This window comes from Arachis hypogaea, chromosome 12 (genome assembly GCF_003086295.3).
Source record: "Arachis hypogaea cultivar Tifrunner chromosome 12, arahy.Tifrunner.gnm2.J5K5, whole genome shotgun sequence".
Taxonomy (NCBI): Eukaryota; Viridiplantae; Streptophyta; class Magnoliopsida; order Fabales; family Fabaceae; genus Arachis; species Arachis hypogaea.
This window is the reverse complement of record NC_092047.1, coordinates 103821652-103892939: the sequence shown is the minus strand read 5'-3', so window position 1 is coordinate 103892939 and position 71288 is coordinate 103821652. Positions and strand designations below refer to the sequence as shown.

The 71288-nt window shown below is 36.9% G+C and overlaps 5 protein-coding genes and 1 non-coding gene across 9 annotated transcripts; 4 read left to right on the top strand and 2 right to left on the bottom strand.

The window, feature by feature from the left end:
- Positions 1–369: 369 nt before the first annotated feature.
- Positions 370–5730, top strand: LOC112727984 (vacuolar cation/proton exchanger 3). 3 transcript variants are annotated; one of them, XR_003812753.2, is made up of 12 exons: positions 370–983; positions 1767–1834; positions 1969–1997; positions 2118–2314; positions 3334–3549; positions 3639–3764; positions 4164–4280; positions 4367–4420; positions 4514–4623; positions 5067–5157; positions 5243–5317; positions 5417–5730. XR_003812753.2 is itself a non-coding variant. In XM_025777947.3 (12 exons), exons 1-11 carry the CDS (start codon positions 708–710, stop codon positions 5308–5310), a joined length of 1359 nt encoding a protein of 452 aa, XP_025633732.1. In that variant the 5' UTR covers positions 370–707; the 3' UTR covers positions 5311–5317; positions 5417–5730. The 3 variants fall into 3 exon arrangements, 2 of the variants coding, with proteins under 2 accessions (XP_025633732.1, XP_072065708.1); XM_025777947.3 differs by having other exon boundaries at positions 4507–4623; XM_072209607.1 differs by lacking the exon at positions 1767–1834 and having other exon boundaries at positions 4507–4623.
- An 18616-nt stretch (positions 5731–24346) lies between these two features.
- Positions 24347–24454, top strand: LOC112732190 (small nucleolar RNA R71). The gene has a single exon (XR_003167926.1). It is a non-coding gene; the product is annotated as a small nucleolar RNA R71 (small nucleolar RNA).
- Positions 24455–28120: 3666 nt separating this feature from the next.
- On the bottom strand, positions 28121–35990 carry LOC112727983 (transcription factor bHLH162). Of its 2 annotated transcripts, XM_072209606.1 has the most exons (4): positions 35754–35990; positions 35304–35645; positions 34393–34448; positions 28121–28415 (listed from the first exon to the last, which is right to left on the bottom strand). In XM_072209606.1, exons 1-4 carry the CDS (start codon positions 35895–35897, stop codon positions 28256–28258), a joined length of 702 nt encoding a protein of 233 aa, XP_072065707.1. In that variant the 5' UTR covers positions 35898–35990; the 3' UTR covers positions 28121–28255. The 2 variants fall into 2 exon arrangements, with proteins under 2 accessions (XP_072065707.1, XP_025633731.1); XM_025777946.3 differs by lacking the exon at positions 28121–28415 and having other exon boundaries at positions 33889–34448.
- A 132-nt stretch (positions 35991–36122) lies between these two features.
- LOC112727982 (probable envelope ADP,ATP carrier protein, chloroplastic) lies at positions 36123–39805 on the top strand. The gene is made up of 10 exons (XM_025777945.2): positions 36123–36605; positions 36779–36835; positions 37579–37641; positions 37751–37807; positions 37890–37973; positions 38113–38181; positions 38250–38362; positions 38453–38622; positions 39067–39145; positions 39399–39805. Exons 1-10 carry the CDS (start codon positions 36243–36245, stop codon positions 39502–39504), a joined length of 1161 nt encoding a protein of 386 aa, XP_025633730.1. The 5' UTR covers positions 36123–36242; the 3' UTR covers positions 39505–39805.
- Positions 39806–47302: 7497 nt separating this feature from the next.
- LOC140176834 (uncharacterized) lies at positions 47303–49714 on the top strand. The gene is made up of 4 exons (XM_072208388.1): positions 47303–47388; positions 47487–47697; positions 48460–48988; positions 49362–49714. The coding sequence occupies exons 1-4, from the start codon at positions 47303–47305 to the stop codon at positions 49712–49714; spliced, it is 1179 nt and encodes a 392-aa protein (XP_072064489.1).
- A 14033-nt stretch (positions 49715–63747) lies between these two features.
- LOC112730416 (uncharacterized) lies at positions 63748–64473 on the bottom strand. Its single transcript, XM_025780503.1, has one exon. The coding sequence runs from the start codon at positions 64471–64473 to the stop codon at positions 63748–63750; it is 726 nt and encodes a 241-aa protein (XP_025636288.1).
- Between the last annotated feature and the right edge of the window lie 6815 nt (positions 64474–71288).

Genomic DNA, 71288 nt, shown 5'->3' with positions numbered 1-71288 from the left:
TCGTTTGTTAAAAAAATTAAAGAATATAAAAAATGAAGGCACTTATTTGTGAACTCCACAGCAATATAAATTCCATCTCTTTTTATTACATGATTTTGTGACACACATCTCCTATAATATAAGAAAAATAATAAACGGTATTTAACTATTTTTACATAAATTAATTAAGATAAATTCTATAGTTTTTGTAATTTAGTATTTAATTTTTATTTAATTTATTTTTTATAATAAATTTTAAATATTTAATAATTATTTATTTTTATATTTTTAATATTAAATATTAATTTTTAATTTTCTTAATAAATTAGGCAAGTACTTTTAACACCATAGCAATCACCACTAATTAATTCACTGTACCGTTTTTTCTTTTTCTTTTTTGGGTCGAAATTCACTGTACCGTTTCTTTCTATTGATGAATTTTCCTAATACACAGCAATTAACAACTAATCAAAACTACGAAACTTCCTCGAAGTTTCACTGATGACTGCCATTCCACCATCTCCATTCTCATTTCATGACACAATTATTTTATATATATATTCTCACACACAGATTCATGTGTATCTTATTTTATATGGTAGGTGTAATAGTAGTAATAGTAGTTTCCCTTCGATTTGTCCTCTTATTATCTCTAGAGAATTTCCTTCCTCATCACCCCCTTAGATTTTTGAAGAATAATTAATAATAAATTATTATTCATAATAAGAATGGGGTCTAGGAGCCATGAAGAATCACCATGGCTATTGGAAAATGGGAATCCAAAGGTGTTGACCAAGGATATGAGACATGGAAGAACAGCACACAACATGTCATCATCTTCTTTGAGGAAAAAATCTGAACTCACTGTTATTTCAAAGGTTCCCTATGGATTCCTCAGAAACTTTCTTGCTAACTTGCAAGAGGTTTTTCTTGGAACCAAGCTTTTCATTCTCTTCCCATCAATTCCTCTTGCTATCATTGCCCATTGTTTTGGTTTTGCAAGAGTGAGTACTTATTATTATCTATTATATTGCATTTTTATTATAATGTTCTTTAATTTTTTTTCTATATATGTATTTATTAAAAAATATTTTATACGATGGTTAATTTTTGATATATATCTAATATGATTGTTATTTATTCAGTATTATTTTTGTGGTTGCGGTGCATAGGTTGATGAGAACATATTGAAACAAGTGACCTGTATCAATTTGAAATAAGAAAATGTTGAAAAGACAAAAAATTGGAAATTGACAATTTGACATTGTGATATATCATATATCAGAATATAAGGCAGAAAACATTAACAAAGAATCTGTCAGATGGCAAAAATCTTTCTCTTTCTCTCTCTCTCTCAAATGAATTTTATTGAGTGCAAATTAAATTCCTTCTAGAATGTTCCGTTTCTGAAGTTTCTTTGGTGGTCGAAACTAATGTTACAAACTTTGATAATAATAGTTGTCTCATGCTAATGCTATGTCAAATAACTGTTCCTTATACAAACATGTTCCTTATACACTAAAAATTACTTAAAACACTAAAATTTACTCATTAAATTAATTATCGATATAAATTATATATTAAAATATAAAATACACATTAAAAATAAATTAAATAATATATATTTATAATTAATTTTAATGTATAAATAATAATTTTTATTATCAAAATATGTTACTTTAATTTCATAATACACAAATAAATAATTATATATTTAGAGGGAATGTTCTTTTGGCTAAAAGTGTTATGACTTGTTCACATGACTGTTCCCTTTTTGTTGCATGTAGCCATGGGTTTTTGCCATGAGCTTACTTGGTTTAACCGTACTTGCTGAAAGAGTCAGCTTCATGACTGAGTAAGATAACAACACTCAATTGCTTCTTGCATTCTTCTCAATTTCTCTTTTCCTCTTTCTTGTGAAATGTTTTTTTTAATCCTGATTATTGTTTTGTTTTCTCCATTTAAATCTGTTGCTTCAAAATATGGCAGGCAAGTCGCTTGTTACACCGGTCCCACAGGTATGTGCGAGTTTGCTGCAAAATTAATACTTAATTTTAAGTTTAGAATTAATTGATTATGAGTAATTACTATAATGTATGTTGTTGATACCTTTTACTTATTTATTTATTTGATTATAGTTGGAGGACTTCTGAATGCTACATGTGGGAATGCAACAGAGCTTATCATAGCAATTTTTGCACTTAGTAACAACAAAATTGCTGTGGTCAAGTATTCTCTTCTTGGTTCTATACTTTCAAACCTTCTTTTGGTTCTTGGCACTTCCCTACTTTGTGGTGGCATTGCAAATCTTAGGCAGGAACAAAAATATGAGAGAGTAAGTCCATGCAATTCCCTTCAAAATTTTATGAAATAGCTGCACATTTTTCTTTGTTTTTTTTTTTTATCTTATTTATAGTGCTATATTGTTAAGGAAGTAAGGAGTTAAGCCCAAAGCGTCTCTAAGATAGACTGCGTGCACTAAAACAATCATCGAGATTCCAATTATACCAATTATGTTTTTGACATTGGCAAACACATCAGTCCCTAACTGTTAAGTAGCAAGTGCAAGGAGTATAAGGAATTTGTCTCACATTGAAGAAAACAAGAAGGGAAAAGTTTATAAGATAAGAGACCCATTAATTTTGATGCCTTAAGGTTTTATGTTAAGGGCTTGTTTGGGTGAGCTTTTAAAAAAAGATCTTTTTTTGAGTTATCTTTTTTTAAAAGATCTTATAGAAAAGTAAAAGTAATTTTATGTTTGGATATCTCATGTAAAAAGATCTTTTTATCTATCAATTATGTTTGGGTATAACAGTATAAAAGTACTTTTTTGTTCATTTATTACATGAAAAACATCTTTTTTTTAAGGAAAAAAGATCTTTTAAAAAAGATGTAAATTACAGCTTCTCAAAAAAGATCTTTTTTTGATTTTACTAGTGCTTTTACTTTTACTACTAGAAATTTGCCAAACACGTTAAAAAATAAAAAAAGATCTTTTTTCATTGAAAAAAGATTTTTTTTAACAAAATAATGGCGTCCAAACATGCCCTAAATCTGGTGTCTTCTCATTTTATGTTCTCTCATTTAATTTCTCTTGGAAGTCTTTTCGGTGGCCAAGAGTTTTCCACGGTGGGCCAACACTAACAGTATGGCGAGTCACTTTTGTCAATCTCAAGGACATAATTGATCCAATTGGGATCTTGGGACTATTTTAGTGCATGGGACCAATTTGAAGGACGACTTTGGGGTTTAACTTGGATGTAAGTGTGTGTTTAGTTTTGATTTTGTAGAATTGATTACAAAATTAATAATGTTTGCAATTTTCTTCTTGGCTGCTGTTTAATTAATTTGCAGAGGCAAGCTGATGTGAACTCTCTTATGCTGCTTCTGGGATTGTTGTGCCACATGCTCCCACTGCTGTTCAGATATGGCGGCGGCTCACCGGCTGTGGTGGCCGAGGCATCCTTGAATGTGTCTAGAGCTGCTAGCCTTGTGATGTTGTGTGCTTACTGTGCTTACATTGCCTTCCAACTTTGGACTCACCGGCAACTATTCGAAGCACAAGTAGATGTATGCAACTCACTCTTCTTAATTAAACTGTGATTCTGAGATTTGTGAAAGTTCAGTTAACTGATTAGTATGATCATGGTTTGGTTTAGAATGATGATGAAGGTCAAAATGATTCAGAAGAAGCAGTGATAGGTTTCTGGAGTGGGATTGGTTGGCTTGTTGGAATGACTGCAATTATGGATCTCTTGTCTGAATATGTGGTGCAGACTATAGAGGTAATCGACTTCAATTTCATTCAATTCACAGGTATTTCAGTAAATTTTAACATGGTTGATCTTAATTATACATATTATATATATTTTTTATAATTAAGATCAATGATTAAAAATCACTGAAATACCTGTGTAATGCTACACTTGAAAGTTTTCCAATACTTCTTACTTTTACTGTCTGTACAATATTGCGCGCAAACTATAAATTAGTGTTTAAATATGAACATTTTGGTGAACAATGTTGCAGTTGATTATTGATTTTAGAATTCCTAATTAGTGTGCAAATGATTGTCAGTTATAGATGTTGTGAACTTTGATGGAGCTATCTTTTATTTCCCTATAGGACATGCAAAAAATCTATTTCACTTTTTATAACTAAAATTTCAATCTCAATCCGAATAGGATGCATCAAATTCATGGGGTTTGTCTGTGAGTTTCATCAGCATAATCTTGCTCGCAATCGTTGGCAATGCCGCCGAACATGCTGGAGCTATCATATTTGCTTTCAAGAACAAACTGGTTAGAAAAACTTAGAACATAGAAAAATATATTAGATTCCATACTTACTTTTTAATTAGCTTGAAACTAATATGAAATTTCTGCAGGACATCACATTAGGTGTTGCTTTGGGGTCTGCAACTCAGATTAGCATGTTTGTGGTAAGAGTTAAGCTTATTATGAAAATAATTTGGGTTAAAGAGACTTATATATTATATCATGAAAAATTTAATTATAATATATTTAGGTTCCAGTGTGTGTGATTGTTGGTTGGATTCTTGGCATAAAAATGGACCTCAACTTCAACCTCTTGGAGACAGGTTCTCTTGCTTTGGCAATAATTGTCACAGCCTTTACATTACAGGTATAATAATATAACCAAGGTTTAATTATTTTGTTGGTTCCTATAGTTTCATCAAATTTGCATTAGGTTCTTATACTTTTTTTTTCTTTTAGTTGGGCCTATACTGCTTTTTGTAATTAGGTCTTTGCTAGTGTTAAAAAATATTAGAGTTAACGAAATATTTTTTCACAAATTGAGAGTATCTATTAGATCTTTAACCACATGTTTTTTGGGAGGAGTATTTCGTTAATTTTAACATTTTTAACACGAAAAAGACCTAATTATAAAATTGAAAATAGTGTAGGAATCTAATTGGAAAGAAAAAATATATAGGAATTAATTGCAAATTTGATGAAACTATAGAGACTAATAGAGTAATTAAACCTATAGCTAATTAACAATTTGGTGTATAATAATCAATTTTTTCAATGATATTAACTCTTCCTTTGGTTTATATTCTATAGGATGGAACTTCTCACTACATGAAAGGCCTTGTTCTCCTTCTATGCTACATTGTTATTGGGGCCTGCTTTTTCGTTCAGACAACACCCTCTGGTAAGTTTAATTAAAAAAAAGAATAATGTTATGCATTCATGAAGATAATTCATATCTAAAATTTTGTTCTCCTATTTTCCCCTAGATCAACTTAATGATGAAGTTCATAATGTGATGCTTAAACCAGCAACCGATGCAGTTTTTAGAGCTTAATAGCTAGGTAAGGCAATTCTATGTAACACATTCACACATTTTCTTCTTGCCCAAGTTATTTGAACGTAGCGATTTAGACGTTTAAATTGATTCGTGATCACCGCAGTTCAAAAAGGCATTTCTGTCTTTGGTTCATGACACAAGAACTCTAATGAATCAGCTGAATGCACTTGATCTATTTTGGTCTAAAGATGAATGGTAGCAGATTCAATGATTTATTTATTCATCCAAGTCAAAGTTATCTTGAGGCAGAGAAAGGTGAAGAAGTTTGCTGCAGAAGGTTGTGGTCCATTTGCTTGCAGAGTTTGTGTATAGAATAATAGAAACCTCTTCAACTGATTTTGTGTCCAAGATTTTATGTTTGTATGAAATTTTTTCAACAATTCTCAAATAAATGAAATTGGTTCTTTTATTGTTAAAGGTCACATCTCACATGAGGCAATAGTTAGTGTAGATGATTTTCCTTTTATTTATTTATTTATTTATTTTTTGAGTTGGCAAAATCTGTTCTATGACTAGTAAGTGTTATAGTAACAATTTGTAAATTCCGTCAGAAAACGAGTCAAATAGTCAATAGCCATGAAATGTAAAGGGTGAGGAATTGAATTACATGTGTAATTTAATAAGAGACCTAATAAGATAACTACTAAATTACATGTGTAATTTAATAAAATCACAATAGATATGTACTGTTTGGAACATTTCAAATTATTCTCTTATGTGTTTTTCTTAAATTTGAACTTGCGTCTGATTTAGTTTTAATCGCCTATGACCTTTTTGTTATATAATCTCTACTCTCTAGTAACACATATTTTCATATGTTATGTTTAATTTTTTATTTTATATTTTTAAAATTATGAGGTAAAAATAAAAATTGAAAAGATCTAAAGTCAATTTAAAATTTAAACTAGTAAAACAAGAGAGGGGATAAAATTAGAAAGTGAAATTCATCATCACTTGTATAATATACAGATTGTTGAGTTAGAATTAATTTTAAGTTAGAATGTGATGATAAATATTATATTGAGCTAAAAGTAAAAGTATGATTTAATGTGTGTTAGTGTTACAGGCCCAATACTCAATGACATATCTCAACCCACATCTTGAAGTATAAGCAAACATTCCATAATATTCAAAACCAAAGTTTCAGCCTAATGAAAATAACGAGTTAAAATCAGAATCACCATGGCAAGAGAAAAGGGTCTGAAAATTCATGTTATGATCAAGGAAGAAAAAATAAATAAGACATTTGGCAACATCATAGAGAATGAGAGATAACAAGAACACAAAAACAGCAGAAATTGCTAGAAAAAAACAAAATACAAAAATAACAGAAGTTGTTAGATTTAAAACAAAATTGCAAAACAAAAAACAACAGATGTAATGGAGCAAACTGAAAATACAAGGCATGCCAAGGAGGACTGCTGCAACGAGCAATATCCGCAGAAAAATTAAAGAGATAGTTAAGCAATTTGTAGAGTAAGCTTCACATTATATAGCTTAGCTGCCCTCACAACAACATTTGAAAATAAGAAGAATAGAGTAATATTTTGAGCATCATCTCATTTACATGAATCTGAAATATTTTTCATTATTTTTTAGCTTCATTTAAGATTTCTTTGTTATGATTATTTGATGTCTATTTTTCTGTAATTGAGAAAAATATAAATTATGATGAAATAAAAAAAGAAAAAGTCTAGGGGTCAGCAACTTTGTTAAATTCTGGCCAGCATGTAACCAGCAAAGAAAAGTGAGTTATTGGATGAAATCTCACACCCATCTCACACCAATAAAACCATCATTGATGGCTATTTGATGGCTACAAATCACAAAAGTTGCTGGTCCCTAGCATTCCTCATAAAAAAATTAAAAAGTCATAGTAAAAAAAGACAAAAGAGATAGATTGAAAAAGTTAAAGGCATTTTTTTTGTATTTGATTTTTGTTGAACTATGATTAGTTTCTCTTAACCAAATTAGAATAGCACTTAGTAGCCGTTGAACTAGTTGGATTCTCCTTAACTAAGTTGAGATAACACTTGATAGTTACTAGACTTGGGTTAGAAGTTTAGTAGGTGATACTAGATGAATTATATTATTATTTATTGGTATTGGTGTATATAATCACACTACAAGAAAACACATCTATTGCCACGCTTTTTGAGCTACCGCCACACTTTTGAAAGGGTGACCTATAAAAGAGTGGCGGTTGCTCTATCGCCACGCTTTTTTCAGACTATCGCCACGCTTTTTTTTGTCACGCTTTTTTACAACTTGAAACTTTTAAAAGAGTGGCTGTGGGTGGGAGATATGGCCATGCTTTTAAAGCGTGGCGATAGGGGAGGTATGGCCACGCTTTTAAAGCGTGGCGATAGGGGAGGTATGGCCACACTTTTAAAGCGTGACGATAGGAAGAGATACGGCCACGCTTTATAGTAAGATATACAGCCACGCTTTTTAAAGCGTGGCGAAAGCCTTGTTAAATTTTTTAAAAAAATCTTTTCCTTACTTGATCTTCATTGCTACACAATATAAATTTTCAATCCTTTTTTATTACCAAACCTACAAATATAGTATGCAATTTTTATTACAAGACATATCAAACAATAATTAGTGACATATATAATTTACTATAATTGTTTTATACATTAAAAAACTAATATTCAAATACAAAATAAATCTCGAGTTCAAATTCCAAAATTAAAAACCGAAGAAAAATACAGAGACAATACAAGTTAGAACTGCTCATAATATATCAAATTACACTAATAGAGATGCTCATCAGCCTAAATACTTAGTAAAAGATCAGAATCAACCTAAAGCTGCTCCACTTTGTGCATTAAGCGTTCAAGTTATCCATTCCAATACTAGCTTGCAGCAAAATATCAAGAACAATAAAGCAACAGAAACTAAACTATGCTCACTAATTGGTAAATGCAAATCTAAAAGTACAATAACACGAAACTAAACTATGCTCAAAATACCAAACTAAAAGCAATAGACCTTCTGCAAATTTGATTTAACAAATATTTCCCCAGATGGAGTTTTGTTCACTGATTCTGGAGGGAGATTAAGTTTCCGAACATCTTCAGGAGTTACCTTAAAACAGTAAACAAGAACTGCTCAAAAGTCATAACTGTTACCCCTCCCCTCCAAAAAAAAAAATCAATGAACCCTAATGAATAAAAATAAATACAACAGGGGATAAAAAAAACACTAAGTTGCTCGTGGTAGCAGCTAGAAACATGAAGAGTTAAGATTTACCAGGGTACAATAACATAAATTATAGGCCATCATAATAGATGGATATAGTGATGCAAAATCTATTGTAGCAATTGGCTTTTCATAGAACCCAGCTCTTGCCTCCAATACCTGCAAGTTGCAGAAGTTAAAAGAATCATGATCTTGTGCTTGACAAGCAAAAGTTGGATAAATAAACATCCAAACGGAAAATAAGGAAAAGGCTGCCAAGAATATATACACTTAAAATCATGCTTTCATTTTTTTTTCTTTTACTCTTTGTTTTTGTTATTTAAAGAGGGATAAGACAGGTGAAAAGTATTTTAAGAACTCCGATTTAATACAAGCAGAGGACTTCGTATAAATTCTACTAAACATTTTTTAAACTGTAAAAAATATTCTACCACATCTTTTCTAAGCGTAACAAATATGGTTACAAACAAAGAAAGTGTCCAAAAAATAAAAACAGAAAACAGTCTTTACAGAATGCAGCTGCTAGAAGAGACTCAGTGACAACATTATTGAGCTATAAACAACTTTCAAATCCACAAACATGTCAGCATTCAACAACTCTGATGTTAGGTGGCACTGTGGCAGCAATGTCCTACTTTGCTACAACATTTATGTTTAGCATATATCTATAAATCTATTTCATTCAACGCAGTCTTGGAAAACCCTTTGGGCATAGAAATCGTCAAATAATTTTGCTGGCAGGAAGCTTATTCAGTGTCTTAATTTCACATTGTATTAGGAGACATGACAAAAAGAAAACATGAAGTTATGCATATTTAAGGAAGATAGAGCCTGATATAATCATCAATTGAATAATTAAAATGAAGTTACAGTGGTACCTTCATATGTTCCTTGTTCTGAACCAGCCTGTTTTACATTAGGAAGAACCAGGTTCTTCTGCTTTGCCTTCCTAAGGAGTTGAAAAAGTACCTGTAAGGAAAGGAGGGGAAAAAAAGTTTAATTCCTTTGTCAAATTCATGTGCCAAATATTTTCCACATTCATAATAATTGATTATAAAAATTAGATATTATTTCTTTACCTTAATGCTTTGGCCCCTAGCAAGCAGAAAAGAAATTGGGACACCTGTTACTCGAGCCATCTCCACATAATTATAAATGAACATCAATTTATCTAAAAGCCGTTAAGGGAGATAAGCATCCTGCACAAAGATCAGAATAGATTGATTCACCGTTTTCATTTTTCAAGCATATAAAAAGAACGAAATAATGTAAAAGATCGGAATCAGAGTTATCAGCATGCTATATACAGTTAAACATAGCACAATTTCTAGATCTACTAGGTCTCTAACACATGGCACGAAGCAGCAACACTTATTAAACAGCAGCAGTAAATAGCTGTTTCCCAGGTTCAAGCAAGCAGCAAACAAAATTCATATGACTTAACTAGTTTCACAAACTGAAATAATTGCAATTCATATAATAGTCCAGATTCTCTAATTAACCACCTAATTCAACTAAACTAAATTAGTTGAACTAAACAAGTTAAACAGAATGAGCTAAACCAGATTAATCAAACAGAAATATTGGTGAGAGCATGATCAATCAATTATTTGTGAGAGCATGGAAATAATAGACTGTAGTATTACAAAAACTACACCATAAATTACATATGAGCTACAGCTTTCAAAGAAAAATAGGGGCCAAGAGAAGCTGAAATTAAATAAGAAAACATAATACATATAGTAGTAGTGGTAAGAGTTGCCTATAGACTATAGGGTTTCCTCCAATCTATATTTCCTTATTTAATTGCCATGTTACTACTATAAAATTGTACACATACAATATGAAAATAATCCATATAGGTAGCAGGTCCCCTATTCTAAATGCTTGTTCTTTATAAACTAACAAATATTTAATTTAACCTTACCATCCTTTACTCTGAGTAAAACCAAACAGAATGCTGATATCAATATCATGGTCTAATCCAGAAAGAAAAAAGAAAAAAGAACAAATATATGTTATGTAAGGATAAGAAACACTTAAAAATATAAAATTGAAGGTGCTACCTTATTCATAGCTGCCATTGCCTTACTAGCTCCTTGCATACCAGTAGCAACATTCAGAGGAAAGACAAATTCATTCCGAACAGCAGCAGTAAACAAAACAAAACCTACATTCAATAACCAGTCCAGATTCTCTAATTAACCACCTAATTCAACTAAACTAAATTAGTTGAACTAAACAAGCTAAACAGAATGAGCTAAACCAGATTAATCAAACAGAAATAAAATCAAATGAGGTGAAAGGGGAACCTGGGAAGCAGGGAATTGGAACAGGGGAAGGGAAGGGAAAGATTGATGATGATGAGTGAATGGCCGGAGCAACACGGTGGCGGCCTAGTGGTGGCGCTGGGGTAGCGGTAGTGGGTGCACAATAAAACAGGGTCTAGTAGTGGCTCTTAACAGAATCTTGGATAAGTTCCCCGAGACTGCCATGGAACAAGAATAAAGGTAATTAATTAGTTCTCCAACCACTCACCACTCACCACTCACCTATGAAGCACGGATTCTCTCATAGTGCCAGCGTATCCGTGTCGGACACGAATCCGACGCCGACACGCGGCGGATACTTCAAACGAGCGTATTGGCGGCGTGTCTTTTTGCGGTGTAGAATTTTGGTGGAGCTGTCATGAATCCGAACAAGTCCGACTCGATTCAGATGTTCATGAGACGGATCTTTCTGCTGGACTGCAAATCTTCAATTGATTTTGTGATTTTATGGCCCGATTAACCAATTTTTTCTTTCTAATTTTAAAATATTCTAAAATTAAAACAACACAAAATTTAAATTTAAAAATAAAATAATTAATAAATCAAAACCTAAATCTACTTACCGTTTGTCTTTGGTAGCTTACTTACTCATTAGCTTAAAATTTTTTATTTTTTTAATAATTGCATAGTTTTAAGACTTTTTTATGCAACTATATTTACTCTTATATTTACAATATGATATTTTATTAATTTAATATATTATTTAAATTTTAATTCACATGGTATCCTAAACGTGTCGTATCCAATTTTTTTATAAAAAGAACGAGTCGGCGTATCCGTGTCGTGTCGTGTCCGTATTGCGTGTCGTATCGGTGCTTCCTAGCTATTCACCCCCATAAAAAAATTGTATCAATCTACATAGCATTCACCACTCACCCCCATAAGAAAATTATTAAAGGAAGATTAAAAAAAAAACAAAAAACAAAATAAAGATAATAACGTTAGCAGAGATCTACTTACAGCCATTATGGAGTTTCAAAATTCAAAATGTGGCCACCTGCAAAGAGAACAGAACTCACTAAAAATCTACTAAAATCAATTAAAAAGAAAGACAAAAGCTCTGAATAAATTCTAACAACAACAATTAAAAAAGAAAAAAAAAAACTCACTGGTAGATGTTGGCAGAGTTGTTGGCGGCGGAGACAGTGGCAGAGTGGAGCAGTGAGGGAGAGAAGAATGCAGCGAGTTACGTTGCGGCGGATTGTTTGGCGGAGGAGTTGCAGAGCGGCTGGAGATGTGGAAGCGAGAAGCAGCGAGGACACAGGTGGTGTCTTATTTCTTAGGGTTTCTGGTGTTGTCGCGAATATGGCGTAGCAATTGTAAGCCAGCAAATGAAAGCAATAGGGTTTTTCAAGTTGAAGATTAAGAGCTCCATAAGAGGAAAGAGAGGTTGTACTCTCCAGGTTGAAGATTAAGAGCTCCACAAGAGGGAAAGAGAGGCTGTTACTCCAAGTTTTTCATTCGACAACAAAAGGATTGGGGACCGGGTTGGGGACGGGTCATTAGGGTTTTTTTTTAAAAAAAACCTTTTGGCCACGTTTTGTAAGCGTGGCTATACTGAAACCCTCTCGCCACGTTTTTAAAACGTCCCTGTTTCTATCTATGGCCACGCTTTTGAAGCGTGGCAGGAAAAGAACTTTTTGCCACGCTTTTAAAGCGTGGCCATAATGAAACCCTGTCACCACGCTTTTAAAATGTCCCAGTTTCTCTCTATGGCCACGCTTTTCAAGCGTGACAGAAAAAAAACGTGGTTGTTTCTCTGATAAATTGCCACCCTTCCAAAAGCGTGGCCGTTGACCCTTTTCGCCACGTTTTTGAAGCGTGGCAAAAAAAACGTGACCAAATCTCTATTCAATCGCCACCCTCATAAAAGCGTGGCCATTGACCACTTTTGGCCACCCTTTTCAAGCGTGGCAAAAAAAAAGCGTGGCCATAGGCCATTTTTCTTGTAGTGTCAGTTTGATTATAGTTGAAAATCCACTATAATTGTAATAAAAACCGAATATAAATTTTATTTCACATAAAAATCGAACTAAAATATATGTTTGTGTGATTCTGTCTTTCTCTGCTCTGTTCTATTTTGATTTTAGAGACTAAACATAAATAATCTCCTGCAACTTTAATTTTTACAAAATTTTTTTTTTAAAAATTCAGTTTAAAATTAACTTAATTCAATTTATCTTCTCAAGTTCTAACGTTAGCATGGTAGATTAACGTAAATATGAAGTATTTGAATATGCCAATTACCATATTTAAACTATATAAAATGCTATTTGTACATCAAAATTAGTTACTAATATATTTGTGTATAAATACATATGTCGTTTAATTTATTTTTAATGTGTATTTATGTTTCAACATATATTTTATACTAATAACTGATTTTAATAATTAATTTTAATGTACACGTAACATAACTCATTAACTATTATGATGACTCAATATCTATTCGGTGTGTTTTATGGTGCCTAAAAGTTGTATATGCTTCCAACTTCATCAAAAAATAGACTCCATCTTTTAATACTCATATTTAAGTAATTTAAACAAAAAGAAAAAAAAATTAGTAGGCACCATAGAGATGTCTTATCTATTATTTCAACTTTCAATTATTTATCTTTAATTGCTATTTCAAGTTATCGCCATCAAATGAATCGCTCACATGATACGAGAATGAACGTGACCTTCTCAACCTATTTTTTATCAATATATAATAGATATCTCATCCGGTCAAATAAAATGAAAAGATTATTTTAAAAATATTATTTATATATTAAAATTAATTATTAATATATTTATATATAAATATATATATAATTTAATTAATTTTAATACATATTTATATTTTAATATATTTTATATTAATAATTAATTTTAGTAGTTAATTTTAATATATACGTATTATTATAACATGCTACTTAACCAACCAAACGCATTCATGTATTTTAATGCTGTCTTATTTCGAAAGGATTTTATTAATCAAATCGAGGTAAAGACTGGTGCCAAATATATCGACCCTTCTTGGTGGACAAAGAAATATTTATGTCCAATATAATACGGTGACTAATATTTTGTTGACTTGTAGGTAATTTAATGACTAAATATTTATTTTTGATCACGAAAAGTTTAAATATTGATTAAATTAATTATAAAAGAATTAAATTAATATTATGTCTATAAAAAAAGTTTTATTCAATAAAAATACTCAAATATTATATTTAGAATAAATTCTATTAAAATTATTTTAAAATTTTCATATCACCTTTTTTATCTTCTCCTACCTTGCAACCTTTTATATCCCTATCACCCAACCTTCACATGGCCACCATTACTCTCATATTTCTAGCCATATGGACTCATCACGAATGACCCGGTCGTTGTCATTCTCTTCCACTGCTGTAATATCTTACTACTAGAATATTATATTTTTAGTTACGCATGCTGATAGTGAGAATATTAGGACAAGAATCATATATTTAATAATAAAATAGGAATTTTTAACTTAAAACTAACAGTATTACTATTTTTTTTTTAAAATTAAAAATATATTTTTTAAAAGACATACATAAATACAAATTACAGCACTTTACAATAAATATATATATATATATATATATATATATATATATACTCTCACATATACATAAGACTTTTTATATAAGTAACTTACAAATATAACATATCACTATAATTACGACTCCTATCATTTCTTACAAAAATATAATAATAATGGCAAAAAAAAAATAGTAACTAAGCTAATACAATAATATTGCATAACCAACATGCAGTAATCTCTTTATAAGCTTTTTTATATGTTTCTTGAAAAGATAAAACTATAAGGGGTGAGAATCTAACCACACGATCTCACCATAGGAATTTTAGAATTGTCATAAGAAGATATATAAAAGAGAGTTGTTTTCAACTGAAGTGATTATCATTCATTTTATGAACCTTTTCGAAAATCAACAGTTAATTATCCACAATCCAAATTCATATTTTTCTTATAAAAATCTTAAAATTAAATTACCTAAACTATATGAATAATCAACATGTTCAAAGCATGGGTTTATTAAATCTAATACTGAACCAGCTTGATTTATCATATTTTAATTTACTAAACCTTAAACATAAATCAATCACGACATTTGGCCCATCACAAAATCAATCATGGCCTCCAACCCAAGCATAATCAATTAATACTCAATCCACCACAATCCAACTAACCAGTCACAATCACAAGTAATGAAGTTCAAACACAATTAAGAGAAATTACAGTAAGTATGAAAATTAGTAGTTAAACATAAATATTCACATAGACAAACCAAATACAATATGCGCACACAAATAATGTCACATAGATGCACATAATGCATGTCTGTCCTACTGGCCATGAGCTCACGCGTTGGTTATGATGCCAGACCTGATTCGAGTAAGCGAGATTAACCAATCGTCCCTTATCCATAGGTTCCATAAAAGCAAGTGGGATTCACCAAACTGTCATTGTCCGGAACGTTCTCAGATTAGTATGCAAGCAGGATTCACCACTATCCTTGCTAATCACATTAGTCCACGAGTAAGCGAGATTCACCAAACTATCCTTACGAGATACCTCGAACAAGCGGGATTAACCAAACTGTCCTTGTCTGGAGACAAATCTTTCTGTCATACATATCTAGGAGAAAATAGAAAAGGGATCCTAACCTTTCACTGTGTCACTGGAGGTGATCTTATATTTCCAGGAGGAATAAAGAAAGAGATCCTCTCCTTTTACCATCTCACCTGAGTCAAACTCTGACATATATCCAATTAGGATATAGTGCTCAGACACACTCTTGGGATAGAGTGCCCGGTGCATTTTTCAATCGCATTCATAAGCATAATCAAACTTAATCATCATATTCATAACCAAAATTGACATCTTTTTTTTTAAAGATCATACTTGGCCCATTTACTTTCAATAACAATATATATTTAGTTCACATCACGCCAAAAATTACTTCCATATCTCATTTAATAGTCTAAAACTCATATTTGGATTTGCAAACCATTTAAAAATTCAATTCATTGAATTTATCCACATTCACTTCAGAGTTTAAAAATTAGTTATCAAATGTCATATAAAATCTATAAAAAATTATAAACTTGTTAAAAAAATTAAACAGTCAAAAATAGAATTCTTTCAAAAAAGTAAAATATGTACATACACACCTCTATATACACGTACAAATCAAAACCAAATAATTTTGAGTTATATTTATTTTATTTAAATAAAAAAACCTTAATTAAGCAATCAAAATAGACCTTTACCACTCTTGAAAAAAATAATGGTTTATGTTCAAAGTATAAGGGCAGTGAACACATGCCAATATGCCATTTTCCAATGATCGTTGAACCCAATTATTATTATTATTATTATTATTATTATTATTATTATTAAAAATATGTAGACAGTGAATACATGTTAATAAATTTGGATACTCTCTAAATTTTAAATTTTTATTTTAGAAAATAAAGTAAGATTTTTTATTATTAAATATTTTTTTATTCTCTCATATTTTTTCTTAATCCCACCTATCAAATAAATGATAATAGATCATATTTTATCCTCTAAAATAAAATTTAAAATTTAGAAAATCTAAATTCTATGTCAATATGCTATTTTTCAATGATCTTAGAACCCAATTTATATTTTATTATTATTATTATTATTATTATTATTATTATTATTATTATAAATTTAATTTAATTTTTACTGAATAATACAACAATTTGCCCCAGTCCCACTATTGCACCAAAAAACGGCCACGGAGAACAAAAGTGCCCAACAAGATCATTATCATCATTAACAGAAAATTAATCTAAAGTCGTTACGTCATTTCAATTTGCCTATAAATGTCCAATCAACATTAACACTTGTAAAATTAACCCGAGAAAGTATAGGGAGCCAATAACCTAAGCGTACAATGTGTACAATGAAGGTTTAGAAAGTATTAGAGATATGATTATTAGTGTTACATTGTCCTGTCAGGTTACGCTTTTGGAATGAGTGGTTTCAGGACATATTATTAGAGTTTTAGATCCGAAAAGTCAAGAGTTCGAACCTTGGTGAACCCAAAATTAGTTTTTTATAGGTGATGTTCATTTTATTCATAAACCAAATATTTAGCCCATTGTACATTGTACACTTAGGCCATTGGCTCTCTAACACTACTCAATTAACCCCTCACCATGTCTCTTCAGCGCACCTGTTGGGAAAAAAAAAAAAACCTCTTCGGGACCATAGTAATAATACAAAAAAAAAAAATAAAAAAATCTAAAGAATTAGTACTTTTATCAAAATTTGACTAGTAGTTAATTATATAAAAAAAATAATCTTACACTAGATATAATTTTTATATCATTAAAAATATTAATAATGACTAATTGATAACTATATATCACAAATTCTGTTAATTACTTAGCACTCCTTATACAAAAAAAAAAAAATATGATATCTAACACACATTTAAACTTATTTAAATCATATAAATAAACTTCTGATAAAACTTATCAACAGAAGAATATTTAAAACCCATTAAAACGAACGTATAAAAATGAGATATTTATATTGTAATATTTAAAACTAGAAAATTTGAATTCACCAACACACTTGATTGTCATAGAAAATAACGACGTTAAGTTGTTAACATTTTAAGGTTTGACCTAATAAAAGCCAGTAACTGACGGGGAAAAAAAGTTAGAGAGAGATGAGAGGTAGAGAGAGAGAACGGGTGGGAAACTCTGGGAGGGGTAGAGTTAGGCTTTTGAGCAGAGATCCTAGGGTTTGGAATTGAAAAGAGTACTACCAATTGGAAAACGAGTCGTTCTCTATCTTTGTAGAACATCTTCCCGTAGATATATCGAAGAAGGAGCTATTTCATTTGTTCAACTGGACGGGACGAATAAATGATATTTACTTATCACGTAAACAAAAAAATGGAAGACCATACATTTTTAAGTTCATCCGATATACAACAAAGGGTGGAGCTTTGAAGGCTATTGTGGAAATGAATAGAATGAAGCTGCGGGAAAAGGTGGTTTCCGTTGGCGAAGCGCGATATCGTCGCACGGATGAAACGACGGATATTAAGAGACATCAGAAGGCACCTAATGCTCAGAATACGGTGAAGATCCATCCGCAACATGACCTCAGCCAAAGGGAACTAGAGAAGAACGTGAAAGAGATGAGAAAAGAGGAAAAGAAAGGAGACCCTCATGGCAACGGGTGGAGAAAGAAGATAGAAGTATCTGTGGCAAAGGAGAACCTGGTCTGGTTGCAGAGAAGTCTAATAGGTGGTATAACTAAGGCGATCGTCTACAAGTCTTTGAGGACCACAATCAGTAAGAATTTACCGCAGGTCATAGAGATACGAAAACTAGGGGTGTACAAAACTCTCTTGACTTTCGATAGTATTCTAAGTGCTGAAAAAGCTTTTACGTTCAAAATGAACAATTGCTTGAAGTTCTTCCATAGCGTATGGAGATGGGATGAAGAAGAGCGTAGTGATACTCGAAGGGTGTGGCTGGAGTGTTTTGGTGTTCCTTTGCATACGTGGTCTGAGAAAACTTTCAAGCTAATAGGAAGTCAATGGGGAGAAGTTGTTGGATGAGACGAAGGCACGAAATCATGTCTCTCGTTCAGTGTGGGTCGGGTTCAGATCGACACTTGTATTATGGATACTATCAACGAGTGGATTCACATCACCATTGGTACTAGTGGATTCGACGTCCTAGTCAGAGAAATTGGATACGAGAGTTATGGTTCACAGTGCAACGTTGAGGACGATAGCAAAGCCGGCCCCCCAGAAGCATGCGAGAATTTAGGTACAAGCAACTTGCTATCGATAGTACTGGTGCACGAAATTGTGATCTCAGGCAACGGCGCCAGAAACTCTGTACGCACGTCTTAACAAATCGTTTTTCATTTACAACTTCGATACAACTAACCAGCAAGTGCACTGGGTCGTCCAAGTAATAAACCTTACGTGAGTAAGGGTCGATCCCACGGAGATTGTTGGTATGAAGCAAGCTATGGTCACCTTGTAAATCTCAGTCAGGCGGATATAAAATAGTTATGGAGTTTTCGAAAATAAATAATAAAATAAGGATAGAAATACTTATGTAAATCATTGGTGAGAATTTCAGATAAGCGCATAAAGATGCTTTCGTTCCTCTGAACCTCTGCTTTCCTGCTGTCTTCATCCAATCAATCCTACTCCTTTCCATGGCTGGCTTTATGTAAGGACATCACCGTTGTCAATGGCTACTTTTTATCCTCTCTGGAAAATGGTCCGATGCGCTGTCACTGCATGGCTAATCGTCTGGAGGCATCACCCTTGTCAATGGCTGCATCCCATCCTCTTGTGAAAATGGTCCAAATGCTCTGTCACAGCACGGCTAATCATCTGAGGTTCTCGATCATGCTGGAATAGGATTCACCCTCCTTTTGCGTCTGTCACTACGCCCAGCAATCGCGAGTTTAAAGTTCGTCACAGTCATTCAATCCCAGAGTCCTACTCGGAATACCACAGACAAGGTTTAGACTTTCCGGACTCTCATGAATGCCGCCATCAATCTAGCTTATACCACGAAGATTCTGATTAAGAGATCCAAGAGATACTCATTCAATCTAAGGTAGAACGGAAGTGGTTGTCAGGCACGCGTTCATAGGGAATGATGATGATTGTCACATTCATCACATTCATGTTGAAGTGCGAATGAATATCTTAGAAGCAGAATAAGTTGAGTTGAATAGAAAAACAGTAGTACTTTGCATTAATCTTTGAGGAACAGCAGAGCTCCACACCTTAATCTATGGAGTGTAGAAACTCTACCGTTAAAAATACATAAGTGAAAGGTCCAGGCATGGCCGAATGGCCAGCCCCCAAAACGAGATCACATGATCAAAAATACAATCCAGGATGTCAAATACAATAGTAAAAAGTCCTATTTATACTAAACTAGTTACTAGGATTTACAGAAGTAAGCAATTGATGCATAAATCCACTTCCGGGGCCCACTTGGTGTGTGCTTGGGCTGAGCTTGAATGTTGCACGTGCAGAGGCTCTTTCTGGAGTTGAACGCCAGGTTGTAACGTGTTTCTGGCGTTCAACTCTGGTTTGTGACGTGTTTCTGGCGTTTAACTCCAGACAGCAGCATAGAACTGGTGTTCAACGCCCATTTGCGTCGTCTAAACTCGGCCAAAGTATGAACTATTATATATTGCTGGAAAGCCCTGAATGTCTACTTTCCAACGCAATTGGAAGCGCGCCATTTTGAGTTCTGTAGCTCCAGAAAATCCATTTTGAGTGCAGGGAGGTTAGAATCCAACAACATCAGCAGTCCTTCTTCAACCTCTGAATCTGATTTTTGCTCAAGTCCCTCAATTTCAGCCAGAAAATACCTGAAATTACAGAAAAATACACAAACTCATAGTAAAGTCCAGAAATGTGAATTTAACATAAAAACTAATGAAAACATCCCTAAAAGTAACTAGATTCTACTAAAAACATACTAAAAAAAATGCCAAAAAGCGTATAAATTGTCCGCTCATCACAACACCAAACTTAAATTGTTGCTTGTCCCCAAGCAACTGAAAATCAAATAGGATAAAAAGAAGAGAATATACTATAAATTCCAAACTATCAATGAAACATAGCTCCAATTAAATGAGTGGGACTTGTAGCTTTTTGCCTCTTGAATAGTTTTGGCATCTCACTTTATCCATTGAAGTTCAGAATGATTGGCATCTATAGGAACTCAGAGTTCAGATAGTGTTATTGATTCTCCTAGTTCAGTATGATGATTCTTGAACACAGCTGTTTTATGAGTCTTGGCCGTGGCCCTAAGCACTTTGTTTTTCAGTATTACCACCGGATACATAAATGCCACAGACACATAATTGGGTGAACCTTTTCAGATTGTGACTCAGCTTTGCTAAAGTCCCCAATTAGAGGTGTCCAGGGTTCTTAAGCACACTCTTCTTTTGCTTTGGACCTTGACTTTAACCGCTCAGTCTCAAGTTTTCACTTGACACCTTCACGCCACAAGCACATGGTTAGGGACAGCTTGGTTTAGCCGTTTAGGCCAGGATTTTATTCCTTTAGGCCCTCCTATCCACTGATACTCAAAGCCTTGGGATCCTTTTTATTACCCTTGCCTTTTGGTTTTAAGGGCTATTGGTTTTTTGCTCTTGCCTCTTGGTTTTAAGAGCTTTTGGCTTTTTCTGCTTGCTTTTTCTTTTTTTTCTATTTTTTTTCGCCCCTTTTTTTTTTCTGCAAGCTTTGTTCTTTGCTGCTTTTTCTTGCTTCAAGAATCATTTTTATGATTTTTCAGATTATCAAATAACATGTCTCCTTGTCATCATTCTTTCAAGAGCCAACATATTTAACATTCTTAAACAACAACTTCAAAAGACATATGCACTGTTCAAGCATTCATTCAGAAAACAAGAAGCATTGTCACCACATCAATATAATTAAACTAAGTTCAAGGATAAATTCGAAACTCATGTACTTCTTGTTCTTTTGAATTAAAACATTTTTCATTTAAGAGAGGTGATGGATTCATAGGACATTCATAACTTTAAGACAAAGTTACTAAATACTAATGATCATGTAATAAGACACTAACATAGATAAGCACTTAGCATATAGAAAACGAAAAACAGAGAATGCAGGAACAAGAAATGAGTCCACCTTAGTGATGGTAGCGTTTCCTTCTTGAGGAGCCAATGATGTCCTTGAGCTCTTCTATGTCTCTTCCTTGTCTTTGTTGCTCCTCCCTCATTGCTTTTTGATCTTCTCTTATTTCATGAAGGATGATGGGGTGCTCTTGATGTTCCACCCTTAATTGTCCCATGTTGGAACTTAATTCTCCTAGGGAGGTGTTGATTTGCTCCCAATAGTTTTGTGGAGGAAAATGCATCCCCTGAGGTATCTCAGGGATCTCTTGATTCGCAGCCACATGTTCTACCACTGAGCTATAGACCCTTGAGATGAATCTTTCCATCTCCCATGACTCGGAGGTGGAAGCCTTTATCTTCCCTTCCCCTTTTCTAGAGGTTTCTCTGGTCTTAGGTGCCATCAATGGTAATGGAAAAACAAAAAGCTTATGCTTTTACCACACCAAACTTAGAATGTTGCTCGCTCTCGAGCAAAAGAAGAAAGAATAGAAGAAGAAGAAGAAGATATGGAGGAGATGGAGTGATGTGTGTATGGATGTGAGTGGTGAATGGAAAACAGAAGGGATGACCATGAATGGAGAGAGAGAGAGAGGGTGAGGTGGGTGGGGATCCTGTGAGATTCACAGATCCTGAGATGATCCTGTGGTGTCCACGGATCCTGAGGTGTCAAGGATTTACATCCCTGCACCCGTTAGGCATGCAAAATGCCCTTGCACACAACTCTGGGCGTTCAGTGCCAGATTGGTGCTTGTTCTGGACATTGAACGCCCATTTGTTGCCCATTTCTGGCGTTGAACGCCAGAACCATGCTTGTTTTGGGTGTTCAGCGCCAGAACCATGCTCTGTTCTGGCGTTGAACGCCAGCCAGATGCTTCTTACTGGCGTTTAAACGCCAGCCAGATCCTCCTCCAGGGTGTGATTTTTCTTTTGCTGTTTTTGATTCCGTTCTCAATTTTTTTTTATTTATTTTGTGACTCCACATGATCATGTACCTATAAAGACATATAACTAATAAAAATATAATTAAATAAAAATTGGGTTGCCTCCCAACAAGCGCTTCTTTAATGTCAATAGCTTGACAGTGGGCTCTCATGGAGCCTCACAGATATTCAGAGCATTGTTGAGACTCCCCAACACCAAACTTAGAATTTGGATATGGGAGTTCAACACCAAACTTAGAGTTTGGTTGTGGCCTCCCAACACCAAACTTAGAGTTTGACTGTGGGGGCTCTGGTTGACTCTGTCTTGAGAGAAGCTTACTGTGCCTCTTTTCCATGTTTACAGAAGGATGTCCTTGAGTTTTAAACTCAAGGGAGTCCTCATTCAATTGAAGGACTAATTCGCCTCTGTCAACATCAATCACAGCTCTTGCTGTGGCTAAGAAGGGTCTTCCAAGGATGATGGATTCATCTTCATCCTTCCCAGTATCTAGGACTATGAAATCAGCAGGGATGTAAAGGCCTTCAACCTTTACTAACACGTCCTCTACTTGTCCATAAGCCTGTTTTCTTGAATTGTCTGCCATCTCTAATGAGATTTTAGTAAGATTCCCAGTTTCTCTATTACAGAGAGGGGCATGAGGTTTATCCCTGAACCAAGGTCACACAGAGCCTTTTCAAAGATCATGTTGCCTATGGTACAAGGTATTACGAACTTTCCAGGATCCTGTTTCTTCTGAGGCAATGTCAGTTGATCCAGAACACTTAGTTCATTGGTGAACAAGGGAGGTTCATCTTCCCAAGTCTCAATACCAAATAATTTGGCATTCAGCTTCATGATTGCACCAAGGTACTTGGTGACTTGCTCCTCAATAACATTCTCATTCTCTTCAGAAAAGGAATACTCATCAGAGCTCATGAATGGCATAAGGAGGTTTAATGGAATCTCTATAGTCTCTAGATGAGCCTCAGATTCCTTTGGTTCCTCATAGGGAAACTCCTTATTGATCACTGGACGTCTCAGGAGGTCTTCCTCCTTGGGATTCACGTCCTCCTCCTCTTTTGTGGTTTCGGCCATGATGGTCATTTCAATGGCCTTGCACTCTCCTTTTGGATTTTCTTCTGTATTGCTTGGGAGAGTACTATGAGGGATTTCAGTGACTCTTTTACTCAGCTGGCCCACTTGTGCCTCCAAATTTCTAATGGAGGACCTTGTTTCATTCATGAAACTTACAATGGCCTTAGATAGATCAGAGACTAAGTTTGCTAAATTAGATGTATTGTTCAGAGTTCTCTGTCTGTTGCTGAGTGGATGATGGAAAAGATTTACTATTATTAAACCTATTTCTTCCACCATTATTAAAGCCTTATTGAGGCCTTTGTTGATCCTTCCATGAGAAATTTGGGTGATTTCTCCATGAGGAGTTATAGGTGTTTCCATAAGGTTCACCCATGTAATTCACCTCTGCTATTGTAGGGTTTTCAGGATCATAAGCTTCTTCTTCAGAAGATGCCTCTTGAGTACTGTTGGATGCAGCTTGCATTCTATCCAGACTCTGAGAAATCATATTGACTTGCTGAGTCAATATTTTATTCTAAGCCAATATGGCATTTAGAGTATCAATTTCAAGAACTCCCTTCTTCTGAGGCGTCCCATTACTCACAGGATTCCTCTCAGAAGTGTACATGAACTGGTTATTAGCAACCATGTCAATGAGTTCTTGAGCTTCTGCAGGCATTTTCTTTAGGTGAATGGATTCACCTGCAGAAGTATCCAATGGCATTTTAGCTAATTCAGACAGACCATCATAGAATATATCCAGGATGGTCCATTCTGAAAGCATGTCAGAAGGACACTTTTTGGTCAGTTACTTGTATCTCTCCCAAGCTTCATAGAGGGATTCACCTTCTTTCTGTCTGAAGGTTTGAACATCCACTCTAAGCTTGCTCAGCTTTTGAGGAGGAAAGAACTTGGCTAAGAAAGCAGTGACTAGCTTATCCCAAGAATTCAGGCTATCTTTGGGTTGAGAGTCCAACCACACTCTAGCTCTGTCTCTTACAGGAAAGGGGAAAAGCATGAGCCTGTAGACTTCAGGATCTACTCCATTAGTCTTAACAGTATCACAGATCTGCAAGAATTCAGTTAAGAACAGAAAGGGATCTTCAGATGGAAGTCCATGAAACTTGCAGTTTTGCTGCATCAGAGAAACTAGCTGAGGTTTCAGCTCAAAATTGTTTGCTCCAATGGTGGGGATGGAGATGCTTCTTCCATGTAAATTGGAATTAGGTGCAGTAAAGTCACCCAGCATCCTCCTTGCATTATTATTATTTTCGGTTGCCATGTCCTCTTCTTGTTCGAAAATTTCTGAAAGGTGCTTGCTGGCTTGTTGTAATTTAGCTTCTTTTAGTTTCCTCTTCAGAGTCTTTTCAGGTTCTGGATCTGCTTCAATAAGAATATTCTTGTCCTTGCTCCTGCTCATATGAAAAAGAGGGGACAAAAAAATAATAATAATAGAGATCCTTTTTGCCCAAGCATAGATGTTCCCTTATGTGAGTAGAAGAAAAGAAGAAGAGGAAATCTGAACTCAGAGAGAGAGGGTTCGGATTTTTGGTGAGATGAATTGTTAGTAGATGAATAAATAATTAGAAGGATATGAGAGAGAGAGAGAGTTTTCGAAAATAATTTTTGAAAAAGAGTTAGTGATTTTCGAAAATAGTTTTTTTTTTTGAAAAGGTTAGTAATTTTCGAAAATTAAAATAAAAAATGAAAATAATTAGTCAATTAAAAAGAAATTTTGAAAAAGAGGGAAGATATTTTCGAAAATTAGAGAGAGAAAGAGAGTTAGTTAGGTGGTTTTGAAAAAGATAAGAAACAAACAAAAAGTTAGTTAGTTGGTTGAAACAAATTTGAAAATCAATTTTGAAAAGATAAGAAGATAAGAAGTTAGAAAAATAATTTTAAAATCAAATTTTTGAAAAAGATAAGATTTTGAAAGAGATAAGTTAAAAAGATATTTTTGAAAAGATATGATTGAAATTAGTTTTGAAAAAGATTTGATTTTTAAAATCACAATTAATGACTTGATTCACAAGAAATCACAAGATATGATTCTAGAACTTAAAGTTTGAATCTTTCTTAGCAAGCAAGTAACAAACTTGAAATTTTTTAATTAAAACATCAATTGATGATGATATTTTCGAAAATTATGTGATAAAGATAAGAAAAAGATTTTTGAAAAATATTTTTAAAATTTTCGAAAATAACTAAGAAAAATGAAAAAGATTTGATTTTTGAAAAAGATTTTGAAAAAGGATAAGATTTTTAAATTGAAAATTTGATTTGACTCATAAGAAACAATTGAATTTTAAAAATTTTTGAAAAAGTCAACTCAAATTTTTGAATTTTATGAGAGAAAAAGGGAAAGATATTTTTTTGATTTTTGAATTTTTAATGATGAGAGAGAAAAACATAAAAAATGATGCAATGCATGAAAATTTTGGATCAAAGTATGTGATGAATGCAAGAACACTATGAATGTCAAGATGAACACCAAGAACACTTTGAATGTCATGATGAACATCAAGACTTATTTTTGAAAATTTTTATATGCAAAGAAAACATGCAAGTCACCAAACTTAGAAATCTTTCATGTTTAGACTCTATGGATGCAAAAATGCATATGAAAAACAAGAAAAGATGCCAACCAAGAAAACATCAAGATCAAACAAGAAGACTTACCCAGAACAACTTGAAGATCATGAAGAACACTATGAATGCATGATTTTTTTCGAAAAATGCATAAAATTTTTTAGAAAAAAATGCAATTGACACCAAACTTAAAAATTGACTCAAGACTCAAACAAGAAACATGAAATATTTTTGATTTTTTATGATTTTCTAATTTTTTTGGAATTTTTGAAAATTATTTGTGAAAAAGAAAAATAAGGATTCCAAAATTTTTAATATGAATTCCAGGAATCTTGCACTCTTAATCTAAAGCTCCAATCTGGGGGTTAGACATGGCTTAATAGCCAGTCAAGCTTTAGCATGTAACATCAGAATATACTGCTCATTACTTATCAAATTAACTTGCCTCTATGCTGATGGTTGGAAGCCACTATCCAAAAGAATTAGACATGGCCTTACAGCCAGCCAGGCTCCAACATTTTTCATGAAACACTAGAATTCATTCTTAAAAATTTAGAATAATTTTCGAAAACAGATGAGGAATTTTTGAAAGATTTTTGAAAATTTTTTTGAAAATAAAACAAAAAGAAATTTACCCAATCTGAGCAACAAGATGAACCGTCAGTTGTCCAAACTCGAACAATTCCTGGCAACGGCGCCAAAAACTTGGTGCACGAAATTGTGATCTCAGGCAACGGCGCCAGAAACTCTGTACGCACGTCTTAATAAATTGTTTTTCATTCACAACTTCGATACAACTAACCAGCAAGTGCACTGGGTCGTCCAAGTAATAAACCTTACGTGAGTAAGGGTCGATCCCACGGAGATTGTTGGTATGAAGCAAGCTATGGTCACCTTGTAAATCTCAGTCAGGCGGATATAAAATAGTTATGGAGTTTTCGAAAATAAATAATAAAATAAGGATAGAAATACTTATGTAAATCATTGGTGAGAATTTCAGATAAGCGCATAGAGATGCTTTCGTTCCTCTGAACCTCTGCTTTCCTGCTGTCTTCATCCAATCAATCCTACTCCTTTCCATGGCTGGCTTTATGTAAGGACATCACCGTTGTCAATGGCTACTTTTTATCCTCTCTGGAAAATGGTCCGATGCGCTGTCACTGCATGGCTAATCGTCTGGAGGCATCACCCTTGTCAATGGCTGCATCCCATCCTCTTGTGAAAATGGTCCAAATGCTCTGTCACAGCACGGCTAATCATCTGAGGTTCTCGATCATGCTGGAATAGGATTCACCCTCCTTTTGCGTCTGTCACTATGCCCAGCAATCGCGAGTTTGAAGGTCGTCACAGTCATTCAATCCCAGAGTCCTACTCGGAATACCACAGATAAGGTTTAGACTTTCCGGACTTTCATGAATGCCGCCATCAATCTAGCTTATACCACGAAGATTCTGATTAAGAGATCCAAGAGATACTCATTCAATCTAAGGTAGAACGGAAGTGGTTGTCAGGCACGCGTTCATAGGGAATGATGATGATTGTCACGTTCATCACATTCATGTTGAAGTGCGAATGAATATCTTAGAAGCGGAATAAGTTGAGTTGAATAGAAAAACAGTAGTACTTTGCATTAATCTTTGAGGAATAGCAGAGCTCCACACCTTAATCTATGGAGTGTAGAAACTCTACCGTTAAAAATACATAAGTGAAAGGTCCAGGCATGGCCGAATGGCCAGCCCCCAAAACAAGATCACAGGATCAAAAATACAATCCAGGATGTCAAATACAATAGTAAAAAGTCCTATTTATACTAAACTAGTTACTAGGGTTTACAGAAGTAAGCAATTGATGCATAAATCCACTTCCGGGGCCCACTTGGTGTGTGCTTGGGCTGAGCTTGAATGTTGAACATGCAGAGGCTCTTTCTGGAGTTGAACGCCAGGTTGTAACGTGTTTCTGGCGTTCAACTCTGGTTTGTGACGTGTTTCTGGCGTTTAACTCCAGACAACAGCGTAGAACTGGCGTTCAACGCCCATTTGCGTCGTCTAAACTCGGCCAAAGTATAGACTATTATATATTGCTGGAAAGCCCTGGATGTCTACTTTCCAACGCAATTAGAAGCGCGCCATTTTGAGTTCTGTAGCTCCAGAAAATCCATTTTGAGTGCAGGGAGGTCAGAATCCAACAGCATCAGCAGTCCTTCTTCAACCTCTGAATCTGATTTTTGCTCAAGTCCCTCAATTTCAGCCAGAAAATACCTGAAATTATAGAAAAACACACAAACTCATAGTAAAGTCCAGAAATGTGAATTTAACATAAAAACTAATGAAAACATCCCTAAAAGTAACTAGATTCTACTAAAAACAATGCCAAAAAGTGTATAAATTATCCGCTCATCAAGTACCAGTGGCAAGTAGAGATCCGGTGGTTGATAGGGCGATGGTGGTGCAAAGAGAAGAGGTAGCTGATGAGGGTAGATTGGTAATTTCAGAAAATATTTTGAATGAATGGAATTATTGCAATTCAATTGGCCTTAAATGTCCGAGGATAATGGAGGATGCTGTTATTGAGGGAATCGCTGGATTCAAGGAAGGTCAGGATTTGGCTATTGATGCTGACTCTGAAAAAACCGTTAGCTGGGATTATAAGTGTGACGGGCTGAATGTTAATGACTATTGGAGGGAAAATAATAACCAAAAAGGGCTTAAGGGCTGGCCCAAAAACCAAGCGGTTGGCACATGTGCTGTAGAGAGGTTAATGGGCTACTACTCATCAACTGTTGGGCCAGACGCTGCTGAGGAGGACACGGCAAGCTTGATCCAGCGGGTGGGTCGGGTCGGGGTCCGTCTGGATCGGTATGGTCCATTTCCCGGGTCGTGCTGCGATGCACAGGCCACTGCTGGAGGGGTTACTCTGGACCCTAATGACGCGGATGGAGCACCAGGCAGGAGCGCCACTCGAACTGAAGCGCCAGGTGACTGTCGGGTTGTGCACGGCGCTACAGGTGCTATGGCTAGGCACCGCGCGGCTGACGTAAATTCTTTGGGCCGCCTCCCTATGCCTTCCGTGCATGCTACGCCGGATCGGGTTGGACTCCATCATGAAGGATACGATCCATCCACCAGCCCGTGCGCCGCTGCACATGTCATTGCTGGAGGAGGTGCCCTGGACGCTAATGATGCGGCGGGAGCACGAGGCACTGGGGCTGGGAATCGCGCGGCTAACATGATACCTAAGGGACGCTTTCCTATGCCTTCAGTGATCGATGCATCGGTGACAAGAGGAAATGAAGCCTCCAGGGAAGATGGGTTTGATGGAGAGACAAAGAAGCCAAGTTCAATGCTGGGGAAGGATATTACACGTGGCCAAGATAAGACTATTGAAGACGGTAATGGGGAAGGAACTATAACCACTATTGTTGCTAGCCTTGTTGAGGTCAGTGGAAATAACGGAGCATGCGTGGGTGCTAGTACCGGGGACCAAAGGTTCAGTGATGGTAAGGCTCTTGAAAGAGAAGCGCAGATGATTGAGAATAAAAAGGCTTGGGATCTGGCAGTAGAATCTGGAGCAATGTAGTGCGATGAAGATGATGACATAATGGCGATTTTACAGGAACAGAATGAAGCGCTTGCCAAAAAGAGGAGGTTGGCTAAGCAGAAAGAGAAGGCACGTAGATGCAGACCGAAAAAGCTCAATAAGGTGTGTAACAAAGGTTTATTATGATTTTTAGCTATTGAAATGTTAGGGGGTTAGGAGGGATTGGTAAGTTGAGTATGGTAAAAGATCTCAAAAAGAAACAAAAGCTGAATATGTTAGGCCTGATTGAATCTAAAATGCAAGCTGTGACTAAATTTGATGTAGTACGTATTTGGGGGAGCGATGCTGTGGGGTGGGAGTATGTGGGTTCGGATGGCGCGTCCGGGGGGTTGCTGCTAATGTGGGATGACTTGTTTTTTAGAATGCATAACTGTTATAAAGGGGAGAGATGGCTATGTGTTGAATGAGTCTTATTGAAAAATAATTTTTCCTGTGCTTTCTATTTGGTATATGGTGCTCATACAAGAGTTGAAAAACTTGCTGTGTGGGAGGAGCTGAGCTTCATAGCTGGTCTATGTCACATTCCGATATGCTACATGGGTGATTTTAACGAGGTTACACAGGTTGAAGAGAGAAAAGGTCAGGACAGGTTAACAGTCTCTGCAGAAGATTTTAAGTGTTGGATACAAGATATGTAGTTAGTGGATCTACCGTTGAATGACCGGAAATTTACATGGTTTAGAGGCAACTCTTGCAGCCACATTGATAGAGTTCTAGTGAGTGTAGAATGGACGGAGGAGTTCCTGGAGATTCGATTAAAAGGGGGACCGAGAGGCCTGTCAGATCACTGCCCAATTATAGTGGAGGATACCAATCTCAGAGGCGGTCCACGACCTTTTCGTAGCTTGGACTCCTGGTTTACACATGACGGGTTCCTAAGAATGGTCAGAGAAGAATGGAGGAATCTTGGTGAGCTACAGTTCACAGATAAGTTGAAGGCTTTAAGGATGCCTTTGGGAAGATGGCACAAGGACAATTTCGGTGACATGGACAAGAAAATACAGCGCTTTGAGGAGGAGATAATGAAGCTAGATGATTTGGTAGGAAACGGAGTTTATGATGATACAGTGGAGGCTAGAAGGAAGGCTTTAGTAGGCTGTTGCAAGCAGTGGTATGTCAGAAAAGAACTACAATGGAAATAGATGTCGCGCTCCAGGCATGCGAAGGATATGGATATGAACACTAGGTACTTCCATAACCTGGCGTCGGCAAGAAGGAGGAACAATAGACTTGATACTTTGGTAATTAAGGGAAGGTTGATAAGAAATCAAGCTCGGATCAAGATTGCAATCAGAGATTTTTACAAAGATCTGTACCACCAGGAGAGATCACCGATTGTGGGTTTCAGAGACGGTCTGGTAAATCGAATTGATGTAGAAGACTCAATAGCTCTGGAGAGATTACTGACAATGGAAGAGATAAAGGAAGCTGTTTGGGATTGTGAATCCTCCAAGGCTCCAAGGAGTGACGGATATAATATGAATTTCATCAAGAAATGCTGGGACGAGATTGGTGCAGAGTTCATGACAGTTGTTCTGGATTTCTTTCGATCGTCAAGGTTGCCTTCGGATTCCAATATTACTTGGGTGGCCCTTGCACCAAAGTTCACAGGAGCGAAGGAGATCAAGGATCTTCGACCGATCAGTATGGTAGGTTGTGTGTATAAAGTAATCTCCAAAGTGATGGTTAGGAGGATGAGATCAGTCATACCAGGTCTAGTGGGGGAGACCCAGAGCGCATTTGTGAAGGGACGGAAAATACATGATGGGGCTCTTATTGCATGTGAAACAGTGCACTGGTTAAGGACAAAGAGGAAGAAAGCGGCAATTATCAGGTTAGACTTCCAGAAGGCTTGTGACCGGGTAAAGTGAAGCTTTGTGGATATTGTGCTACAGAAGATGGGCTTTGGATGGAGATGGAGGGAATGGGTGAAGGAGTGCCTAGGTACAACGTCTATATCGATCCTGATTAATGGCTCACCATCTAAACCTTTCAAGATGGAGAGGGGCTTGAGACAAGGTGATCCACTATCTCCATTTCTGTTTGTTCTGGTTATTGATGTTCTTCATAGGATGGTAGGGGAGGCAATCAGGAACAAACGTATTTTGCCGCTGCTGATTGGTAAGGACAATATAGAGTTATCACACTTGCAGTTTGCAGATGACACTATATTGTTCTGTCCACCAGAGGAGGAGACCATCAGGAACTATGCCAGATTGCTAAGATGCTTTGAGATGATGTCAGGGCTATCTATTAACTTTGATAAGTCAAGCTTAATCCCAATAAATTGTGACCAGTAGTGGACTTACAACATGTGTAGCTTATTGGGATTTCTTCCAGTCAGATATCTTGACATTTCCTTAGGAGCAAACCCCAGATTGGTCAGGACTTGGAAACCGATAATTGACAAGGTTGAGGAAAAGCTCAGCTTATGAAAGGCAAAAGTTCTCAATAAAGCGGGTAAGCTTGTACTTATTAAATCTGTGTTAAATAGCTTGCCGATGTACTATTTGAGCTTGTATAAGATGCCAAAAGCTGTGGCATAAAAGTTGATATCGTTGCAGAGGAGGTTCCTATGGAGCAAGGAGGAAGGCAGAAATGGTTTGGCACTAGTAAAGTGGGAGATTGTTCAGGCCCCTAAAAAGGCGGGTGGGTTGGGGGTGGGTGATGCAGTGATTAGAAACACTGCACTTCTGTTCAAGTTGTGGTGGCGGTTTTCAAAAAGAGGAGTGTCCATTATGGAAGAGGGTCGTGTGCTCGTACTATGACTTGAACCCTAATGTGATGTTATCAGCTCAGACATTACCTACTAGAGGGGGCCTTGGAAGGATATCTGTCAGTTGCAGGTCAGGGACAGTAATGTGAGAGAGAAGATGGTAGCGGGGTTATTTATGGAGGTGGGTGTTGGAAGGCGAACTCGATTCTGGGAAGATGTTTGGTTACAAAGTGGTCCGTTAAAGATGAGTTTTCCGAGACTTTTCTCTGTTTCAAACCAAATAGGATCTGTTATAGGGGATTGTGGGTTTTGGGATGGGTTAGAGTGGATCTGAAATTTCCAGTGGAGAAGAGAGTTATACCAATGGGAGTTGGAATTAGTGGACCGGCTACATGAAACCTTAAGGCCGATTAAGCTAGCTTATGGAAAGCAAGATAGAGTTGTTTGGAAGTTCGACAAGGAAGGTATATTTTCAACTAACTCCTTTGTGCAGGTGATGCAGTCAGAATCCGTCCCGGAAGAAATAACTAGCTACAGCTTCACCAGAACCATTTGGAAAGGTTTGGTTCCGCCGCGAGTAGAGTTATTTATTTGGTTTACTTTGATAGGAAGAGTTAACACTAAAGAAAGACTGCATAGATTGGGAATTATTAGCCAGGGTGATAACATATGCGTGTTGTGTAAAAAAGACGTCGAATATATTTATCACTTGTTTCTGGGCTGTGAGTTTACTTGGCAGGTGTGGTGTCATTGGCTATGTGACTTTGGGAGATTGTGGTCTTTTCCGGGCTCGCTGAAAGAACACTTTGAGAGCTGAACAAGTGTTGCTAATAGGAAGGGAGAGCGCAACAAGTGGCTCATATGTTTTTTTTCGGTTATTTGGAACGTTTGGCTAGAAAGGAATGGACGGCTTTTCAATAAGAAGGAAGGGAGTACGGAGGAGGTGTTCCAAAAATCTTTAATCAATTTTAGAAAGTGGAGTAGCTTGGATCCCTTTTGTTGTTGATGGCAATACCGGAGATGACACTAGGGATAATTGTCTATTTATAATCTTTACATGTTTTTTTGTTTGTTTGTTCTTTCGCTCCACTTTTCTGTGTTGAGCTCCTTTGTTCAAAAAAAAAAATAATAAATAATGACGTTTGGTTATTCCAATTTTCAATAGGCAATAGCTAACTATCCGTCATAATTTGAAGTGAAGTTATCTCATTAGATGTTATGGAAGGGTATAATGCCATGATGGTGGGTAAATTTTGGATGAAGAGTGAATGTTTACTTTTTTAATAAAGAAAAAGCCCATGATAAAAAATTTTTAATAAAGAAAAATCAACAAATCTAGTAAAATTTTGCATTCTTCAACAAAAAATCCCATTATGAAAAACCATAATAATCAAGCTATAGAACAAGATAAACAATCATTTTTAGTATCAAACAAATCCTTGCTTATATTGTAAGAAAAACAATATTATGTATCTAATAAAAAAATTTTTTTTTTTCAACATTTGATCAACAATTTTATAAAATCTAAATTCTAATCCCTATATCCTAATAGTATAAAAATAAGGATTTGAATTCTCTAAAGTTTGAATTTCACTTTAGAGAGTAAAGTGTGATCTCTCACCATTTATTTTATAGGTGAGATCAAAAATAAATATGAGAGAGAAATCATTTAAGGATAGAAGATCACATTTTACTCTTTAAAGTATAAATTTAAAATTTAGAAGATCTAAATTCTAAAAATAAAGTATTAAGGCAAAATCTTGACTAATAATCTAATATTGATAAAAAGTATTCTTTCTAAATCCTATTATTTCTCTTCTAAAAAATCTAAAAGCTCCGCTAATTCATCAGTATCAATCTCAAAATCCAACAACTGATAATCAGATTGTAATTCAATTTCACTGGTTGGTTCATTCACAAACCTTTTCAATCTCTCACTTACTTTAGTCACACCGAATTGAAGCAAAGACGGTGAAATCTGCACAAAATTCCACAAAAAATTAATTAAGTAGTGTAAGAGAGAATATAGAAAGCATTAAAAGAATTTCTTTAGTTATTTAAGGACCATATATTGCTACGTAACATACATTCCTCAAGAACATCAAGCTAATAGAGAGTTTAAATTATTTGGCAAAAATAAAAAAGTGGTATTTTTTTTTCAGTAATGCTAGAAAAAAAATTAAAATTTATCTTATTTAGTATTTTTTTATTATTATTAGAATTTATAAATATTAAATAAAATAATAAATTCAATATATTTTTAGCTAATTTTTTTTATCAAATATTTCGGTTTTTTTTCAAAAGTAAAAAGATACTCATTTCATCTATAAATGATTACGAGTTTGGTCCTCTCTCCTATCTTTGACAACAAATTAGTTGTATTGTATTTTAAGAATTTTAGTATAAAAAAAGTCTAAAAGTCAACACTTTTATTAAAATTTGATCAGCATTTAACCAACAATATCTAATTCTTAATCAGCAATATCTATCTCTTAATTATTAAGATTTAATTTCAAATTTATTAGAAGCACTTATTATGTTAAAATCTAATTAATTTAAAAGAGTCAAAATATACGAATAAACCCTAAATAATTCTATAGTTTGTAATTTGTATATGAAAAAGTATAGATAAATAATTTTTAATTAATTAATTTTAAACAAATGTAATTAATAATTATTAATTTTATATATTTTAAAGAATGAAATTTAAATAATTATTAATTAATGATAATTAATTAATATAAAGTACATTTTAAAAATACTTGTTGATTTGTTATTAGTTAGATAGTTGATCATCTAGGGAAATTGTTTGTATATATGCATGTAAGTATACCTCTGCCCGAAGAATATGATACATGGAATTCTCGATGAGTGAGGAATTGACACTCTTGACATCAATATTCTCTTCATTCAGAATACGAATGATTTCATAGAATATGAACTGAGTATCTAATCCACATGTCATTTCAATTTCAACACACGAACCTATTTCATGAACCTCAAGTTGTGGCGGTTTTTGGCGATCAACACCGCTGCAATCACCACGTGTCCTCTTTCTTCGGATTTCCATTCCCAATGACCTCTCTCTCTTCTCCTTAGCCATCTTCACCTTCTCCTCCAAGCTCTTTATGTAGTTTATGGCCTTGTCCACTTGATCAGGCAATGGCAACGGTTCCTTTTACATTTATTTTGTAATGATTATTATAAATAAAATTAGTAGTTACAGAACAATTATATGGAACATCGAGAGAGAGAGAGAGAGAGAGAGAGAGAGAGAGTATACCTTGGGCCTAGGGAGAAGAGAGTTGAGTTTGGAGTAGAGCATCTTCATGTGGTTCCTTCTGTTTTTCTCAATGACCCTTCTCTCAATCTTCTTCTTGTTTGTTGAAGATGGAGAAGCTTGACTTCTACTTCCCAATTGATTCATTGATTTTTTTTTTCGGGTTGTTTATTGTCTAGGGTTACCCTAATTATAATCTAAAAGACTAGAAGGTAGGTTTTGCACTTTGCAAGAGCTTAATTATTAGACATAAACACATATATAGATGTATATGTGCACGTGTGTGTATACCTATATGGAAAATTCTAATTCTGTGATGCTGACTGCTGACACAGTTTTCAGCATGTTACGCTGTGTGTGCGTGTCAAGCTGAGAGATCGATGCGTGCTTGTGGAAGTGTGAAACGGATGTGAACGTGTCCAGCTCCGTGTGTGAGAAGCATTATGCTATTTTAGTATTTTACACCCTCAACGTTCCAACCTTTACTCTGTTATGGCAAACGACACTACCGTTGTGACGTGGCGCAAAATCCCCAGCCTCAAACTAACCTCCTTCAACAACGACGATGTCGTTTTACCTAGCCGCTCCAAACATCTCCGAAACGACGCCACACTCGCCTTTGCCGCCGGCGACGCCAATGGCAGTGGAATCAGCTGTAAATTCGCGTCCGTGTCGGTGGCAGAGACGAGATTCGACAGAGAATTCGCGCCTACGGCGTCTCAGCTCCTTAGACGCCCGCTCGCTGTGGTGGCGCTCGTTCCAAAGGATGGCGCGCTGTTTCTCGCCGGAGCTATCGCCGGCGCTGCCGCGAAGACCGTCACGGCGCCTCTCGACCGTATCAAGATCCTCATGCAGGTGCGGCACGTTCGAACTTCGCGCTTCTGATCGATGTTTCTCAATTCTTAATTCTCTCTCGCATTTTCTCTATTGACAGTTTCCGTTTTCCTTTGCATCGAGGATATTTAATTTTTCGTGAAATGACATTTTGTGTGTGGTTTTTTTAAGTCTTATGTTTATTTTTTTGACAGACGCATGGAGTGATAGCCGGTAAAGCAAGTGCAAAGAAAGCGATTAGTTTGATTGAGGTATATTCAATCCCTTGATTGTTTTTTCAACTTTTTTATATTCTTTTAGTAATTCTTTTTCTTTATTCGTTTGTTTTAAATCTGGATTCTGGAGAATCCGAATAGAGCAATGCTAGGGGGCCAGCAACTTTTGTGATTGGTAACCATCAAATATTCAAATAGCCATCAATGATGATCTAATGGTGTGTGATTGATGTGAGATTTCATCCAATAACTCACATTTTTCTGCTGGTTATATCCTGGCCAAAATTCAACAAAACTGCTGGCCCCTAGACTTTTCCATCCGAATATGCTGTTGTCGAATGGGAAGAGAAAGGAAAGTAAAAATTAAAAAAAATAAAAGGAAAGCTTTTCTTTTTCCCCATCTCTATAGGAAAACGGAAAACCCCTCATATAGTGTTATTCGTTTGTTTTTGTAGGAGTTATAAAATGATTAATATTTAATAATGACCATATGATTGTGTGACTAATTTTACGCCATTCTTTTCCTCTTGGGGTAAAGTAGAGGGAGAAATAAAGAAAGAACAACAGCTAACTTTACATTTGTTGATAAAGAATGCTTACTTATGTCACTAATTATCTATGATTTAAGACTTATATTTGAATATTATATACTAAACCATTTTTTAAGGAAAAAAAAATAGTCTTCCCAATCTCTATGCGTATATTTCCCCCCGTTATAGAGGCATTGAGCACTTTGATAAATCATAAGTTCTTGGAGCTTACATGAATATGATTTACAGGCTATAACAGTTATAGGGAAGGAAGAAGGAATTAAAGGTTATTGGAAGGGCAATCTCCCCCAGGTTTCTCTCTAGTTAGGGACAGGTTTATATTTATTTCTGTTTTTATGGTTCCTTGTAGTGTTGACTAGTGTTTTCATTTGTTTTAGTGTTTCTACTTTTAATGCTCCAGGTTATTCGGGTTATACCTTATAGTGCTGTCCAGCTTTTTGCTTATGAAACTTATAAGGTTGGTTACTTATTTTCTCTCAAGACTTTCTAATGCAAAAGATTTATTGCATAGATCTCCGTTTTTACCTTCTCATTTACAGAAAATTTTTAGTGGCAAGGATGGTAAGCTCTCTGTTCTGGGGAGACTTGCAGCTGGTGCTTTTGCTGGCATGACATCAACTTTTGTAAGTAATTCATTCTTGTTCAGTTTGCTGTTGCTTTCATGATGCTATTGTGTTTCATAGCAAGGATCAATACATATGTTCTAATAATTTCTTCAATTAATGTTGATGTATATGTCTAACTTTGTAAATATGTATGCAGGTTACTTATCCATTAGATGTCCTGAGATTACGATTAGCTGTTGAGCCTGGTTATCGAACAATGTCAGAGGTACGATCCACCTTTATAAATTTTGCAAGATCTGCCTGAGCTGATGCGACATATTGTGGCTTTTCCAGGTTGCATTGAGCATGCTAAGAGAGGAAGGGTTTGCATCTTTCTACTATGGTCTTGGACCTTCTCTTATTGGAATAGCTCCTTATATTGCAGTTAACTTCTGTGTTTTTGACTTGTGAGTTCATTAGTAATCTTTTTACCTTCTACGCAAGAGATTGGATGTTGACATTTGAATTGAAACATCTTGGCTTTCTATGGGTAACAGATTAAAGAAGTCATTGCCAGAGAAATATCAAAAAAGAACTGAAACATCTCTACTAACTGCGGTGCTTTCAGCATCTCTGGCCACACTTACATGTTATCCTCTTGACACTGTACGAAGACAGATGCAATTGAAGGGTACACCATATAAGACTGTATTAGATGCCATTTCAGGTGAATGTTGCTCTTTGTTGGTCTATAGAATCACTGCATCAGAATTTTACAATGCCAGCACATTTATGTGCACATAACGGCAATATACATGTGAAAAACTGGCTTCCTTGTTTAAGCATTGTTAGTTAATCTTGCTCTTGTTATTTGACCCATGGTATTGTTAGTTATCCAGCTGGTATAATTAATTTACTTAAATGGTTTATTGATTTCTTTATGATGCATTGATTTAATTGTTTCCTGTTTTTGTAGAATTTAGAATAATCAGTAATCACAATTTATGATTATATGACGAATTTTTCTTATCCACTGAAAAAGTATTGCCATTGTTGCTTGTGACTGTATATATAATTATACTACCCTGATGTAATTCATAAGGAGGATTCTATAAGCTTCAACACACCAGTATTTTGCAGCATTGCCATAATTATTGTTTCATTGATGCAGGTATTGTGGCACGGGATGGATTTATTGGCTTGTATCGAGGATTTGTGCCCAATGCTTTGAAAAACTTACCAAACAGCAGGTTTCTGTGATCTTCTATTTCTGGTTATGCTTTCAATCTTTATCATGTTATTGATGCTCGGTCCCTTTTCATAGATATAGTTGTATAATATCCTGTCTGAACCCAGTTTCTTCATGAAAGATTGATAGATTCCCATCACTAAGCTTATATTGCAATGATAAATAGGGTTAGTCATGGTTATGTATTTTACTTTTACAGTAGAATACTGGAATATGATTAATCACTATTGTCTCTTCTTTCTTTGTTTCTGCAGCATCAGGCTTACCACATATGACATTGTCAAAAGGCTAATTGCATCTAGTGAGAAAGAATTCCAAACAATTACAGAGGAAAACCGCAACAAACAAATGAAACAATAGTCAGTGATAGTGTGACTCAATTGTTTTGTCATTATTTTGCTGCTGAAATTTTTTGTGGTGGAACTAAGGCTCCAGCGGAATTATCCATAAGTGGAAAATGCTTTAACCAGAGTGCTAGAGTAGTGAAAAACATCTCGGCGGTAGTCAATGATTTATGTGTATCTTGGGCCTGTGAATTTTGTAGTATATAAGATTTTGTGATAGTTAAGTTGTAATGATGCTATTATATTCTTTTGCTGAATGTAGTGTTGTAATTTGTGTAAGGATTTTTTATCTGCCAAATAAAACGTTCTTTTTATAACCTGGCAACCTGCCATTACACTTCTTAGGATATCGTTAAATCAGTTTATTTAAATACAAACTGATCAACGTATTTGGATAATAGTCCAATGATATAATTGGAAATATGGCATCATCTCTGTTCTGTAGGTCGGGTACCGGATAGTTCGGGTAGATATCCTGAGTGAGGGGGGTGATCTCGTCTAGTCGTAGGCCACCGGGTTGGAGTAGGCAGGGTCCCGAGCACTTCACGTGAAAAAGGGGGGGGGGTGTCATCTGCAAAGACATTCCGACGCTCTAGTCAGTGAGTGTGCAGGCGAAAAAGGGGGAGAATGAGGTGTGACGTACCTTGAGGGAAGGGTAGGTCCTTCCCCATATATACCGTGTCAGAGGTGGGCCCTGCAGGGACAGGCCCACCTTCTTCGAGGCCTCCCTTGCACAGCTGTGGCGAAGCTGTCAGGGACGCGTGTCAGGGACGTGTGTCCGGGTCGGAATCTGAGCGTCTCACCCCCGACCGTTCGGGTCGGGTGCTGCTCGGGTCGGGCCGGCCCTTAAACTGCTTGGGCCAGGCCGTAATAGTGCCCCCGATGCGCCAGCAATGACCGTGAGGATTGTTGGTGGCGCGTCATCTCCCTTCTCGTGTGGCGTCGTCAGGCCGGCCGTCCGTGGGGTGGACGTGCCTCTTGTGCGCGTGTCTGTTCGTTGTTGGAACGACCGTTTGTCGCCTCGTTCTTCGCGCAGGGCATTTAATGCTCATAATGGGCTGGAAAACCCCGTATGCAAAGACTATTTTGCCCCCAGGTCTTTCACGCTTCCTGGGTGGCAGTTTTAAACAGTTTTGCTTTGATATTTTCCCTTTACATTCTTGCTCCTGCTATCTCATTCTTCTTCACCCAAAAAATCCCAGAGCATCCCAGAGCTTCGTTCTAGCATCTCCGTGCATCTTTCCTTCTTCCTTCTCAGTTTTCGCAACCGATTCAGGTAATCTTTGATCCTCTCTCTTTTCTGCTTTATTGTCGTACGTTTACTGCTTGCGTTAGCTCCATGTTCTTGCTGTTTTTGTTTGATCCTTGTTGCTAGATGGCTTTCTAGTGCCAAGTAAATGCGTTAGGGGAGGGGTACCATTCCAGGGTAGGCTTTTAGGTGGCTTGCATGATAGGTATAGCTTTAGCCATGCTTGATCTTAACTGTTGAATAGGATGGACATAGTTTCTGGGTTTTTCCTGGACTCCCGACCTCATAGACTAATGGAGTGGTACCCCCACTGTAGGTATGTCTCGCGTCGTTTCCCGGGCTTCTCCTTCCGCCGCGAACTATGACCCCTACGCTTGGGTGACCTCCGATGTGAAGGACTCGCCAAATCAGATGGATCTGGAGGAGTTGACGGAGTTCCGGCAAGCCGGGTATCTGTGCGGGGGGACAAACGAGGAGGCCAATTATGACTCCTTCGTTCCTACCCCCAATGAGCGGCTGTATGAGATTAATTTTCGCTCCCCCGGGTTGCCGACTGGATTTGGTTTTACAAAGCCATGTTCACCCAGGTTGGCGTTCGCATACCGTTTTCCGACTTTCCGATGTCGCTTCTTAATCGGATATCCGTGTCGCCGTCGCAGCTTCATCCGAACAGCTGGGCTTCTATCCGCTGTTTCGAGATGGTTTGTGAATATCTCGAGCTGCAGGTGTCGGTGGATGTCTTTCTCTTCTTCTTCAACCTTACCAACCCTTCCAAACAAGGGAAAGCGAGGAAAGGGTTCCTGTCTTTCCGATCTGCCCAAGGTCGGAGGGTATTTAGCTTGTTCGAGGACTCTTATCATGGGTTCAAAGACAAATACTTCAAAGTTCGTCCCGTCAAAGGTCGCCATCCCTTTTGGTTGTCGCTAGAAGGAGAACGCCTCATTCCGACGTATTGGAGCTTCGGGGCGGGGTCTAACACCTTCATTAAGGTGAATTTTTCCTCCGAGTTTCTGACCCTAAACTTTTCCAGGTCCCCTTCGGGTTCGGGTCTGGGTTTGTCGTCAACTCTGGCATCCAGGTCGGCGAGGAATACTTCTGATGCCTCTTTAGACTTCTTTCTTAACGAGAGACTGGCGTTGTCGCAAGCGACTGCTGTTTCCAAGTCTCCCCTCACAGACCCTACTGACCCTTCTTCAGTTATGAACTTCATTACCAACATCCTTGTGCTGATGACTCCTCCTAGGTCATTGATTGTCTTTCTCCCCAGGATGATGTTGTAAGCGGTGGAGTCTCGTAGGATCACGAACTCGGCCATTATCGTTCTTCTCCCCTGGCCTTGTCCCAATGAGGTTGGTAGGGTGATTATGCCATCTGGCTTGATGAAATAGTTGCCGAGCCCCACAACGCCGTACTGGTGAGTCTGTAGGTCGGCGTCCCTTAGGCCTAAGGCATCGAACACATTGCGGAACATGATGTTCGAGTCTTCCCCCGTATTTACAAGGATTCGTTTGACGAGACCGGTTCCTACTCTAGCCGTTATGACCATGGGGGGGCTTTCTCCGACTTCGTCAAACCACTAATCTTCCGGGCCGAACGAAATGTGTGGGAGTTTCATCGTGCCTCGCGTAGAGGACAAGGAGACCACCAGGACTTTGGCGACTTTCCTTTGTGCCGACCTCGACCTAGGTGCCGCGTTCCTAGCTGTTACCACATTCACTATGGTGAGGCCCCGGTCGTCTTCCTCCAGTTCTTGGCGTCGCTTGGCTGCTCGAGTCCTGTCCTCGCCGTCCTGGTCGCGGTTCCGTCATCTCGGCTCTCTAATGAGGTGGGAGAATTCAGCTAGCTTCCCATCCCTGATCGCTTGTTCCAACGCGTCCTTCAGGTCGAAGCAATCCTGTGTTTTGTGCCCGTAGCCTTTGTGGTAGTCGCAGTAAAGGCTTCGATTTCCCCCTGTTCGTTCCTTCAGTGGTCGGGGTTTCGACAAGATCCCCTTTTCGGCGATTTGTTGATAAACTTCCATGATTGGTGCAGTGAGGGGAGTGTAATTGGTGAACTTTCCGACCCGAGGAAACAGTCTGGGTGCCTTGCTCGGACCGCCGTCCCTGGCGTGTTCCTTTTGACCTTCTCTGCCCCCGCGGTGCCGGTCTTGGTTATAGGAAGGCTGCCGTTTGTTGGCGGCCACGACTTGGCTCACTTCTTCGTCGTTGATGTACTCCTTGGCTACACATTGGATCTCCTGCATTGTCCACACCGGCTTCGTGGTGAGGTGCTTTCTGAAGTCCTCGTTCAGAAGTCCGTTTGTCAGGCACAAGCTTGCAACTGAGTCTGTCAGCCCATCTATTTCCAGGCACTCGTCGTTGAATCTGTCAAGGTATTTCCTGGTAGGCTCGTCGGGTCACTGAGTCACCCCGAGCAGATTGATTGGGTGCTTCGCTTTTGCGATCCTGGTCGTGAATTAGGCTAAGAAGGCATGGCTGATGTCCACGAAACCGGTTACCAAGCCCTGCGGGAGGTTATTGAACCACCGTATTGCAGGTCCCGCCAGGGTGACCGGGAAAGCGCGGCACCTTACCTCGTCTCCCACTCCCTCTAGGTTCATCCTGGCCTCAAAGGCCGTGAGGTGCTCCAGCGGGTCTTGCGTTCTGTCGTACCTCATGTCCGTTGGCTTGTCAAAATGTTTTGGCAGCCGAACCTCGAGTATGGAACGATGAAATGGGGTCGCTCCCATTATCACGGGTCCCCGCGTTCTCGTCGTTCTCCCTTCGTCGGCGTCCAAACGAGCGCCTTCGTGTCCGCGATCTGTAGTACGCCGCCCCTCTTGCCTGGCATAGATGATGGGGTCGTGGCGTCTTCTCGCGCGTCCTCTTTCTCCCGCGCTCTCGGACTCAGCCTGGGGGCTGGCCGTGCGTCTGGAGTGGCTCCTAGAGTGAGAGCGGGAGTGGCTTTGTTCTGGGGTGTGCTGGTCGTGTTCCCTGTCTGCCAGCCGGCGTTCCAAGTCTTGCATCATGTGGCGTAGTTCTTGCATTATTCTGGCGTGGTTGTCGCCAGTTCCCCCAAAGGGGCGTCTCTCGTGAGATTGTGTTGTGTGTCTTGGAGGGGATCTTGTGCGCTGCTGGGAAGCAGTAGCGGCGTGGTCCTCTCCGGGCTCGGCCTCGCGTCCTGTTCCACCTTGGACCAGTACGAAGTCCATGGACGAGTCCCCACAGATGGCGCCAATGTTCTGTAGGTCGGGTACCGAACAGTTCGGGTAGATATCCTGAGTGAGGGGGGTGATCTCATTTGGTCGTAGGCCACCGGGTTGGAGTAGGCGGGGTCCCGAGCACTTCACGTGGAAAAGGGGGGGTCACCTGCAAAGTCACTCCGACGCTCTAGTCAGTTAGTGTGCAGGCGAAAAAGGGGGCAAATGAGGTGTGACGTACCTTGGGGGAAGGGTAGGTCCTTTCCCATATATACCGTGTCAGAGGTGGGCCCTGCAGGGACAGGCCCACCTTCTTCGAGGCCTCCCTTGCACAGCTGTGGAGAAGCTGTCAGGGACGCGTGTCAGGGATGCGTGTGCGGGTCGGAATCTGAGCGTCTCACCCCCCAACTATTCGGGTCGGGTGTTGCTCGGGTCGGGCCGGCCCGTAAACTGCTTGGGCCAGGCCGTAACAATCTCAATAAGAAATGCAGCGCAATTATCATAATTTTTCCATTAGTGATGTAACAAGCCTACTTGAACAAGATTACCGATTTTGTCATTGGAATAAAATTACATTGACAATCAGGATACATTCAATTGAAAAGTTAAGATAGATGGTCATAAAAATGGGTGGGTAGCTTTGAAGATCATCTTCATGGTTCTCACATTTTCCTAGATGTGCAGAAGACATCTCAATGACTTTCCGGTGGTCAAAAGATCAAAGGCTTTGTTTATGTCCTCAAAGGCAAGCTCATGAGTGATAAAATCATCCAACTTCACCACCTAAAAAGTAGAGTGTCATAAACTTTCTTTATAAGCGAAGAACTATCTTTTAGACTGTTATATTTTGTTTTAGGCTATGTATATATGTTTATAGAATTTTCGCATGTATATTTTGTATTTTGTCCCTCCTAAAAATTGACTTGGAGAAAGAGGTGTTTCTTCTGTAGTTTGAGTTTTATTTTGGGTTGTATATATATATATATATACTCTGGCCGGTCTTAGCTTCGCAGGTAGAGTCTGGAGTTTGATATCTATATTTTGGAACTCTGATCTGTGTATTATGTCTTTAGCCTTCTTTAATCTTGCCTATCCGTTTTACGCTTATTCGTACAAGTGTGACATAATTTTCTGTTTTTTTTTTTTCATTTTTGTTTAACTTATTTTTTCAAGGCTCCTAATTATAAAATTCTTTTCAACTATATGTATATATTTTCTTTTAGAGGTCGTAATATCTCGCCACCTCTACTTTGCAACTTCAGCGTAAGGCTTTGTGTGGTAGGGTATTACATTATGATATCAGAGCAGTTTGTTCTTGTAGAGCCTGAGGGACAGACTTACTATGCTTCTGAGCATACTCTTGGTGTATGTATATGCTAATTAGGATATCTAATTGATATATGTGGCATATTCGTTTATGAGCATGCATTTGGGAGTTTGAAGCATTAGACTTGAGATATTGATACCGATCACATTGATATCACTTGTTTGGTGTGAAGAAGAACCAAATAATGACTCGTGGACGCGGACGCAGTCGAGGCAGAGGTCGGAATAGTAATGTGAAATCTGAAACAACTATGAATAATCCCGTGGACTTTACAAACGCTTTGGAGAACATGGTGGCTGCTATGCAGGCAACGGATGAGGCCCTTGGTCAGCAAGTTAATAACGAAACCAGAGGTAACGGTGAAAATGGGCCGATGACCTTAGCAACTTTTTCGAAGATAAACCCACCAACTTTTAGAGGAACCACAAATCCAACAGAGGCTGATAATTGGTTTCAGGCAATGGAATGAGCTTTGCGAGCGCAATAAGTACCTGAAGATCAGTGTGTTGAGTTTTTTACTTATCAGCTGATGGGTGAAGCTCAGTATTGGTGGCAGGGGACCCGACGCCTTCTGCAACGAGATAATGTTGCAATCCCTTGGGATGTATTCCAATCCGAATTTTATAAAAACTATTTTCCAAACTCAGTAAGGATGGCAAAGGAGCTTGAGTTGCTACAACTGAAGCAGGGTCCTATGTCAGTGGCAGAGTACACCAATTAGTTTGAAGAATTATATCAATTTTCTAGGATTTGTCAGAGACCGGGGGATTTTGAAGAATGAAAATGCATAAAATATGAAGGTGGTCTACGAAGTGACATCCTGAGTACAGTGAGCTCAATGGAGATCAGAGTTTTCTCTGAACTGGTAAAGAAAAGTCGAGTTGCTGAGGATTGTGCGAGAAAGGCAGCATTGTACAAGGGTGATTACCAAAATTTTGTTAGGAGAGATCAGGGGAGGAACTTTGCGCCTAGAGGATAGAATTTCAAGCAAAGCGGTTATGTCCCACAATAACATCTGGGTCAGAATAATTTCTGGAGATTCAATAATAACAACCAAGGAAGAGGTAAAGGAAAACAGATTCAGTATCCTCCCAACAACTTGACATGTAAGAGATGTGGGGCGTATCATCCGAACACCCCATGCAGAGCTGGAATGGGTGTATGCTACTACTGTGGTGGACCCAGACATCTTTCCTGGAATTGTCTAGAGAGGAAGAGGCAGGAAACTGAGGGAGTTCAGCAGCAGGGATGTGTATTTACCATGTCGGCGGATGGTGTTGAGAGGTCAGACACTCTGATCCGAGATAATTGTGAAATGGCTGGTAAAACTTTAATTGCCTTATTTGATACTGGAGCATCACACTCATTTATAGCATTCGAGAAAGCCAGTGAGTTAGGGTTGAAAATAGTTATGTTGGCCTACGACTTAGAAGTGGATACTGCTATCTCTGAAGCTATTGTGACTAGGTTAGGCTACCAACAAGTTTATTTCGAATTAAACAATGAACCTTTGTTCATGATTTAATTCGTCTGCCAATGACTGGCCTCGATCTCATTCTGGGATTGGATTGATTATCAAAGAATCATGTTCTGCTCGATTATTCTAAAAGATCACTGCAGTTTATGTCGAAAGGTTCAGAAGGACAAGTGGTGGCGAATGGATATTACTTAAATTCTCTCATGGTGAATTGTAGTGAAAGTGAGTGTTCGGGATTCATACTATTGGCTACCAGTGTGTCGGAGGACGAAAAAATTTTGAATCAGATTCCAGTTGTAAATGAATTTCTAGAAGTATTCCTTGAAGGCATAACTGAATTTCCTCCTTCCCAAAAAATCGAGTTTGCGATTGAGCTGGTTCCTAGAGCAGGACTAATTTCAATTGCACCTTACTGAATGTCACCTTTGGAGCTGGCTGAGCTTAAGGCTTAGCTACAGGAGTTAATGAGTAAGAACTTCAATCGTCCGAGCGTTCTCCATGGGGAGCACCGGTGTTGTTCGTGAAAAACAAGGATGAAAGTATGTGACTGTGCGTAGATTACCAGTAATTAAACAATGTAACCATGAAGAAAAAATATCCATTGCCGAGAATTGACGATCTGATGGACCAATTGCAAGGAGCCAGTATCTTTTTCAAGATTGACTTAAGGTCTAGTCATCACCAGATAAGAGTGAGAGATAAAGATATCCCGAAACTGCTTTCAGAATTCGATATGGTCACTATGAATACACTGTGATGTCATTTAGGTTAACCAATGCCCCAGATGTGTTCATTGACTATATGAACCGGATATTTCGTCCTTTCCTGGATGGATTCGTCATTGTCTTCAGTGATGATATTTTAATCTACTCTAAGACTAAGAAGGAGCACACAGAACACTTGCGGATCGTGCTGCAGATTCTGAAAAAGAGAAAGTTGTACACTAAAATTTCTAAATGTGAGTTTCGGAAGAATGAGGTAAAATTTCTGGGTCACGTAGTGACTAAGTAGGGAATAGAGGTGGATCCTTCTAAGGTTGAGGCAGTAATGGATTGGGGATGACCTACATCAGTGACAGAGATTAGAAGTTTCTTAGGTTTGACAGGATATTATCGGAGGTTTATCAAGGGCTTATCACAAATTGCATTGCCTTTGACAAAGTTAACTCGAAAGGATGCGCCATTTGTCTGGACATCAGAATGTGAGGAGAGCTTTCAAGATTTGAAGCAGAAACTGACTACAGCGCCTGTGCTTGTGTTACCTAAACCTAATGAGCCTTTTGAAGTGTATTGAGATGCTTTGTTGAAAGGTCTAGGGTGTGTGTTGATGCAACACCGGAGCGTGGTAGCTTATGCATTGCGTCAGCTGAGACCTCATGAGATGAATTACCCAACTCATGACTTGGAATTGGTGGCAGTTGTATTTGCATTGAAGATTTAGAGGCATTACTTGTACGGAGTGAAGTTTCAAGTCTTCTCTGATCACAAGAGTCTCAAGTATCTCTTTGATCAGAAGGAGCTCAACATGCAGCAATGAAGGTGGATGAAGTTGCTAAAGGATTATGACTTTGAGTTAAGTTGCCACCCAGGGAAGGCGAACCTTGTAGCGGATGCCTTGAGTCAGAAGTTATTGACAGTCGCTTGGATGATGATTAAGGAAGAGGAGTTGGTGAACAAGTTTGGGGATTTGAGACTGGGTGTCGGAGAGTTTAATGGGAGTATATGCCTGAACAAACTGTAGATCTCTAGTGACTTCAAGTCCAAAATTTTAAAAGCTCAACAAGACGATCAGAAGTTACAAAAGGTGTTGCTAGCAATCAAGATGGGAAAGCAATGGGAAGTTTTGTGGGATGGAGATGGAATATGGAGGTATAAGGGTAGGATTTGCGTGCCAAATATTGGAAATTTGCGGCAAGATATCTTAAAGGAGGCGCATAAAAGCGGATTCTCTATCCACCCGGAAAGTACCAAGATATACCATGATCTGAAGATGATGTTTTGGTGGCCAGGAATGAAGAATGATGTGACGTTGCATGTTTCAAAATATTTGACTTGTCAGAAAGTAAAGATTGAACACCAGAGACCATCCAGAACATTACAACCTTTAGAAATTTTGCAACGGAAATGGAAAAGTATCGCAATGGACTTTGTGTCTAGAATGCCGAGGACTCTGACAGAATTTGACGCAATATGGGTGATTGTGGATCGGTTGACAAAGTCTGCACACTTTTTGCCTATCCGAATGAGTTATACCTTAGAGGAGTTATCCCGTCTGTATATCAATAAAATTGTAATACTACATGGTGTGCCTAAAACCATAGTTTTTTTAATAAAGATCCTCGTTTCACTTCAAGATTCTGGGGAGCATTTCAGAAAGCGTTTGGAACTCAATTGAGTTTAAGTACCGCGTACCATCCTTAAACCGATGACCAATCGGAAAGGACAATTCAAACCCTAGAGGATATGTTGAGGGCTTGCATTTTAGACCAACCGGCGAGTTGGGATCGGTATATGCTGCTAGTGGAGTTTACGTATAATAACAATTACTATGTGAGCATCAGAATAGCTCCATATGAGGCTCTGTATGGGAGAAAGTGCCAATCTCCACTATGCTAGTATGAAGCTGGGGAAAAAGTTTGTTAGGGTCTGAGTTAGTAGCTGAAATCGCCGAACAGATTAAGAAAATCCGAAACCGAATACTTACCGCTCAGAGTCGCCAGAAAAGCTACGCTGATCAGAGACGGAAACCGTTAGAATTTGATGAAGGAGATCATGTATTCCTAAGAGTTACTTCAACAACAGGAGTAGGTAGAGTGCTCAAAGCAAAGAAATTAAATTCTCGTTATATCAGTCCGTTTCAGATCCTGAAGAGAATTGGGCCGGTGGCGTTTCGGATAGCTCTACCACCGCATCTTTCAAACCTACACGACGTGTTTCACATGTCACAGCTTTGGAAATACACTTCTAATGTTAGCCACATTTTAGAACCTAAATAAGTTCATTGAAAGAGGATCTGACGCTTCAAGTGACTCCGATTCGAATTGACGATACTAGTATTAAGCGATTACGCAGAAAGGAAGTCTCGTTATTAAAATTTGCTTGGAGTCGAGCTGGAATTGAGGAACACATTTAGAAACTTGAGTCAGAAATGAGAAAAGACTACCCGCACCTATTTTCAGGTAACTAAATATGAATTTTGGGGACAAAATTCTTAATTAGGTGGGTAGGATGTAAACTCTACGAAATTAATAAATAATTAGTCAATAAATTAATTATTATTAAAAAAAATTAAGAAAAATCAATTTGTATAATTTAGAGGAGTAGAAATATTAAAAATATGAGTTTTGACACTAATTTTACAAATTTTCGCCCAAAAAGGGCCAACGAACCAAACCAGTTGGACCGGACCCAAATCGGGCCCAAAGTCCAACCTATAAAACACCCAAAATGAACCTTCTTCTTTTTTCATTCCTGCTGATATGTAGAAGAAGGGAGAGTTACGTTAAATCCCTAATCCTAACGTCTCCAAAAATTCAATCGTCCATAACTTTCAATCCGGAGCTCCGATTGACAAGCCGTCAGTGGCCACGTGTTCGTCTCAGAATTCTCTTCAATTATATCTAAACAAAGTGGTAAAAAATTTGTGTTTATTACTTAGTTCTTCCTCTCCTAAATTTCGTGGGTTTTGAGTTTAGGTATTGAGTAATTGAATAATTTTGATGGTTTAGGTGAATTTTAGTAGTGGATTTTTGTCCAATTGATCTGTAAGTAAGGTAAAAAAAACTATTAAACCCTTGTGAATTATTGAATTAGTGAACCCTATGATGATTATAGTGATATTGTGTGAATTAGATTATGTTCTTGTTGATTTGGAGTTTAATTGGATAGTTTGGAACGAAATACAGGTGATTAAGCTTGAGGAATTGACGTTTGGAAGTTTGGAGCTTGTCAAAGGAGATGTTTTTTAGGTGTTTCGAGTATAGGGAGGAATCGGCCAAGGTATGATTTTGGTTTCTCGTAGTTACTGTTTAATGTCACGTGGAAACCTAGGCTAGAAGACCTTAAGATAGGAATGAACTAAATGAATTATTGATGGATTATGTATATGGTATATGATGTATGGTTCGGTTTTTGTAAATAATTTGTTATTGGAGTTGGTTGGTTTTGAGAAAATATTTAATATTAGAATTGGTTTAATTTTTGAAATAATTTAATACTAGAAATGATTTGAATGACTAAGAGGTGTTTGGTTTGATGGTTGGGACCCTTAAAGGGTGGTAGAAGTTTGAGTTTTAGAGGAGATACTGCCGCAATTTCTATAAGAATTGGAGTTTTGATTTGAAGTGTTATTTTAAAAAGAAAAAGATTATTATGTGGCTTGTATATTTGAGACTATTTATTGACCCTCTGTCGCAATATGTAACCGGGCACTTTAACTCCCCGGGTTCCTCCATGGGCATATATATATATATATATATATATATATATATATATATATATATATATATATATATATATATATATATATATATATAATATTATATGATATTTGAGTTTGGAGTTTGACTACATGGAATATTATTGAGTTTGGAGTTTGACTCCATGGATATTATTTTTGAGCTTGGGGATACGCGCACAAAGGGACTGCCCAATAGTTCACTACCAGGACATGTCGGGTTGACTATATAACCAATAGATGATACTCATTAGCCATAGGACAGACATACATCATGTGCATCTATATGTTTTTCTTGGGTGTGCATTATTTTTGTTTGCTTAACTGCTTAACTATGCTTATCTGCTACTTGTTCTATTTGCTATAGTTGCACTTCTATCCATGTTTTTCTTGCTTGAATTGTATGTGTATGTTTTCTGAGAGACCCCTCTTGGCGGAGGTGTGGGGGGAGGGGGGATTGTTCCATCGGTGATTTGGAGGATTGGAGGAGACAAAAAGTGAAGTGTTAGGTTAAAGTTAGATTTAGAACTTGAATACCTTAGATAACTTACTTAATTTCTGGTTTAGTTGAATCTTTAAGCTGAAATCTGAGTGTCGGAGTTCTAGGAATGCCTCTGGCTTTCTCGGGACCTTTTATATTAATCATGTGGGCACCTTTACCATGTTGAGAACCCCCGATTCTCATTCCATACATATCTCTGTTGTTTTTCATATGCAGGTCGAGAGGTACCTCGTTGAGCATCTAGAGACCTTCCTTACAAGTGAAAAACTGTCTTTTGGGCTGTTATATTTTATTTTAGGCTATATATATATATATATATATATATATATATATATATATATATATATATATATATATATATATATATATATATATATATATATATATATATGTTTATAGAATCTCCGCATGTATATTTTGTATTTTGTCCCTCTTAGAAATTGACTTGGAGAAATATGTGTTTATTCTGTAGTTTGAGTTTTATTTTGGGTTGTATATATATATATATATATATATATATATATATACTCTGGCCGGCCTTAGCTTCACAGGTCGAGTCTGGAGCTTGATATCTGTGTTTTGAAACTCTTATATGTGTATTATGTTTTTAGCCTTCTTTTGATCTTGCCAATCCGTTTTACGCTTATTCGTACTAGTGTGACATGATTTTCTATTTTTTTGTTTTTGCTTAACTTCTTTTTCAAGGCTCCTAATTATAAATTTTTTTAAACTATATTTAATGGCGTTTTTGCCTTCAGATATAAGCAAGATTTAGATCCCAGAATTAGTTATCGTTGGATTTTATGTTCTGCCACTAAATCTGACGGTAATCAGTGGCGCGAAATCTTATTTTAGTAGCGTCAACTTTACCCACAGATATCAGTTTAGTAAAACGCTGCGTTTAGGCAATGTACCGGCGGAAATTTCTACTGGTAAATTCGAAAGTAAAATTGGGATAATATTCAAACGCAAACCCCCTTCCCTCACTTCTGCGAACTCACTATGTCTTCTCTCTCTCTCCTCTCGTCTTTGCTCTTTGGCCCTGAAGTTGCTGCCGTCACCACCACGTGGAACCTCCGCTGTCATCGCCGTTGGCGATGGTCATGTTGTCGCTGTACTGCCACCTCCTATCACCACCATGCCTCTACCATCCTACAGCCACCATCAAAGGTAATTTTGGCATAATTTTTTTAGTTTTTCATATTTTTTGTGAGTTTAGGATTTTGTTAAGTAGCTTATCAAATTATTGATTAAATTAGTGTAATGAAGTTTATGATTAGAATTTGGTATAATTTTTTTATTTTGTTTCAGATTTTTCTGTGAGTTTAGAATTTTATTAGGTATTTTATCAAATTATTGATTAAATTACTGTAATGAATTTTGTGATTAGGATTTCGTATATTAATTTAATGTAGATAGAAATTAAATTAAGTTAAAGTCGGTTAAGTAGGGTGAGATTAAGAGTGCTCGAGCTGTTGGAAGACTTTGTTTAGTTTGTTGAATTAGTTTCACCATGTGAATTAATAAGTTGTCTTTTTTATTAGGACGGTGCTATTTCTCTGAGATCAATTGGAGTTCGCTTCTTCCGTATTCTATGCATCCATGTTCCAGATAGGTTTTCTATCTCTAAATATAATCAATTGTTTAAGTTTTAAGCCGGACTTACTTTCCTTAGGATAGCATTTTAGGGCAGAAGTAGGAGAAGGTTGCGTAGAGGCGTCTTCTCGAAACCCTTGTTTGCTAAAAAATTGTGGAGTTATATAAGAGGTTGCCATTAAAATGGTTAGAATTTGATGTGTTATTGAATTCGTGTTTGTTCTAATTTATGCCTGCAACTATTTTCTCTGTGAAAGCTGTTAAATTTATTTGTGAATGTCTCTGAATTAGGGGAAGTTCTGCCAAAATTTTGTTTAAATTGTTTAAAACATGGTTGGTTTGTGAGAAAACGATAATCGGATTTAGTTCGAGATTCTAATTATAGGAGACACCTGCCAAATTTTCTAAAAATTTTAATAAGTTGTGTTGTTAGATGAATTCTAGGATGTTTGTTGCAAGATGATTCTAAGTCATCGTCTGTGGATGTATGATAGAGACAACAATGGATGAGGAGGTTTAAAACCTGAATTCTTTGAGGGAGTTGACTCGTTTGTTGCATATGTCTTCAATATAGAACCGTTTAGCTCTCAAGGGGTATCTAAGTGTCCGTGCTATAAGTGTTAGCTGACTAAGTGGTTAGGACCTTTGGATATAACACTTCACATTTACCGTAATGGGTTCAATGATGAGTATTGGATGTGGACAAAATACGGAGAAGTGGATGAGCAGGAAATTAACCAATCTGCCTCGATTTTCTATATTGCTGGGAGTCGATCAACGAGGGTTCGGCGGGTAGTTAGAGAACCAAACATGGAAGAAATGAATTGGGAGGGTAACCAAGAGAGATACAACGAGATGGTGTTTGATGCAATAGGTGTTACTGATATGGAAGATGCTGAACAAGAGCCTAACCCAGAGGCAAAGAGCTTTTATCATCTGTTAGAATTTGCCGTGAAATCCGTGTATGAGGGGTTTATTCATTCGAAATTGTCTCTATATGTTAGAATAATGAATATTAAGTCTAAATCAAATCACACCTGAGAATCTTTTGATAAGTGATCCATCCTTTACAACGAATTATACCTGTCGAGACTAGTGGCATCCCTTGGAGTCATTACAAAGCAAAGAAATTAGTTTTGAAATTGAGTCTTAATTCAGTGAAAATCGATTGTTATTTGAGTGGTTGTATGCTGTATTACAAGGAGGACATAGATTTAACTGCTTGTAGATTTTGTGATGCATCGAGATTTCAAGTTGAGAGAGACAAATTGGTAAACGACGGTTAAATAAAATTCCAAACAAACGGATGCACTACTTGCCCTTAATCCCTAGGCTAAAACAATTGTATGCATTGATAAGTTTGGCCCCTCACATGACCTGGCATAGTAATAACAAGAGAAATAATAGTTTTATGATGCACCCGTCATATGGAGATGCTTGGAAGCACTTTGATAGGGTCCACCCTACATTTACGAGCGAGCTCAGAAATGTTAGATTAGCTTTGTGCTCTAACATGTTTGCACCAAATTCTAATTTCGATAACGCGTACTCTTGTTAGTTTGTAGTGGTAACTCCTTATAACCTACCTTCTGAAATGTGCATGAAGGACCCATACATATTTCTAACTTATATCATACCTAGTCCAAGAAATTCAAAGAATAAAAATAGATGTCTTTTTACAACCCTTGGTGGATGAGTTGATGGAGTTGTGGGTTAATGGCATAGAAACGTATGATATTTCAACCAAGACAAACTTCCAACTGCATGCTATGTTGATGTGGACCATTAACAACTTTTCTGCGTATGGGATGTTATCCGGTTAGTCCACTTAGGGTAGAATGTCGTGTCTCATTTGAATGGAAGATGCAAAGGCAGTTTGGCTGACGAATGGGGGTAAGAATTTGTGGTTTGATTGTCATCGAAGGTTCTTTGATATTGATCATCATTTTCGGTGCAACAAAGACTCGTTTAGGAAGAATAGAATTGAAAAAGAAGAGGCACGGTAAGACTAGGTGGTTTGTAAATTTGGCATTATGTCAGTAGAATCCCAAGGACTGTCGATAACGGGGCAGGTGTAAGACCTTCGAGATATGGTAAGGAGCATAATTGGACCAAGTAGAGTATATTTTGGGACTTGCCTTATTGGAAAGACAATTTGATTCGACATTATCTTGGCATGATGCACGTTGAAAAGAACATGTTTGATAATATCATGCACACAGTAATGGACGATGAGAGGATAAATGATAACGATAAGGCAAGGTTAGACTTGGTGGATATTTGTAGACGACCAAATATAAACTTAACGAGACTTGGTAATGGCCAGTGGGCTAAAGCAAAGGCGGTGTTCTCTCTAACGAAGGACTAGAGAAAAAATGTTTGTAGGTGGATTAGAAAATTGAAGTTTTTCGATAGTTATACCTCTAACTTAGGTAGGTGTACAAACGTCTCACAAGATAGGCTTGCTGGGTTGAAGAGTCATGATTGTCATGTCTTTATGGAGTCATTGCTTCTTGTCGCATTTCAAAAACTTCCTACCAAAATCTGGAAATCCCTTATAGAAATAAGTGAGTTTTGTAGGAATTTATGTGCTACGAAACTTAACGTAAATAATCTCACAGTCATGGAGAAGAATATTCCGATCATACTTTATAAGTTAGAGACGATATTCTCTCTCGGATTTTTTGATGTCATGGAACACTTAGCAATCCACCTACTGTACGAAACAAGAGTATGTGGGCCAGTTCAATTTAAGTGGATGTACCCGTTTGAGAGAATGATTGGATCATTCAAGCGCACTATGAAGAACAGAGCTCGGACCGAGGATAGTATCTACGAAGCATTCCTAGCAAAAGAAACATCCACATTTTGCTCCTTCTATTTTTATCCTCGTATTGAGTCACATAGAATAAGAGTTGGAAGGAATGATGAGAGGGAGAATCCTCTTTAGGAGGACCAACGTATCAAATATTTCTTCCGGAAGGAGTTGCAATGAATGCGGGTAGTGAATATTGGTTAGAGAAAAAGAAAATCAATGTCGCACATCTACATGTGTTGCTTAACTGTGACCAGGTTTCACCCTACCTTATGTGAGTTTTTAAGTCTTCGTAACTATTGCATTTAGTAAGATACTATCTTTGTCATCTAATCAAAATTTTATTACACTGAACTTTTCTTACTTATCCTATTGTATCATAGTTTATTCCAAGAAACAAATCCTGATACATCACTAAACAATTTTTTTTCCTTGATTCAGAGAATATGTCAGAATGCATCTAGCTGACACAATAGATTCGGAACTAGTTATACTTAGTTGGGGTCCAATGAATAAGGGCACAAGCTACCCGATATACAATATTAATAGATATTGGTTCCATTCTTTACAATGGTTGGTTGGAAAGAAAACAGATAATACCGGGGTCTAGGTTCGCGGGGATTTAGGCGGTGGTCATTCTGATTGGTATGGTGTGTTGCATAATATAATTCAATTAGAATATTTTGGTCGCACTACGTACAAGGTGTGCGTGTTTAAATGTCAATAGTATGATCCAAGTTCGTGACAAGGAATATAAAAGTACAAAAACTACAATATCATTGAAGTAAATGTGACTAGGAAATATAGGCACTACGATTTTTTTTATTCTACCTCAAAATACATGACAAGTATTCTATTTGTCTTATTTTAGATCATGCAAGTCTAATTAGGTGGTTGTAGTTAAGATTAAGCTAAGAGGTCGCATCAAGTCTGATGGGACAGAGGTCAGGAACCTTTCCAAATTCATGACCTAACTCTTTCGAAAATAGTGGTTGATACTGGTGATCCGATCATCCTTAGGTCGGCTATTATAGATGACATCATTGACCTTAAGGTAGATGACGACATCATTGACCTTAAGGTAGATGACGACACACTACCGCTGGACGACGATGATCTTCAAGAAGAAGACAGGGTTGATAGAGACGAAGAAGAAGAAGACGAGTTCGATGATAAGGAAATTATCTCGGAAGAGAAAGATGATGAACCAGAGGAAGAAGTTGATTAATCTGAATAAGATTAATGTCAATATAGTTCTAGTTTTATCTTGTGTATTTCGTTATCAAACTTTCGTTTCATGTTTACATTCTGTATATTTGATATTTTACATCATATATAAATCATTGTTTTCAGATAAAATACTAATTTATTCGTTGTTAATTGAGAGTTGACTATTAATTATTACGTATCGGGGTCCATCATAGATTACAAAAAAAAAAGTATTGATGCTACCAGCAGATTTTTCGACGGTAGTAATCATTCATTTTTTTTAAAAAAAAATATTTTTCTTCGGATTTACCATCGGATTTTTTCCATGTTTAAGTGGCACGAATGCTTAACTTATGACTTTAACGTTACCGTCAAATTTTTTCGCTGATAATGCTTATAAGATTTTTTGTCTGTGAACCATCATATTTTGATGCTAAATTCACTGCAAGTTATCGGTGAACATCAAAATCCGACGATAAACATTTACCGGCGAAATTTATACCATCGGATTTAATCTGACAGAATATTTGCCGGTAAACATAATACTGGCAGATTTTTTTGTCGATAATTAAATCTAACGGTACTCGATATTTTTCTTATAATGAGATTTGATATCTCTTAATTTATTAATGCACTCATTATTTTTATTTTATAAATTTAGTTTTGTAGGTTGTGCACAAAAGTTTGCATACAGTTAATTTATTTATATATTACAGCTAAACAAATTATAATGAATATCATTAATATATCACAATTATATTATAAACTAATTGCATCTTTACAATATACATAAATAAGATATAAGACTTAACATAAGAAGAATGGTGGGTGTATTTATACAATGCTCCTTACATTATAAGTAATATATCTGCATAATTTGCTGTTTATTTATACAATTATAACCACTTTTACATGGTATAGAGGTTCAAAAAGCTTTTAGGGAAGAGAAAAGCCAATGGCAGTAGGACACAATATGCATGGATTACTTTGAAAAAACAACGAAAACAATATAAAATAATCAAACAAGACAAAAACTTCATTTTTTATCATTTTTGTCTGAAACTGAATATAGTTCATGTGTTGTAGTTATTTTCATCCAATTTGTTGCGTAAAGATTTTGGACTGAAAGAAGAAAAAGTAGTAGGAAAGAGAATCAGAGTGAGAATGAGAATGATTTACTCGAGTTGATGGTAGAATTCAGTCATGGTGGAGTCCGTCAGGCGTCATGGATCATAACCAAGAGAGAGTTGTTTTGGGTTTTGCTTGAATGCTTTTTGCATAAGTAAATTTTTATTTGTTTTATATTTTTTTAAGGAAAAGTATAGGAAGGTAATGGAATATTTGTATAATGTGTACAATGAAAGTTTAGGGAGTATTAGAGATATAACCATTAGTGTTACTTTTTCCCATCAGCATAAGCTTCTGGGATGAGTGGTATTATGACATGGGTGATGTTCATTTTGTAACTCATATAGTCCATTGTACACATTGTACAAATATTCCATTAGCTCCTAGCAAGACTCTTTTTTTAATTGTATTAAGTATATATTAAAATTAATTACTAATATAAAATATATATCAAAATATAAAATATACGTTAAAAATAAATTTAATTGTACATGTATTTATATACAAATATATTATAGCTGATTTTAATAATTATTTTTAGTGTGTATATAATATTTTTTGTTTTTTTATTTAAAAATAATAAATATCAAATTCTAAATTTTTTATTATAAAAATTTTGATTTATATTATAAAATTTCTTGTTCAGAAGGTTAAGTTAACAAAAAAAGGTAAGTGAATTTTTATGTCTAATGTTTTTTTACAGTGGACACTTGAACTTTTGATGAAGGCGTTTTTTTTTTTTTTTGGTCATGATAAAGGTGTAGGTATCAGTTTGGGTCTCTTAATTTTGGGTATTTATCAATATGTACATTTTTTATCATTTTCGTTTTTGGGTCCTCATCTTTGCTTAAGTCCGAATCTCGCGGTCCCAAAAAGAGGGTCTGAATCTACTGTTTGATGATTCCTTTTATGGGCAGATGTTATATGGCCTTATAAACAATAAATTTTTCATAGCAACATGTTATACACAGAAAAGGGGAAAAAGGATATTGCTGATGATGAAATTATAATTAAAGTAAGAATTTTTAAAAACCGCTATGATTAATCTCTATCTCACTATAAAACTTTTATAATTTTTGTTTTTTTTGAAAGATAAATGTTATTTTATTAATATAAAATAAAAGTGTTTCCATAAGGAAGTACAAAAGAATTGGGTATTCCTATTTATCACCAACTGTGACTCAAAGACTAAGAGCTTAAAGAAGAGTAAAGAAAATTATCAGCATCTATCAGGTATGGCTCACGAGTTCATGTACTAAATTGCTGGCTTCTTTCACTATCTCTAGTGCCGGGCTTATTACCTTCTCAAAAACACACCGATTCTTCGCTTTCCAAGTGCTCCAACACAGCGCCGCTATGAGGAGGGTCTTTTGTCTACCGTCGAATTTAGCCGCTGCCCAGGATAAGACTCGTTGCCATCAATTGAAAAAGGTCTCTTCTTCTCTCATCCATAGGTCAGGGGTTATTAAGCTTAGGCTCCATATTATTGAAGACAGGGGGTATTGGAACAAAACATGAGAAATTGATTCAGCCTTCAACATGCATCTTAGACAAGTGGCAGGAGTGGATGCGAACCGGCTGTGAACTTGTTGCAACACCGGAAGCTTTTCATGAAGACTTTTTCATAGAAAAATCTTAATTTTATGTGGTAATTTTAACTCCCAAATGCTATTCCAGACTCTGTTGTGTATGTTATAGGGCCTCAATGAAGTAGGAGAATGAAAGAATCCATAAGCAATTTTGTATCCTGACCCAACTTCATATATACCAGATTTTGTCCAGCACCAATTAACTTCATCCTCCTCCTCTGTTGGTTTGATTGAAAAAAATTTATTGCATATATCAACTGAAAAAATCGACTCAATCAGATTTTTATTCCAGCTTCTATCAGGATTTAGTAACGCACTAACGTAATACACTTGCAGATTTGGCAGGATTGTGAGTGCATTTTGAGGGACATTAAGGGGCACTGGTGGTGGGAGCCAGGGATCATGGAAGATGCGAACATTAGTGCCAGAGCCTATTTTCCATACCAAGCCTTTCTCGATCACCTTGCGCCCTTCAAGAACACTTCTCCAGCCCCACGACGGTACGCTTCCTATCTCTGCATGTAGGAAATCTGTATATCTGAAATATTTAGCTTTGAGCATTCTTGATAGAGTAGAATTAGGGTATTTCATTAGGCGCCAACATTGCTTGCCCAATAAAGCCAAGTTTTGCGCCCTTAGGTCCTTGATCCCCAGCCCTCCATCTTTCTTCGGTCTCGTCATTGTGTCCTATTTAATCCAAACCATTCTTCGTTCTGCGCCTTTTTGACCCCACCAAAATTGCGAGAGCATGCTATGAATCTCAGTCAACAGCGTGTCCGGGAGCTTGAAACAAGAGAGTGTATAAATAGGAATCGCCTCCCCCACCGCTCTCAATAGCGTGTGCCTGCCACCTGATGACAATAGACTTCTTTTCCAACCCATAATCCTCTTCTGAACTTTATCCTTGATAGCTCCAAATGTTGCTTTCTTTGATTTTTGAACTATAGAGGGCAGTCCCAGGTATTTGTTTTGTGCTCCGATATGTTCAATATTTAGTGTCTGAGCAACTGCTAGTCTTGTGTTCTGAGGTATGTTGTGACTGAAAAAGATAGCCGACTTATTCAAATTGACTTTTCGCCCACTGAAACCTTCATAGATCTCTAGCAATTCTAGAATACTTTGGCTTGTATTAGGTGCGCTCTTGCAAAAAAGGATTGAATCATCAGCAAACAAAAGGTGATTAACTGTTTGGCATCTCCGATTAACTTGAACTACTTAAATTAATCTGTTTTGCTCTGCCTTGTGTAGCAAGAAGGAAAGCCCTTCTGCACAAAAAAGAAAGAGATATGGAGATAGGGGGTCACCCTGTCGGATGCCCCTATTTGGCCTAAAATAGCCAAAAGGTTGATCTTCCACAACGACAGAGTAAGAAACAGTCGTTATCAATTCCTTAGTCCAGTTAATCCATTTAGCATCAAAGCCCAGCTTATCCATAATATACCATAAAAAATGCCATTTAACCCTATCATAAGCCTTGCTCATGTCTAGTTTAATAGCCATCTCATGCTCTGCCCCACTTCTCTTATTTTTCAAATAGTGCATACATTCGTGGGCAATTAGAATATTATCTGAAATGAGTCTACCTTTGAGAAACGCACTCTGATTTGGGCTTATAATTTTATTCATAATACCTTGTAATCGGTGCACCATAACTTCAGAAATAATTTTATACATAACTGAAGACAAACTGATCGGTCGTACCTGAGTCATGTCACTGGCATTTGGCACCTTTGGAATCAAACAAATTTGAGTATGATTGAAGCTTTTTAGAATTCTGCCACTGTGAAAGAAACTTGTCACTGCCTTAAAAACGTCACCTCTAACTATATCCCAGAAAAAGTGAAAAAACTTAGCTGTAAACCCGTCATCACCAGGAGCACTCTGAGTATGAACACTAAATGTAGCTCTTTTCACCTCGTCCATAGTTACTGGCCTTTGGAGCCTACGGTTCATGGAAGCTGTAACCTTAGACTCCAAATTCTCTAAGTATGGATTCGGATTAGCCGAACAAGAAGAAGTAAAAATATCGCAAAAGTAGTCTTCAGCTACCTTTGAAATATCCTCAGGTTTCGATGCAATCTCATTGTCTTTCCCCACTAATCTCCAAATTCTGTTCCTTCGTATCCTTGATTGAAATTTCTGGTGAAAGAATCTAGTGTTATGATCTCCTTCTTTTAGCCACTTGACTCTAGATTTTTCTCGCCAATAGCTCTCTTCTTTTAAATATGCCAGCTCTAACTTCTCCTCCAAACTGGTAACCTCCTCTCCCCCATTGATTCCAGCCACCCGCAACTCCTCTAGTTTAGCTTGGAGGTCTTCAATTTCTTTCCTGGAGTTTGCTTTGTGAGTTTTCTGCCATTGAACTAGTCTATGTCTACAAACTTTCAACTTTTTGGGCCAAGGAGAACATAGCCGAGCCTACAACTTCCATTCTCCACACTTCACTAACAATTCTCTTAACATCCTCTTCTCCACACCAACGTTCTTGGTATTTAAACCGCCTTTTACTATGCCAGGATTGAGGTTCGGTTTCCATCAAAATTGGAGCATGATCCGAGCCTGACTCTGTGAGCCTGTGCACCACTGCATTCGGAAACTTCAACTTCCATTGCATCCCAACTAAATAGCGGTCAAGCCTCTCTTTCACCAAATCCTCTCCTTGTCTTCGATTTGTCCACGTGAAAGGGTGCCCCACCATTCCAATATCCACTAATTCGTTACTGTCAATAAAATTAGTGAATGTTGCAATGGTGGTTGCTGATTTTTGGCCTCCACTCTCCTTTTTCGCTTGGCTTGTTATAGCATTAAAATCGCCTGCTATTACCACTTTTTCTTCCAGGTGTTGGCTCATTGTTGTAAGCTCCTCAAACTGTAAGGTTCGGATTTGTTCCGAACGACTCAAATGGACACCAATGAACGTCCATACCTCACTGCTTCCGACTTCCTTAATTTCGGCTGCCACAAAGAATTCTCCACTGCTAATAATTTGAACACTGATGCTGTCCTTTCAAGCTAGCACAAGTCCTCCTGCCACTCCTGCAAGGTTAACAATATGCCAGTTTTCGTAGCCGCATACCCGAAGTTTTGCTTCCACCTGTCGAGATTGGTTCTTTGTTTCACTTATAAACACAATCTCGGAGGAGTGGGATTTACAGATCCCTTTTAAGGTGTGATTTGTCAGGGGTCTCCCCAAACTCCGACAATTCCAAACTATAGTTCTCATGGCGCCTTGGATGCCATTTGTAGGCTGACACCCTCCACCATCTGTTCAACTGCATTTTCATCCTCTGTTCTTGCTTTCTTTGTAGATCCTTCAGCTATACCACTCATCAACCTTTTTTTGGGTTCACTTTTAGTATCTGACTCTGCAGCACCTTGTCTTGCTAACCTTTTCCATTTCCTACCTTTCTCTGTAGTGAGACACTGCCCAATAGCGAATTGCATAAGCTGCCCTTCATCCTCCTTGGTATTGGACTGACCAGCTATGATAACCTCCATGCATTCTGTTCTAGAATTGGCTGATTGAGGTGACTCAGGTGCTGCCCTGTTACCAGTGTCTTGTGGTTTCAAACTTTGTTTCTCTTCTTGCATTGACATCTCTGCAAATTCTTTCAATAAGTAGTTTAAGACTGGTTTTTCTTACGTTGAGTGGCCTTATTCTGGTTTTGGGTTGAGTTGTTGAATGTTCTTTCTCCTTCAGAGTAGATTCGCATTCCCACTTAGTTGGCTTTAACTCATTCGCCAATGTCATCCTCTTTTACCATATCACTCTCTGTGTCCTTCAACAGATCATGGCAGTTTTTTACCTCATGCCCCAATTTTGCGCAATAGGTACAGAACTTTCCAAATCTCTCATAGCGCAGTGCCACTTCTACCTCCTTTTTATTAGGTCCTGCCACTATTAACTGATCTCTCACTTGCCTGGCAGCATCAATATTGATTTTGGTCTTCACAATCCTAGTTTCTCTATCTCGCATCTGAAATTTACCTACCTCCAACACTGTGCCCAGTTTCTCTCCCAATTTATGTCCAACTTCGAGGGCTTTAAACGATTCTAGCAAATCCCAAAATTGAACCCAAACTGGAAAATTGGAAATAATCTCTTCATCACAGTTCTCATCTTCCTTCCATCTCTTGACATGGAGCACATAATCTTTGAATAGCCATGGAGAACCACGTTCAATACGCAAGACATCCACTTCTTTATTAAAAAAGAATTGGAAGGAATTATACCCTTTATCACTCACGCTAAATCCTTCCGAGTTTTCCCATATAGCCTTTAAAGCATTCTCCATGGTTCCAATTGAGAAGGTTTTGGAAGCAAAGAGTCTGCCATAGAGACTATTGGAGCAAGCGTTAATACCTTCTGATATGTCTGCCTCTTCCAGTAGAATCACATTCCTACCTCCTTTCCGGTTGTCTTCCTCGGTCCGATCTTCATCCCTCGTTGTCTCAGCCATGCATATTACGTAGACTTGTATTGAGATTTAATTGACGTTGACAATGTAGCCTTGACGGCAGTAGGAACTCCATTAAAAAACCCTAACAGAGCACTAAGAAACCCTAACAAAGCACTCTACGAATAATAATTCTAATAAAGTTGTTTGCTATTTGATTATATGTATAATTTTTGTTCTTATCTAATGGACAATATTTGGCCTAATATTGACTGTAGTTTAGTGGCTCATTCTTTAGTCGACTGAATCTATGCTTAATAGATCCTGCAGATATGAACAAATGCTATTAGTTGATTAGGGGTTAAACTAAATTAAAAAATTTTATGAATAAATTTTATATATAAATCAATTTGAATTAGTCGAGTGATCAGCCAATTCGTTCACTTAAATAAGTGGCGCAAATTCAAATCCCACTTTATGTATGTAATAACACATTAGCCAATAGCAGATTCTTAAATGAAATTCAAATCCGTAACAAATTAGTCTTTAATCTATCAGACAGCGAATGTCATGAATAATAAAAAAAAATTTCATATCTAACTTTATACATACATTTTCGAGAAAAAGACAAATAGGTTCCTAACATTTTGTCCCGCAGACATTTTTGTCCCTGACCATTGAAAAATACTTTTAAGTCCCTGACCTTCACAAAACTTGGACGGATCAGTCCCTCCGTCCAAATGCCTCCGTCAGAGACTAATCCGTCCAAATGCCTCCGTCAGGGACTGATCCGTCCAAGTTTTGTGAAGATCAAGGACTTAAAAGTATTTTTCACTGGTTAAGGACGAAAATATCCGCGGGGCAAAATGTCAGGACCTATTTGTCATTTTCTCTACATTTTCTCTATGAAAGTTTTCGCATTAATTTTTACTAGCAACCAAAAATGAAATTAAGAATAAAATATAAAAACAAAACAAGTCATTAAAAGGCAAACAAGAGTTCAACTCGGTCACTTTTGGATAACAAGCTACATTATGATACGTTACACTTTTAATTAGTGGTTAATGAGAGATTGGAACGTCATTATCTCATAATAATTTAAATTATCAGTTGCTCCATCAATGGTCACTTTTGTTTATGGCATGGTTAAGTGGTCAGTGAGAAACTATTTGGTTGGGTGGTTGTGTGTTATCCGTAGCCAATCACCAATAATATAAAATAATTCATAGTCAAAACTTTCGGAATGGTATATATCCAAAATACAAAGTAGTTGTTTACAATCACAAATGTTAAATTGTTATGCTTCATTTATCAAACATCACTTTGAATTTAAAAATTGTTTGTTCTTTGAACAGCGATCACCCACCACTCGTGACATGACTACTGTGCTAATAATCCAAAAGTAAAGAATGGTTTTATTATGATTGAATGATAAATTAACCCAGGCCACCATATCAAATTAAAAAAAAAAAAGAACAAATAACAATGAGTTTATAAATTTTGCTGAAATCTTTTCTTGACTATCTTCCTTTTATTTATTCAAGTGATATGAACTCTTAAATTCACCTCTTTTAGATGAGTGTTATATTTTATTTAATTTTTTGAGCTATATTTTATCTTTTAGTGTAAAAAAATCAAGTAAAAATTCATCAAGTTTCTTTTGATAAGCATATTTTATTAAATTTTAGAGAAAGCGAAATTTTAATATATAATTGGTAAACTATTGATAACCCAAGAATTAAAATTGAATTGAAGAAAGGTGATGGAGCATATATATAAGATATAGCGTCCCCTGGCCTCCAAGATAATTAAAGAATTGGAAGAAATCATTTTCTTATATTCATAGTTATCAAAGGTTCACTTTCAACGTGAGAGGCAATTCTCCAAAATCAAACATTGATTTTGTTGCTCACCTTCCTCACGTAACTGAAACAGTGAAACCAGCAAAGCCTCTGGTTAACTAGACAGTTTAATGAATTCGCCATATGCAAAAATAAATAAATAAAATATAAAATATAAAATAGTGTTTATACTTTAGTATATGTTATCATCAAATGTTCCCTCTTAATCATGAATCATGATCGGCTATACAATGGGCCCACCTTCTCTTTTCTCTAAATTATTAGTACTAGAAAACTTTAATTATAAATAGAAAACATCTTAGCACTTAGCTTGAGTGGTTACTAATAATCCAATGGGTGCTCATAGTTTTCTGTATCGTTCCCCCCAACACTAAAAATTATATTAAATGCCTTTTCAAACTACTACTATATAAGCTGAAGGATTATTATTGTATGTGCTCTAAAATATAGGTAATCTCCTAAGAAATTTAAATAATTCTGTTAATACTAATAAATTTAAATAATTTGAACGATATCATATACGTGCTGATATTATAGAGGGTTTGACAAAAGTTATTGCGACGCCGGGACGTCGCTTGGGTCACCAATCTTGGCGAGGTTAACAACTCTACTATGGTGATATAATTTAGATTCATCAATCTTGGTGAGGTTAGCAACTATAGCCATAAACCCACTTTGGTTGGCCAAGCCAAGGATGCAACTCTTACTCTCAAAAAGCCTAGAGAAAAATAAGCACACAGCTTATTTCATATCCAAATATAAACTTCAACTCTATTCATAAATAAAAGGTACATGAGTTATTTATACTAGTGGGGAAAGGAAAAGCCTTTATGACTTGGACGATGTGGGACTAAAACATAACACAAAGTTCACTATCCTAAATAATATAAGACTTGTATTTCCTTATTACAATTAACTAATATAATTAACCTACTAACTCTACTTGCTCCTGCGTCATTGGGTCATTAGTCAACACCATGCTACAACTCTTCAACCTGTACCCAATATGACCTCACCTAAATTATTTTATAATAAGATGCTATTTTGTACATCGACAAACTATTATAATTCAAAGTATGTAACTGCTTTGAGTGTATAAGGTTTTAATAATTTGAGTATACACACTACGTCGTATTTTTAGGATATGAAAATGCTTTGATTTTACAAATTTAGAGATTTATAAGAAGTTCTCAAAAAAAAAACTAAAAAGAAAAAGAGATCAGAGAGATGCATTCATCAAAATGTAGTATTATAATTTCCTGTTATATATATTACACGTGTAAAAATATAATAAAAATTTAAAAGAACTTTACAACAAAAAAAAAGATATTAAAATAAAATTTAAATCTTACACTATCCAATCTATTCCACCGTTAGTTTTGCAAAATTGTATCATTCAATAATAGTTGATATTCTATATATACTCATATAGTCTCATTCATCGTGAAGATCTCTATTTGAAATTAAAAGGCCAGGTCCCATCAATAATCATTATTTTGAGGTTTAATTACTCTGTTGGTCCCTATAGTTTTGCGAAATTTTCAATTAGGTTCTTACACTTTTTTTTTCTTTCAATTAGGTCCATGTCCCCATTTTTTTTTTCAATTAGGTCCCTATTGACGGTAAACGTTACAAAAAACGTTAAGAATGAGTGATTTGACCATTATAACCCTCACTTATGCCTTACAAATGAAGGAGACTCAGTAGGGTTTTGAGTTCTAACTCTCTTCTTTTCGCCTCTTCCTCAAACTTCTGCTCCTCTGTTTGCAACCCTTACCCTTACTATGTCAATACTCATAGATCAGAGTCAGTTATCTTCAGGAGTCTGTAGTTCCAGAACTCTCGTCAAGAAGAGACATCTTTGTTTTTGTGGTGAGGCAGTTGCTGTGATGTCTTCTTCAACAGTAGCAAGCCATGGAAGAAGGTATGTTGGTTGTGGGAGAATGCCAAAATGCAAGTTATTCGAGTGGATTGATGATGAAGAAGATGAGAAGAGCGGATGGTTGAAGCAAAAGGAAAGGAGGGTTCGGTGCTTTTGTGGAGACACTCTGATTCTTCGTAGTTCAAGTACATCAAGAAATCCAAACAGAAGATTCATTTCTTGCCCTAATAGGAGATGCAAGTTTTTTGAGTGGTTGATGGAAAAGAAAAAAAGATATCTGGAGAAGATGGAGTGAACAGTTCACAGCATGTACTTGGAAGGGTTAGAGAATTGGAGGCACAAGAAAGGAATATAGACAGAGTAAGTGTGGATCTAGAGAGATTAATTGCAGAGGTTGGAGAAGTAGATGTCTGGGTAGGAAGGTTATGTGCTGAGCTGAGTTCAGTGGAGGAGCAACTTGCTAAGATAGAAGATAGTATGAAAAAGCAATACAAGATGCTAATTATGCTGGGCTTGATATTAGGTGTTTTGATTGTTGCAGTGTTATATATAAATATGTAGAAAGCATGGCTGTTATGATAATGTAATAGTCTATATAAGACAATAGTGTACTGTTTATGTTGGGTGCAATGAAGTTATATGAAATGTTTAATTTTTGTAAATGAAAGTTGTTCCTTTGCTATTTAATATGCATACAAGTATGATACTGAGACAAAAGTAGGTAAAACAAAAGATGCATTGAATTATAATAGATACCATTGTTTTTTACATTATATAATGTAGGACACCTAGATAGCAACAAAATAAACGTGACACCCACTCAAAACAGTTTTCTACCCACATAACAAAAGTGGTCCACAACACATAATAACAGTGGTCCAAACAATAAAGAAACCAGAGTCACAGGTGAACACAAATCCTACATAACACAACATATAACAAAAAGAAACCCTAAACTCTCTTCAGCCTCAATCAAGTGTAAGGTCAACATGTTCAGGCGGCTGATTTGTTGCCTTCCTAACTCCAATCTTGAGTCTTCTACTTCTTCTCACACCAAAGATTTTGGTCTTGAAAAAATGTTGAGATGCTGGTGCAGTGGGTAGTGATGCTGGTGTAGACAAAGTGGTGGACAGTAATGCTGGTGTGGGTAAGGTGGTAGGCTGTGATGGTGGTGCAGGAGTGTTTGTAGGCTGTGAGGGTGGGACAGGGGTGTGTGGTGGCTGGGATGGGGGTGCAGGGGTGTGTGGTGGCTGGGATGCTGTTGCAGTCATGGGTGCAGCCCTCCCTCTACCCCTTCCTCTGGCCATCCCTCCTGCTGCTCTTCCTCTGCCTCTCCCTTTAACCATCCTGGATCTAGCAGTTGCAGCAGCTGCAGATCCATTTGCTTCAATAGCAGCAGCAGGTTCATTAGCAGCAGAGTCAACTCCTCCAGTTCTAGTTGCAGCATCAGATCCTTGTGTGCTTCCAGGAGCTACAAGATGAGATAGCAGTTAATAATAGTTCCTCAACATATGAACAAAATAACTTGGCAAACAATACCTGTCACTATAGGGTTTGGACAGAGTCTCCTATTGTGTCCGTATTGGCCACAATTACTGCAGGTAACAGAAGTTCCAGATCTTCTATATTTTGTTTGTGTTCTATTTTCATCGGGTTCCCTTATCCTAACCATCCTTGGCCTTCCTGGTTTAACTCTGAAAATTGGAGGGATGATGGTATCGCATTGTATCTTTGGCCACATATTTTCTCCATTGATTGGTGATATTGACTGCCCATATGTAGCAAGGTATGCTGCCTTGCTGTAATAGTTACTACAATAATCTTCCGGGTTGTCATCCTTCTCAAAGATAGCACAGCAAGCATGGGGACACGGCATACCACACAAACCCCAGAACCTACAACTACACTTTCCAGCCATCAAATCAACCACAAACCTTTCCATGATCATCCTGTTCTTATGGTGGACTTTAAACTTCAGGTCTCCTCCCCATTTAGCTTGCCACTCCATAGCTTTAACCGCGATGATATCTAGCCGTTTCTTGGGTTTTGGCAAAAGTGTGCCCTCATACCTCTCTGCCTTTTTCTTTTTCTCTGCAAACCTTGTCATCAAATAGCACCTAATCTATTCAAACATAGTCATAATTGGCTTGTCTCTTGCCTCTAGGATTCTTCCATTGAATGCCTCCGAGATGTTGTTCATCAGCATGTCACTCTTGGCCAGAAATGTAAAGTGACTCTTTGTCCACAATTTTGGATCCAAAGCTAACAACTTGTCATAATAGTCTCTGTTGACCTCCTTTAGTTGATTCATCCTTCTTTCCCATTCTTTCACATAGGTAGCTTTGGCAATAGACAGAATTAGGTCCCTTAGTACAGTACCACCCCCATATGCTTTCTTACAGTTGGCATATAAATGCCTCAGACAAAGCCTATGCTCCAGTGTTGGCAATGCCTCTTGAAAGATTTGCATCAGCCCCTGTTTTATTGATTCAGTCCAGAACACAATATACACAACATAGTCAGATAAATATCCACTAACATATCAAATTTTGAAGATTAATGTTCAGAAGCTTAGCCATTGCACCTAAACATAGCATCACTAACATAGCAAATTTATGTTCACAATCTTAGGCATTGCATATATGATCATATAAATTTCAGATTTATATCTACAAACTTATCAAGTGCATATATGATCATATACATATCAGATTAATATTCACAAGCCTCCAGTTGCATATATCATCATAAACATAGCAGACTTATATTCACAAACTTATATTCACAAACTCATATCAGTTGCATATATCATCATATACATAGCAGATTTATATTCAAATCAAGTTAGTTGCAAAAAATTAAAGTGATACCTTTTGTTGGTCACTCATAAAAACCCATTTTCTTGATTCTCCAATGTCATTTAACAGCATCTCCAAGAACCACCCCCAACTGTCCTTAGTCTCTGCCTCTACTGCAGCTACAACTATCAAAAAGTAATTGTCATTTAGATCTCTGCCAACAGCAACTAGCAGCTGCTGTCCATGGTCGCCCTTCAAGTGACATCCATCCACGCCAATAATAGGTCTACAACCCGCCAAGAAGCCTTTCTTGACTGCATCAAGGCACATGTACAT

Bases quoted from the DNA above. Each gene is read 5' to 3' on its own strand.
- LOC112727984 (XM_025777947.3), top strand. From the start codon at position 708: ATGGGGTCTAGGAGCCATGAAGAATCACCATGGCTATTGGAAAATGGG. The intron at 1,835-1,968 runs GTAAGATAACAA...AAAATATGGCAG, and splicing joins AGAGTCAGCTTCATGACTGA to GCAAGTCGCTTGTTACACCG. The intron at 3,550-3,638 runs GTATGCAACTCA...GGTTTGGTTTAG, and splicing joins TATTCGAAGCACAAGTAGAT to AATGATGATGAAGGTCAAAA.
- LOC112727983 (XM_072209606.1), bottom strand. From the start codon at position 35,897: ATGAATCAATTGGGAAGTAGAAGTCAAGCTTCTCCATCTTCAACAAAC. The intron at 34,449-35,303 runs GTATACTTACAT...AATTTTGTGCAG, and splicing joins ATCATATTCTTCGGGCAGAG to ATTTCACCGTCTTTGCTTCA. The intron at 28,416-34,392 runs GTTTGTGAATGA...CTATAATTTCAG, and splicing joins GTAAGTGAGAGATTGAAAAG to GTATTTTCTGGCTGAAATTG.
- LOC112727982 (XM_025777945.2), top strand. From the start codon at position 36,243: ATGGCAAACGACACTACCGTTGTGACGTGGCGCAAAATCCCCAGCCTC. The intron at 37,808-37,889 runs GTTGGTTACTTA...TCTCATTTACAG, and splicing joins TTGCTTATGAAACTTATAAG to AAAATTTTTAGTGGCAAGGA. The intron at 38,623-39,066 runs GTGAATGTTGCT...TCATTGATGCAG, and splicing joins TGTATTAGATGCCATTTCAG to GTATTGTGGCACGGGATGGA.
- LOC140176834 (XM_072208388.1), top strand. From the start codon at position 47,303: ATGAAGAAAAAATATCCATTGCCGAGAATTGACGATCTGATGGACCAA. The intron at 47,389-47,486 runs GTCTAGTCATCA...GATGTCATTTAG, and splicing joins TTTTTCAAGATTGACTTAAG to GTTAACCAATGCCCCAGATG. The intron at 47,698-48,459 runs GTAAAATTTCTG...AACAAACTGTAG, and splicing joins GTGAGTTTCGGAAGAATGAG to ATCTCTAGTGACTTCAAGTC.
- LOC112730416 (XM_025780503.1), bottom strand. From the start codon at position 64,473: ATGGCTGAGACAACGAGGGATGAAGATCGGACCGAGGAAGACAACCGG.